Below are 65935 nucleotides of genomic sequence, written 5' to 3'. Positions count from 1 at the left end.
TTTTCTCTGTTTGTCTTTCTGAAACAGGGTGTCTTGTAACCTAGTTGAGCCTTGAATAATGGATCCTTCCAAGTGCTGGGGTATTACAGATATGCCATACCCAATTTTATTAAAAATATTTTTGTATATGTTTCAAATACTGTTTTTGGTTATTGATTCTCCTAACAGAAGATATGACTTCCTGAAATGGACATTCAGCTTATTTTTTCATGTTGTGAAATTAAACCAACAATCAAATCCTAGGTTCACTCCTCACTAACTGTAGCCCCTTGGTCTGTTGCTTGACATTTTAAGCCTTATCAAAACAAAGGGGGAATTATATTAGAATTGCCTTATGCCGGCATTGTGAAAACTGAAATTATTACTGAAGTGTTTAGCAGACGAATAAGTGGTTAGAAATGTGAGTCACATCATCAGAACAGTGAACACCAATTCCTGAAGAGACAGAAAGTGTGAACGATTGAGGGAAATTGTGCATATAGTCACAGCTGTGATGTTTGCTCTGTCATTGTTTCTCAAGCTTGGGTGAACCTGTCAATCACCTGGGTTGTCTGTTCATGATATGGATTCCCTGCATTGACTCCCAGATGTTCTGATTCAGTGTCTGAGAAGACAGCATGGGGATCAATGTGGTAACACTTGAGTGCACTACTGACGTCCCACATGTTAGATGTCATAGACTTTTAAATAAGAGCATTAGCTTGGTTTTGCTATCAGGTGCATAAGACAAGTGAGATGAAGTATTTTTTTTTTAAGGAAAATTCAAGCTTAAATGAGAACAAACATAACTTCAGGAATAAAATATTTTGTCGAGAACTTCAAGATTTCAATGTTCAGTGACTTATGACTTTTCCCTCTTTAAACTTAGGATGTCTATGAGGGGACGGACAATCATCTTCTCCATTTATCGGCCCCCATACTCCATATTCAGATTTTTTGACAGCCTCACCTTGGTGGCCTCAGGAAAAGTCATGTTTCACGGGCCTGCACAGGAGGCTTTGGAGTACTTCAAATCCGCAGGTATGGCTGGATTTGCTGTGAGAGCTCATTCTTTCACGGGATCTGGGGAGGGAAGAGGGGTCCTCAGGAATGCTGCTTGGTCCTCATGCAGACTTACTGTGTGTGGGCTTCTTCATTTTAAATACCTTTGGTTAATTTGGTGACAGGGTTTTGTTAGTTGTGCAGCACGGGCTGACTGTGCAGGTCTCTTTCTTTCTCCTGTTCTGTATCATGCCTGTGTACAAGATTTTTGCTGAAGCTCCTGTTCTGCTTCCCAGTCATGGTGACCCTCTTAATTAACATGCCAGCCCCTGGCGCATTTATCCATCTCTTGAAAAGCTTTGGAAAAGCTTCATGGTATTTTTGCTCATGCAACAGATGGTGGTTTTCAATTTCCCCTAGTGTGACCTGACTCTAAGGAGCTGTGGTTACTTAACTTAGTAGCTTTGTATTTCAGGTTTAGGTGCTGCTCGTGGGCTGAGGTTGCTTAACTTGGGTTCCATGGACTCATGTTTTCTGTCTGCATGTTTTTTTTTTCACATTTCACATTGAATGATGATGTATTTTTTTAATGGTTTATGCCATCAATTTCATCTTAGAGAGCTATGAATATAGTTTTGCGTCACTCTCAAGGTTTAAATATTTACTTTTCATTACTCTATAGCAGCCTAAGAGACTATCTCCCAGGACTGTACCCAGGGTTGCAAAAAAAATGTGCTTTCAGAATAACAGAACTTAGGAATTATTCTTTTTTATCTGAGGGAATCAGACTCATGCATGTACTGACCATCATTTATCTTTCTCCAGCTTCTCTCTCTTTCTGTCTTCTCTTATATCCATCCTGTGGAAAGTAAAAAAGCTATGTCTCAGGGAGTGAGCAGCCTTGGCAACACCTAACTGCAGGGCTCAGGTTGCAACCTGAGGTCTGGGACACAGTGCCCAGTGAGACAGTTTTGTAGAAAGTAGGTCTTTGTCAGCCAGACTTACCAGGTGGGGAACTGGCACCAGGGCTGCTTGATGTCTAATCTTGATTCCACAATTATACATCTGGGAATTTCTCCTTTGTAGTGTCTGTCGAGTTTTAACTTGTGAGACATTGAGTCTGGACTGAATTTGCTCTGAGGCCCAAAGTCAGCCAGTTGTATGTAGCTTGTCTCAGAACTGAGAAGAAACTGATGTTTGCTTTATGTCAGTCCGAGCTAATGATACAAAACAGGGCCTAAGCATCTTGCAGTCCTCGGGAAATAATAGATCTAATTTTGAAGCACATCCTAGCATGTTTTCTATATATCAAAATTATACAGCTTAATGATGAGTCATACCCGGAAGGTCCACAGATATAAGTATCCATAAGATTGAAATGTGATCATGAGATTCCATTTACATATTATATGAGATTATACAGTACAGTGCAGGTGTTGTGGAGATAACACAGCTGTACATATTATATGAGGTCATACATTACAGTGCAGGTGTCGGGAGATAACACAGCTGTACATATTATATGAGATTACATAGTACAGTGCAGGTGTTGGGAAGATAACACAGCTGTACATATTATATGAGATTACATAGTACAGTGCAGGTGTTGGGAAGATAACACAGCTGTACATATTATATGAGGTCACACATTACAGTGCAGGTGTCAGGAGATAACACAGCTGTTTTTGCACGTGTGATTTTACACACAGAAGCAACAGTATCCATAGGCAGTGGGAAAACACCCATTGCTGTTTTTAGGGAAGAAATGTAGTGTCACCCAAGAATAATTACAGACAGAAGCAACTGGTTTTCAGAGTCTGTGGTTCCATAAGCCTTAAGGAGATTTCCCATCAGAGAGCTATTCATCTCATGGGTCGACACCTGAGTCATGAATCGCCATGTGCAGGTTGTTCTTGTGGCCTCTGGTAAGGCCATTGCTATCAGCGTTCTCAGCATCACTCTTTGTTTTTGATTAATCTTTGTCCTTTAAAAGTGTTAACATTTGTTAGTCTTGGAGTCTAATAAAATTGTAGGCCAAACTCAAATGATTGTTTCATAGGAAGAGTCCATATTTGTATATATAATATACACATAAACTTGCATATGTATTTGTAAAAGTGTATGAACATATATTATATATATTAGACTGGGACTCAGATATTGTTGAAACATTGAGTGTATATATGAAAAGAAGGGATAAGTTAGCAGAGGAGCGGCTTAGAAGAGGAAGAAGTTCTTAGATTCTTTCCCCCTCCCTGTCCCACTCTCTGAAAGAGTCTTCACGTTTGTACTCATGGTCTACATGCTTTGTAGGTTACAATTATGATTCCCACAACAACCCTGCAGACTTCTTCCTGGACATCATTAATGGAGGTTTATCTGCTCTATTTGACACAGAGGAAGATGGCCGTGATGGTACGTAAGTTTTCTAGAGACACAGATTTTTGTCTAGTTGGTTTGGTTAAAATACAAGCATGTATCTGATTAGAATATAACTTTTTATGTTAATAAACTGTCCTCAAATTAGCTAATAGACTTTGTTGTCTGTTGTGTTTGGTGGTTTTATTTAATTTATAATCGACCATTTATGATATTGACACAATGATATTTACTGTTTAAAAGTAAATGTACCTATTGTTTATCATATTATACTTGTTATTGTTTTAGATATTGTTTGATTATGTAGTCAGACTGGCTTTAAATATATGCTCTTTCTACCTCACCTCTCAAGTGTAGGTATTACAGGGCTATGTCACCATGCCTGGCCTTATTTATAACATTTTAAAAACATGATGCTTGGCAGTTCATACATTTGCATATACAGTCATATGTGGAAGAAAGCAGGGACCAGACTTCTATGTTAAGAAGTGTTGTAGATCCATAATGGAAGGAGAACTTTGTTAAGAATTGGGGTCCATATGGAAAAGGCTAATCAGATTGCTGTATCCATGGGGTAATGACAGTAGTCATGTCAGGTAGGGACACTTTTCTAATCTGCGAAAGAATTACACAGGAGTAATTATCTCATGCTCAAAGTTTGGTGGGCTGAAGATGGAGCTCATCTGGTAGACTGCTTGCCTAGCATGTGCAAAGCCATGAGTTTGGTTCTTAGCAGCACATAACTGGGTGTGAAGGTGCATGCCTGTAATCTCAGCATTGAGACAGAAACAGGAGGACTTGGAGGAGTTTAAGGTCACCCTTGACATCAGAGCAACTTCAAGCCAGTCTAGGGTACATGAGACTGTCTCAAAAACCTGACACATAATTCATGTGTTAGTCATGAAAAGTGTCTCAGAAAAATCAATTAAATTATTATCTGTTTCTTGTCTTTATCCATTTTTATTTCAAAGCTGACAAATATAAAGAGCTTTCTGAGAGACAGTACCAAGTCAGAGTAAACTTAGCCAATATGTATGCCCAGTCCTCCTTATACAGCGAAATGAGAACTGAACTGGATCGACTCTTGGGGGAACAGAAGGCAGGGAGGAGCTCAGCCTTGGAGGAGATCACGTGTGTCACCCCTTTCTGGCATCAGCTCAGGTGGATTATCTATCGTTCATTCAAAAATTTCCTGGGTTTTCCACGGGTCACCGGGATCCAGGTAATCCGATGAGTTATTTTATTTGTATTGTGAAAAACTCATGTGGGAGCAATTTGTTTCTGAGTCAGTCTACTGCAGGGTCACACTTATCTTCTGCTCCTTCCATGTGTTTGTCATCTCCACTCTGCCTGGCATAGGGAAATATTCAATAAAGCAAGTAGACTACGATTAAGTTCTTATAAAATATTTTTAGTGGTTATTTTTTACCTAGAGGAACTGTAAGTACTAATCCAAGTAGGAAATTTAATTTGGGGAATACAAGAAGAAACTCATCACACCTGGGAGCTCCTCACACCTGTCTGCTTTATTTCACCAGTGCATCCTACAATTCAAAGTCCAGGAATGAGTCAAGGAGGAAAAGGCCTTTTTCCTGATGTAGCATTCCATGTGAGGGGGTGGATGGTAACTGGATAAATAGGTAAAACTGTAGCCTGTCAGATGAGAGAATGGACTTGGAGAAGGTTCAAGTAGAGAAGGGGTGGAGATGACTGGAGAGGGAAAGGACGGTTGGTCTGTGGTTGAAATCATGTGGTGAGGAGACAGGGCCATAGAACAGCTCTGAGGGAGCTGAGCATCCACTGCCTGAGATGAGTCAGCTGCAGAGTGCTGTTCCCTCATCAGGAGTCCAGTGTGTGAAAGCAGTAGCTACTCCAAGAGTGCAGCTCATAGACACACAGTAACTGGAGCATTGAAGGTCTCTGCAGTCTGAGTGCAGACCCTGGAAAAGCTAAGACTTCTCCCAGTGCTCCAGCAGGAACGGCCAGTGAAAGACTTTGTTCAGCCAACTGGAACTGGGAGGAGGTGAAGTTCTACTTTTCTTTAAACTGGCTCTGTAACAAGGATCAGCATGACTTAAGATTTTCTTAACATGAATATCCCACAGAAGTATGGTTCTTCCAGCTCATTGGGCCATCACTTATTCAGTTATTTTTTATTTCATAATGTTGATTCTGCTGTGTTAGTGTTTGATCCTGGGGCCTTAGCCATTAGAGGGCAATCACTCTACCTTGGACCTACATCCCTGTCCCTGAACAACCGGAACTTGTGGTCAGTCTTTCTGTTAGCGCATTGTTATTTAGTTCTCAGGCATTTAGTTTCTGTTGCATACTGAATGTTTGTGTGTTGTTGGCTGTAATGGGACACTGCTTCTAAACATAACTACCACCTCTTTCATATTTAAATGTTGCTGCCTTCCTGCCTGTATATGAATATTCTGACCATTTGAGTTATACTGTCAGTTGCTCCAAACACTTTGGCCTTTAACTTGGGCAATTATGTCTGAAGGAGGCATTTTTATGTCCATTTTTTTCTGTGAAAAAAAAAAAGATTCACTATGATTTTGGAACAAATGAGTTATAGTCATCAAATTGGGCTACTCACTGTTCAACAGTGAGGTAATGTCATGAGGTAAGGTGTGTGTGTGTGTGTGTGTGTGTTAGCAATGTAGGAATTGAGGACTAATTTTAAATATTTATTTACTTTTATGTATGGGAGTTTTGCTTTGCTTGCATGCATATCTGTACTCATGTGCATGCCATTGGAGGTCAGAAAAAGGCATCAGATTCTCTGAACTGGAGTTACAGAAGTTGGTTAGGGGCCATTTGGGTGCTGGGAACTGAATCCCAAGTCCTCTGCCTGAGCAGCAAGTGCTCTTAACTACTGAGCTATATTTCCAAGCCCTGGAATTTTGATCTCTAATTTATCACATTACGTGGTAGGATCCTTACCTTTAGATCATAATGTTCTACTTTTATGGCATATTCTGAGGAATAATAGGATCTTCCAAATAAGTTCCAGCATCATGTAGCCTACTCCTTTGCTAAGTGAAGCACTTTCTAAAGTCATTTTAATCCAAAACCACAGCAGTGCAGGCTCCTGTGATGGTCGGCACAGATTGGGTAGATGGAGGTAGATGGGGATCTGGAGGAGCTGGCTGCGTAGGTGGGACTTGAGCCCCGGCTGCGCTGACTGAGGCTGATGGAGCAGCAGTGACAGAGGTGATGGGCAATGGAAGCATTGAGTTACCCAGAGGACGCTGTATGATCACTGTGGTGACAGCAATAGTCCTGGTTCCCACACAGCACAGACTTCCCTGAGGTGACACAGGTGAGGACCAGCTCACCCATTCTTAGCACACAAAATCCCATTTCTAGGAACTGTGTTGTGAGCCATTTTAAATATTGTTGTTTGGTTTACACTTGAGGGGATTAACATTACTGTATGTTGTGAGGACTCTGACACTGAGCTGTCGCCTTGGCCTGGGGTGCACTTGTTTCTAACTGTAGGAGTAAAGAAAGCCTGAATTCCCTTGAGTGACTTGAAGTAGAAAACTGCACATGTTCGCTGGCACCAGAGTTGAGATCTCAGTTTAGGTGAAGACTTTCTGTCACTTACCTGGGTTTGTTCCCAGAGCTCGCCAGGCGCCTGCATTCTCTCCCACCCTGTGTCATCCAGGTTTTAGTACCTGAACTGAGTTCCTGACTGTCCATTCCTGCTGGAGCACTGGGAGAAGTCTTAGCTTTTCCAGGGTCTTCACTCAGACTGCAGAGACCTTCATTGTCAGTCTGACATGTGAGCAGTCTATTGACATGCGTGTTGTATGTTCTTCCAGGGACTCTGGCCATAATAGAGTGTTTATATCACTTGAGGGATCTGATTAGGAAACCATACATATTAAAATAATGGGCAATGTTTAGAATATTTTCTACTCCTAATTGAAAATTTTCTTTTCCCTGTTTTCTTTTTGAAAGGCATTTATCACAGTAATACTGGCAGTGTCTTTGGGTATTGCTTTCCGTGTCCTAAGAAATGACTGTACTGAAGTCCAGACAAGGTAAGCAAATGAGAAAATGCCATTACTTTGTTCAATCCTATATAAATCAATGAAAAGCTGGAATTTGAGGACAAACTTCCAGTAATAGATACTGTTATGGAGACAGAAGAGACTAACTCATGGGACTCATTCTTCTTGACATTTTAAACCAGAACAGTTCTACATTATCCTTCTTTCTTTTTAATATACTTATTTTATTTTACGTGAATGAAATTTTCCTACATGTATGTCTGTACCATGTGTGTTTCCTGAGAACTGTGGCTACCAGAAAGAGGCATCATATTCTGTCTTAGTTTAGGTTACTACTGTTTTGAATAAACACGTGACCAAAGGCAAGTTGGGGAGGAAAGGGTTTATTCAGCTAGCATTCCTACATTGTCATCCACTACTGAAGGAAGCCAGGACAGGAGGAACCCAACGAGGCAGAATCTGAAGATGCCATGGTAGTAGTCCTGCTTACTGTCTTGCTTGGCTTGCTTTCTGAGATCCTCAGGGATGTACCACCCACAATGGGATGGTAATTAAGAAAATGACTTACAGCTGGATCTTATAAAGGTATTTTCTCAATTGAGGGTCTCTCTTTCAGATTAGCCTAGCTTGTGTCAAGTTTACGTAAAACTAGCTGGCATGGAATCCCCTTGAACTCGAGTGACAAATGACGGTGATCTGTCCTGTGGGTGCTGCCAACCAAACTCGGGTCCTTTGCAAGAGCAGCGTGCACTCTTTACTGCCAAGCCATTTCTCTAGTCCTGCTTTTTTTTTTTTTTTTAAAGAAAAGATCTGTCTAATGTTATGATTTAATCTACAGAACAAGGTGTCAAGGTGTACTGGAAAGAACCCATCCTAATGTTGAATTTACTGTTGCTTCTGCCTCCATTCTCTCCTGGCAGAGCCAGCCTGCTCTTCTTGCTCACAATCTTCCAGTGTATTACAAGTGTGTCTGCCGGGGAGCTCTTTGTGATTGACAGGAATCGCTTTCTGTGAGTAACCCCTGCTCCAGAAGCAGGCATCGGGATAGCAATCAAATTAATTACATTCATTGTTGGGCCTAGAATGTTATCTCATGAATTACCAGTAATTTCCCCTTTTCTTATTTAGTTGAAAATAAACAAATTAAGAAATTTTGTGTTTACCATGTGGTATCATGATTTTTGAAGTGTGTAAAGAGATTAATAATATTAACTGAAAAATAAGTAGAAAATCAAGAACAGAGGGTTCTGATACTCAGAGAAAAATTTCAAAATTGAGGTGTGACCACTAGATCTCATTGCTTCAGACAACACAGTAGTAAGGAACTGATGAAAATCACAGGATATTCATGATGCCCCCAAAGAAGGATGTCAGGGTTTTCATAGAGCTTGGGTGTAGTGGGTTCAGCAGCACATTGAAGATGGAGAGACACAGCTTCACAAGAATCAGGGTCCTCATGATGCAGGGCTGGAAAGAGCCAGACAGCAGCTTCCTATGAAAGAGCTGTTTATGTCCCATATTTTTCATACATGTAAGAACCTTTTCCCGGTGGTCTATGCTTAGGATTCCCTGCTCTCAAAGATGGCCAAGATAGGTATGGTCCCAACTGCATGCCATGGAGAGGAGTCATCAGAGAGGAGATGAGGGTCTTGCTCAGTTGGTAGAGCGCTGGCTTTGTGTGCATGAAATCCTGTGTTAGAGTCACAGTGCCACAAAACCCCGAAAATGGCTGTATGTCTGTAATCCCAGCATTTGGGACTGAGGTAGAGATAGGAAGTTGGTCATTCTTGGGTACATATAGAATTTAATGCAGGTCTGCATGGTGAGCATGTCTCAAAAAAAATCAGAGATATGCTGAAGTCACCTGAAGGGTAAAAGCTTGGGATTTGGAAGAACCAGAAAGGGGAAGGGTTACGTTTGGCATCTGGTAGTGATTAATGGTTGTAAAGAGAGATTATCAAAGGAATACATCTGTCCTAATGTGAGGGCAGCAGAAGAGAAGGATGTGGTGTCCTGAAGGTGCACTGTGACCTCAGAGTGACAGTGTCACCTTCTTCATAAGTAATGGAAGGAGAGAAGTCTCCATGACCACTTTCTGAGGTGAGGTACAAATGAGCTGCTCCTCAGGGAGCCAGCTTCAGAGGGCAGAGACTCTGAGGAGAGTGGGCACATTGGGTTTTTTCCCTGGATGGGATGTTGTGTGCCCAGAGTGGACAAAAAAGGGGAGAGTTCTCTGGTGGGGAGAATAATAATGAGAATGTCATAAGGCTGTTGACCTAGAGTGACTGGTCCCTAAGATGGGGACATGTGTGGGAGTCAGAATCGAGTATAGAGGATAGTGTCCTGTTAGGCTCTCTGTAGTAGCTGAAGTCAATGTAGCCAGCATCTCACCTGTGCCTTCTGGACTAATCTAAAGATGTATAATGTGATCTTTGTCTCTGTAGACATGAGCACACCAGTGGATACTACAAAGTGTCATCGTATTTCCTTGGGAAATTGCTGGCTGAGCTGGTACCCAGGAGGTTATTCCCAAGTATTATATTTACTGTTATAGTATTCAGCATAGCAGGTAAGTGACAAAGCAAGAGAATGCGTCTTTACTCTTGGGGGAGCATATTTTGCTTTGTACAATGGTAGAAAGCCTAAAGTAGAAAAGTGTAAGTAGAAAAGCACATCTCCACTGTGTGTCATCAAAACAGGAGTTCAGTGGGAGAAAAGGCTCTAAGACTTGATCACAAAACACTACAAAAGATGTTCATGAAACTGTACTTTACTAGAGATTCTGTGCTCTATAATGAGTGTGNCACTGATAAAGCTTAGACTTTGTTTTATAACAGATTTACCATTCAGAGCCAGTCATTTAGGCCATGGGCAAATTACTTGTTCTGTAAGCCAGACAACCTGAATTTGATACTCAGAATCACAGCGGAAGAATCATTCCAGAAAGTTGTCCTTAAACTTCACCTGCACACCATGGCTCATGCACACCTTGGCACATGCACATCATGTCACATGCATACCCATACACACATGTGTACCATACTCATCTTGATAATCTTAACATTAACTCTGAAAACAATTAGGCATTGAACTCAGCTCCCCCAGACTCTGTGTCCTTGTGACTGTTATAAAACACAGGACTATACATGTCTTATAACACTAGCACCATATAGATTCCAAATCAGTTTTGGAACCCATCGCTTTCCTCCAAAGAAGTTATATGGTGATTTTCTAGGAAAACTAAAGTTGCAGGCACCCTCCCATCTTCTCAATATTAAAATCACTGCACGGTTGTTTAACCCTTGCCCTGGATAGGTTTCTAGTACTGTGACAAACACCATGACCAGAATCAACTTGTGGAGGAAAGGGTTTATTTCATTTTACAGTTCAATGTCCTTTAAGAAGGAAAGTCAGGGCAGGAACTCAGGCAGGACCCTGGGGGCAGGGAGTGAAGCAGAGGCCATGAGGAGTGCTGCTTACTGGCTCCTAATGGCTTCCCCAGCCTGCCTTCCTGTAGAACCCAGGACCACTGCCCAGGGATGGCATCATCCACAGATGTCTAAGACCTCCCACATAAATCATCCATCAAGAAAATGTCCCCACAGGCTTGCCTACCTGCCAATCTAAAGGAAGCATTTTCTTAGTAAGGTTCCCTCTTTCCATATGACCCTAGCTCATGTTAAATTTACAAAACAACTAACTGGCACAGCCCTGATCCCAGTTTCATTACTAACGCAGTTATAATAAACACAGGGGAATGTGAACATGAATGTGTTGCATTGCTGATTCCACTGTGAAAGAATGCAATACAATTTTGGCCAGTTGTATTTCCTGTAGCTCTCCATGTCAGGAGCCTGTAAATTGCTCATAGTTGTGTATAGAGGAGAGCAGCTAATATATGGAAATATGTTTTGTGTCAGGTGTAGAAATAAAGCCATGCGATGGAGTTGGAGAGAGGCTCATTGGTTAAGAGCACGTGCTGCTCCTCCAAAGGCCTGAAATTTTGTTCCCAGCATCCACATGATCAGGGCACAGTTAGAGACGCAGAGAAGTTGGGTGGCCTTGAAACTGTTACCAGTCTTATTGATTATTAAAGTTTTTTTTGAAATATGTACAATCTCTTGACTTAGGTGATGAACTGACCCTACTTTTTTTCTTTCTAAGGAGTAAACACAGATGTGAAGGGTTTCTTCACTATGATGTTTACTGTCATGATGTTGGCTTATTCGGCCAGCTCACTGCCACTGTGTTTCAAAGCCGGGGAGAATGCAGTGGCTGTACCAACCCTATTTGTGACCATCTACTTTGTGTTCATGCTGGTGAGTGTGAATTGTGTTTTTCTTTTATATCTTTTTAATTTGCTCTTTTAAAAAAGATGTTTTTCATTTTACTTCCCTATCCCAGTTTCCACTCCTTCTGTTCTCCTGCTTCCCCCATCTTCCCCCACCCCATCCACTCCTCAGAGAGGGTAAAGCTTCCCATGCGGAGTCAACAAAGTCTGACACATCACTTTGAGGTAGGACTAAGACAATTCCCCCTATGTTTAGGCTGTACAAGGTATCCCTCCAAAAAGAATGGGCTCCACTAGGCTAGTTCAGGCACTAGAGATAAACGCTGGTCCTACAGTGGCTCCACAGATTTTCCAAGCCACACAGCTGTCATCCATATTCAGAGGACCTAGTTTGGACCTATGCAGGTTCCCCACTATCAGTCCAGAGTCAGTGAACTCCCACTAGCTCAGGTCAGCTGTTTCTGTGGGTATCTCTGTCATGGTCTTGACTCCTTTGCTCATATTATTGCTCCTCCCTCTCTTCAACTGGTCTTTAGAAGCTCAGCCCAGTACTTAGCTATGGATCTCTGGATCTGCTTCCATCAGTTGCTGGATGAAGGTTCTAGAATAACAATTAGGTTGTAATCACTCTGATTACAGGGGAAGACCAGTTCAGGTACCCTCTTCACTGTTACTTGGAGTCTTAGCTGGGGTCGTGGATTCCCGGGAATTTCCCTAGTATCACATGATACTAACCCCATGATGTCCCCCTCAATCAAGATATCTTTCCTGGCTCTCCAGCTCTGTCCTTCCTTCAACTCAACCATCCCATTCCCTAATGTTCTCCTCCTCCTTCCCCTTCTCCCGTCCCACTCTGCTCTCTCTTCTCCCCTGCCATGCTCCCAATTTTCTCCGAAAATCTTGTCTATTTCCCCTTCCAAGGGAGATCCACATATGTCACTCTTAGGATTCTCCCTGTTACTTAGCTTCTCTTGGGATTTTGAACTATAGTCTGGTTATCCTTTGCTTTATATATAATACCCACTTGTGAGTGAGTACATACTGTTCATTACTGAAGGAAATAAGAATAGGAGCTCAAACCGCAGTATCCTGGAGGCAGGAGTTGGTGCAGAGTCCATGGAGGGGTGCTGCTGACTGGCTTGTTCTAAGTCCTCACTCAGTCTGCTTTCTTCTAAAACGACATACCTACGGATGATCTTATAGTGACATTTCCTTTTTTAATTTAATTTTATTTAATTAACACTTTTTTATTTATTTTACATACCAACCAATGTTTTCCTTCCCCCCTATCCTCCTGTTACTTCTCCCTGAGTCTTATTTACCCCTTCCTTATCCCCTCCTCTTCAATTTTCATTCAGAAAGTGATAGGCCTCCTATGGGCTTGAATGAAGCACAGCACATCAAGTTGAGGTAGGACCGAGCTCCCTAAAGACATTTCCTTAATTGAGGTCCCCTACTCTCCAGTGAATTCAGCGTGAGTGATATAAAATGAGCCAAGACAGAGTTCTTCTAGCTGGAGTTCCTAGAAGGTAGCAGTTTTACTAGAGTAGTCAGTACAGTTGGCCTGTCATATTGTCAAAGATTAAGTCAATCACATACTGAAAATACAGGAAACAAATGGCTCTTCTGTTCTGAATATTGCCATCTCCTGAATTATGCTGTATAAACTACAGAAATTAGATATTATAAGGAATCTTAAAAGGATTTTAAATATGTATGGTAGGTGTATGTAAAGTATAAAGAATGTTTATAGGTTGTGTGCCATTTTAAAGATAACATAATACTGTAGGACTTGACATCCACAGAGGAGGGGGGCATTCTTTTACCAACCACAAAGAACTTTGGTTTTAATTCTGTTTAAAGGTTACTGAATAACTTTTTAAAGAGCTGATCTAAAAAGAAACAGTCAGAAGGATGAAGGGGTCTTGAAGAGGGAGGATCTTGTCGAGAATTCTTAATCAATGGACTGATTCTAATTTATAGATTTGTTCTTCATAGGTTTTCTCAGGTCAGTCACTATATTCTGGAAGCTTCATACCTGGGCTCTCATGGATTCAGTACTTGAGCATTCCTCATTATGGGTTTACAGTAAGTTGTCCCGTCTGTCACTGTATTTGGGTTCTCCAATTGTAGCAACTGAAATGTTTCCCAACCAAGTCCTTTCCCCAGCTGTAATCTTTAATCAATCACTGTCAAGGATTTTCCTTCTAGGAGCAGAAGATGGGAACTATCCTATTAGTTTTAAGGGAGTCATCAGGGTTTTTTTCATAGTCATGTTTTATTTGAGGGAAACAAATGGTGACAGAAACCTCAGAGCAAAGGGGAAAGGTAGATGATATGATGAAAAGCCAACAGTTGTAATTATGCCCAATAAGGAAATAAGGAAAGGACCAGGGACTGTGATATATAGTGTATTCAGGAAAATAAAAGAAAGAAGCAATGTGATACCCAGAGCTATAATGGTTTTGCCAAGTTTTCTCTCCAGTAAAGTGTGTCTTAGTAGAATTTCTTCCTCCCATAATCACAACCGGTTTTGATGAAAATAAGCAAGAATATATTGTTTCTATAAAGCAATAGTATTATTTTAACTACAGTGCTTACTGAGTTATGGTCTAGGCAGAGAAAGAGGTGCCTGAGGTGATCTAGTTGAGAGTCTACATCTTAGTGGTTGAGAGTCTACATCTTAGTAGTTGGGAAACTTCATCATTTCAATCCTAAGTCTCCCGAGTGTGGGGGAGGAGACTGCTTTTCTGGGCAGACTGAACTTGGTGGGGTTGTTTATTTGAAAATATTTTTGCAAATTGCGGTCAAGATTGAACTTGAATTTATAGACGGTTGATTCTGTGGAAACTTATGGAAATACTAAACTATTTGCCTTTCTGTGTCACTCTGTTTTATAGGCTTTGATGCACAATGAATTCTCGGGACAAAACTTCTGTCTAGAAAATAACACAGCAGAACTCAGGAGATGTCGCAACTATGTGATGTAAGCTTGAGTTCCTTGTCACAATGGGCACATAGAATGCTCCACACCTTAAAGGGGAAACACATCCTTTCAGGATTAACTCTGTCTTCTGTGGGTCCCTAGAGTGAGTCATTGTAACCAATGCACGTGGCTGTGTTTCCATCCTACTGCCCTGGTGTAGATAATGTGCAGAAAGGGTTCTTCGAGGATTTTAAAAAATGGTTTTGGTGTCTTGATTATGGGTTTGGGTTCCATGTTTCAAAATATTTGAATTTGGCATAGGCTGCTTTGATAGCTTACAAGGGCATAGAGTTTCTACATGTATAGACTATAGCACCTGTGAGCAGAGCCCAAGAATGTCAGGCTGCAGGGGCCAAAAGGACTGAGCTCTTTTCCTGGCAGCATTCAGGGTCTTTCCTTTGCCTCACACTCTAGAGAACTTCGAGAAAACAAAGCGTGGTGTGTGTGTGTGTGTGTGTGTGTGTGTGTGTGTGTAAAATGTCCTACCAGAGGATATGCCCTGTAAATGAAACACACACAAATTTTAGCATGTTGAGAAAGAAATTTCATTTTTGTGTAATGTTACTAAAATACAAACAGATTTTTTCAAAATAAAAGTAAAGTGTATTATTTTAAAGTTACAGTAGCTTCAGTTTCTGATTGCTCTTTTTGTTTTCATTTTGATATATAAATTACAGAGTAATATGCTGATACACTAAATCTCTCATGGATGTTAAAATAATAAGGAATAATAGTAAGCCAAATTTAAGTTTGAAATAAAGATAAAAATATAAGTATGGGGGATATCTTATTTTCCACATCTCCTCTCTCCTGGTGTGGTCTGGCATCCTTTTAATACAAATTCCTTATTGGTTTCTTGTCATAAAGGATGGGATGGGTAAAATGAAACTAAGGAGAGCCATCCACAGACCTCATACTCACAAAAGGATTGTTCTCACAAGAGGAAGAAGAAAACTGTCCTTTCAGTGGATTTGGGAACTGTTAAATCCTAAGAAACACAAGAGAATAGAGACACAGAGAGACAGAGACACACAGAGATGGAGACATACTCAGGGATGGAGACACAGAGGCAATAATTGTAGTGTATCCAGAACTTTTAGCAGCAGCTGCTTTTCTGTGTCCTGGGCCCCTGCATTCTGCTGTGTTTGACTCAGGCTCTGTCTAGCCATGGGCTCCTGGGGATGTTTCATAGCGGAGCATCTGTTGTTGTCAACGTAGTCCTAGTCCAGGAGCTGACAGAAATTGACTGACTTCTGTCAAAAATCCTTAGTCTCCTCTGGTCCTTGGTCTAGAATTTGATGATCTGTTCTTTTGCATGACCATGTGCTGAGTCAGCAGAATTGCACAGTGCTCTGATCTCTTAGAGTGTCTGTGTGTGTCCTTAGGAAGCTGAGATCTTCTGCTTTGGTAGAAACAAGTACTTCATCCATGCCTTTGTCCTTTGAAGAGATAGCAGCAATGTAGCTTTAGAAATGAATGACACCTTTGAGGCTACAAAGTTGGATCTTAGTGTGAGTCTTTAAACTCGACCAAGTTTACTAAGCCTACTTCATCTATGCTTTTAAATAGATGTGACATTTTCCTCTTGAAATTAACCAAGGTACCTGATTCAAGTAGTTTAAATTGATATAATATATAATAAAAATTAAATACATCAGTATTACTACCAATTAAATATAAAGATGAAGTTTTTGATGATGTGCTGAAAGAGAGTTTTTAAAAGGAAGAAGCAGTAAATGTACAGAATAAGGTTTGACGTTATTTTTGTTTGTGTTGAATTACAGATGCACTGGAGAAGAATTCCTGATAATCCAGGGCATCAACCTCTCATCGTGGGGCTTCTGGGAGAATCACGTGGCCTTAGCTTGTATAACTATTATCCTCTTATCATTTACCTATGTGCAGTTATTGCCACATAAAAAAGTATAAATTTTTAGGTCTGGTAGGCGGAATTTTCAACAGTTGTTTAAAGAACTGTGATACCAAACTGTCTTCTAAGTATTTACCTTTATATTCATGGACACATGTATTACCCAAGGAAGATTCCCAGTGTAATGAACTGTGGTGGATGCAGAGACTCATGGATGGTCAAGGCACCAGAGTAAGTGACACTTGAGTGCTTAACCCTAACCAGGACACCTATACCAACCCTCTAAAGCTTAGACAGTATGGAAAGGGGGTGGAAGGAGTACAGGAGTCAGAAGATGATAAGAACAGCTGGAAATGCTCTATTGTGGGCATGACACAGCCCTTGTAACCATGTTCCTTCTCACAACATCTGCAGCCCCCTGCACAAGACTGGGTCCCTCATCAGCACAGCAAGGGTCAGAGAGGGACTCAACAGGACCATACCCCATTCTGCTGAATTATTAGCTATTGGTAGGTTATGGGAGAGAGGCAATCATTGATTTCACATGTATACTTACAGGAGAGCCAGCTAGGCTTCTGTGAACAGTCTAAAACCCAGGTTAAACACAGACAACCCTGGTTAAAGTCTGTGNTTTCTTCTTGCAGTATATAGTAATTTACAAAGAGGTCCACAACTGGCCAATGTGTAGAGATAGGGAGTTTGTAGCACTCATCTTTGCATGGGATGTATTCACCAAACCCCTCCGGCTGAAGCTCAGACGTCTATGCAGAAGAGGAGGGAAAAAGTTTTTAAGAATAGGAGATGGTGGATGACACCTAGGAAATGGCATCTTTCAGAAACAATAGGACTAAGACATAAATAACTCACAGGTTGTGGCAGCACCCAAAAGACCTGCACAGCTCAAGCCAGACAGAATTCCAGAACTAAAAAGGAGGTTAAACAAAAGATTCCACTCCATTCCAGAATCTATGTGTAACTGTAATCTTCTCAAAAAATGAAAATCAGTTTTCTCCAATATAGTGTCCCTGGGACTATCAACCACACTCCAGAGCAGGACCTGTGCCCAGGGGAAGTTGACCAACATGAAATAGATGTCTCATCGGTTTTGTGCAGTTTTGGTTTTGCTATTTATTGTCTTACTGATGTTCTTTTTCTTTAGTTTTTATGTTTAACTTTGTTTTTCTTTATTTTTTGAGGCTGGGAAAAATAGGTAGTTAGGTAGGTAGGTAGGTAAGTAGATAGATAGATTAATAGATGATAGAGAGCTATTATGGAGTTAGGTGGGTAGGGAGGTGGAAAGGATCTGGGAGGAGTTAGGGAAAGGGAAAGAATATGATCAAAATATGTTACATGTAATATTCATTTATATAAGAAAAAATTTCAAGTACAGTTTGTTGAATTACTTTAAACAAGATACATTATGAGCAGCACTCTTGGTTAGGAAGTGGGTTGTGACTAACACAAATGAGGTAGTCATGCCTCTCTCTACTCAAGGTTGTCTGTCCCCAGGTGTGGCTTCTGAAATGACACAATGTACCCATCTGTTCGCCATCAGAGCACTGGTACAGCTCAGTTTGTCTTCTAGTGTTTGTGGACATGGATTCAAGTTCCTCACCCACTTTTTAGCCAATTTATTCTTTCTTTCTTTATTAAGACAGATTTTTATGCCCTTAGGACAAACTTTCTTGAAATCCTTATCCTTCTGACTCTGCTTCCTGACCTGCCGGAGTTACAGGAGTATCCTACTATATTTGATCTAATAGGTTCAATTTTCAAATAACTTCATGGGTACAGAAATTTAGAAAGATAGCGTAGATAGTTGTTTTGTGCCCTTTCCCCCTATTTTGTCAGTGTACTTTGAAAAAACCTGTCTTAACATTGGGCCACAGCTGTTCATTAAACTGAAGACTCCGTTCAAATCCACTGCTTTTCTATCAATACTCCTGTGTGGTTTGGAGATCTAATTTGGGGTATATATAGCATCAAGCTCCTCTCATTAACAAATCAACTGCTAGAATTAAAGGGCCTAGGACACTGAGCTGAGACCCCTGAGATTTGATTTGGAGGATGCTCTGCAGCATCGTTTCAACACCAGTCTAGAGGACATCGCTACACTGCTTTATCTTTGAACTTTAAGGAAGGTTTTCCCCTCATGACACAGGCATTATTATAACTTACTGAATGTCCTGCATAGTTTGGGAATATCAAGGCATGTTTCTTAGAGTTTCTATTTTGAAAAAAAAAACAACCCTGCATGACCAAAAGCAAGTTGGGAAAGAAAAGGCTCATTTCATCTTAAATCGTTCAGGGAAGTAATGCAGGAACTCCAGGTAAGAACTTGGACATAGTACCTGGTGCTTAAGCCATGGAGGAGTGCTGCTTACTGGATGCCCTTCATGACTTGCTCTTCTTGATTTACTCAGCCTGCCTTCCTTTAACATTCAGGACTACCAGCACTAGGGATCAGGCCTGTAATAGAATTGCTTAGGAGGCAGCAAGCACTCTACCAATAGAGTTAGACCTGCAGTTCTCATTGTATTTTAAATAGCTATTGTTTTTTGACAATTAAACATCAATTAAATCAATTTTTTGAAAACACTTAAGGAGGTAGTGAAACCACTGGTTCTATTTTTCTATTGATTGACTTTATAATTCCATTTATTCATGGAACATATAGAAATCATTAGCTTAGGTATCAGAGACATGGTAGGCCAAATAAATGTTTGAACCCTAGGAATCAGTCTCTATGTCACAGGAAAGGGTAGACACCCAACCCCTGGCCTACATAGGGCTAGGAACCCACCAGATTGTCAGCCCATTGGCTAACAAAATCCATTGTGACTGGGGCAGCCCAAATCAACAATAGAGGGCATATCATAACCATTTCCCCTTATTCTGATATCTGGTGTTCTGTCCTATGGCTTAATTAATCTGTATAAGAGTAATATTACCAAGCCCCTAAAAATACTTGTTGAGCAGTAAAAATGTTCTGAATAAATCTTCTTCAGATGCTTTCCAAACTAAGTAGACAGGTTGGTCAGGACCTGAAGGTATTGAAAAAATTGTTAGATTCCCTCACAAAATTAGAGAGACTTAGGTTTCTTATGAGATAAAGGAAACTATGTATGATTTGTGGAGAAAACTTGCTTCTATCAATCAGTAATTTTAAAATAATCTTGCCGTGGTTGGAATAATATATGGTATCAGTCTGCGTTCTCTCACTGCCCTGGATAACTACTCTACTATCAGCACTGGCCGGGCCTTCAGTTCTCATTCTGATTAGATTAAGAGCCAAGCCCTGCATCTTAAACTAAAACAGGATGTGTTTATGATTTGACTCATTCACTAAGACCAGGATCCACAGACCTTAGCACAGCCGACTCCATAACAGATGTACCATCCAGGCTGCAGAACTCAGCACATAAACAGCACCACCTGATAAAACTAAAAGACCTAATATATCAAAGTCCATATAGTTCTGGGAAAGACTCTAAATGTACTAGTCTTGCTTTTTAGCTTCTATAGTTCTGCTTCTGAATAACTGTTCTTGTGAACTGAAGTATGTCAAATCAGAACATGTTTTTTTGTGCTTAAAAGCTCACCTTGGGAAAGTCTCAGTACTACACTGGGATCATGAACACCTGGTGCAGTCACCTTCCAGCTGATAAAGTCTTTCTCTTGGCTTAAACCAGTTTCTGATTGGTCTTCTTTGGTGAATAACCTACAACAATAAGGTCATATCTTACAGATTTATATTCTACTAAGTGGGAAACCCCCAAAAAGATATTAATAAATTTCTAGACTTTTATGATCTAGCAAAGTGTGGTGGTCTGTATCTTTCTCATGTGGATTTATTATAGTGCCACATTTTCATTATGTTCATCACCAGATCCATCTAACACTGACATCCAGGCTGTTAGCATTTCCTCTACTGTGACTAGAGCAGCAGTGAACAGAGATGTGCAAGTATCTCTGTAATAGGAGACAGAGTCCTTTGATACATGTGTGAGAGAACATCCTCACACCTACACCTTTGACAGGAGAATAATAGCCAGAATACAGAAAAACCTGAAAACATCCAGAAAGTAAATGACAGAGTAGGCTATGGAAATAAACAGAAAGCTCTCAACAGAAGAAACACACAACACAAAAATAGGAAAAAAAAAAGAGAAAAAGAGGAAGGAAGGGAGAAAAAGAGAGAGGGAGGGAGGGAGGGAGAGAGAGAGAGAGAGAGAGAGAGAGAGAGAGAGAGAGAGAGAGAGAGAGAGAGAGAAAACAAAACCAAATGGATAAAAAATATTTTTTGAGACAGGGTTTCTCTGTGTAGCATTGGAGCCCTGGCAGTAGCTCTGTAGACCAAGCTGGCCTCGAACTCATAGAGATCCGCCTGCTTCTGTCTCCTGAGTTCTGGGATTAAAGGTGTGCACCACTGCTTGGCTAAAAAAAATATTTTTAAAGTGCTTGAATCCTTATCCACCAAGGACTCACAAATTAAATGATTTGAAGTCTATTTCACACCAATACAAATGGATATCATTTAGAAAACAAATGATGGTGAGGTTGGTGAGGATGTGGAGAAGGGAGGCCCCGACTCTCTACTGTAAACTGACACAGGTGCTGCAGAATCAGTGTGAACTGCCCTATGGGTGACCACATCCTGGTCTCCAGTTCTACCCCATGGATTTTCATCTCTATATCCGTGCCAGTGCTGTATGTTTTTTATACCACGGCTCTGTTGTCCGTCTTCAAACCAAGCATGATGATTCCTGAAGCATTATTTTTTTTTCAGAATTGCTTTGGGTTCCCAGGGTCTTTTAAGCATTAATATAACAATTTAAAGAATTTTTTTCAATTTATGTGAAGAATTATGGAATTTTAATGGATATTACAGGGATGGATTTTGTTTTGTTTTTTGTTTCTTTGTTTGTAGAGCAGCCATTTTCATAACAGCAATTTTTCCATTCTACTTGCATGGGAGGTCTTTCTTCTGGGATCTTCCTCAATTCCTTTGTCAGGGTTTTGAAATTCTTACTGTGGGGATCATTAATTTCCTTGGTTAGGTTAATTCCAAGGTTTTTTGTTGCTTTTGAGGCTGCTGTTGTTAATATTGTTTTCTTGATGTTTTTCTCAATCCTTTTGTCATTGGTGATAGAAAAGTTCCTAACTTTTGTTTGTTACTTTTTTATCTGAACACTTTTTGCTGAAGGTGTTTATTAGTTCTAAAAATTAAGAATTTTCCGGTGGAGTCTTTAGAGTCTGTAGTGTGTGGTTTCCTGTAATATGCTCTGAAGGAAACTTTGTCTTCTCCCTTCCTGTGCATCTCTGTCTTTCTCTTGTTTTGCTGCTTTAGCTGAGATCTCAGGAACTGTGCTGAACAGGAATGGAGAGTGCAGACAGCCTGGTCATGTTCCTGATTTTTGTGGAAATGCCTTGAGTTTTTCTCCATGGATCATGATGTTGGCTGCAGGTCATTTAGTCTGGATAATGCTGAGTTATGTTGCCTCCATTCCCCTCCATTCATGTTTTCTTCAGGGTTCTTTTCATGAGAGGGTGTTGGATTTTGCCAAGGTCCTTTTCTACAGCTGTTGAAATGATCATGTGATTTTTGTCCTTGAGTTTATTTATGTGGTGTATTACATTTATTGATTTGTGTATGTTGAATGTCTTTGCATCTCTTCAATGAAACCAACTCAATTGTGATGAACAATTGTTTCCATATGGTTTTGAGCTCAGTTTGCAGGAATTTTATGGAAAATGTCTGTGTCTATACTTTCACAATATTCTTTGATATTCCTGTGTCTTCACATTGTTTTGGTATGAGGATAACACTAGCTTCATAAAATGACTTTGGAAATATTCCTTCCTTTTCTACTTTAGGAAATCACTTGAGAAAACTTACTATTCTACTTTGAAGGCCTGGTAGAATTCTACACTGAATCTACCTGAGCCTGGACTTTTAGGGTTGGTACTTTTCTCTCCCATTTATATTCTTTATTTCAGCTATACTTTGCTGAAATAATTTAGACAATTAGGTTTATAAAAGTCCTCTAGTTTTGGCCATTGACCAAGAGTGAGCTCATGCCTCAAGACTCCTAGTGCAGCATTTTAAAGACAAAATCTACAATTTTTGATGTTGGATGAGGTGCAGAGTAACCTCACATCATTTGTTTTGACAGAACACAGTCATTTCAGACACAACATGACAATTAATGTCACTTACACCTTCTTCGGTTATTTTAGTTTAAGTTTTTATATTACTAATTATTTTGGTTAATACATGTGGACCATGATGATGGGAATCCCAAATGTGTTGCCAAAACAGACATCACTGTTGTGGAGTAGAGGGCTGAGAAGTGTCTGTACTGACCAAAATGGCATCAGGACAACATGGCTTTGCCTTAGTCACTTTAGTACATGTATGTAATAGAATTTTATTCAGTTGTAAAGAAAATGAAATCTGTAGAAAATTTGATGGAACTAGATAATATTATATTGAGTGAGGTAAGCCATGTCTGGAAAGTCAAAGGTTATCTCTCAAATGTTGGTTCTACCTTGAAATGTTTAAATCTGCGTGTTTAAGTCAGAGCCTGTAGAGGCTAGGAAAGAGTAAAAGACACCTTTGCTGGGGAGGGCAGTAAATGCATGCTATATGAAAATAGAGAGGGAACACTGGCAGATAAAGGGTTACTTGGAGGTAAGGGAGGAGGAAAGATGTGAGAGAGCAGAGGGAAGTTCATCTGAAACTAGATCTGTATGAAAACCCATGTGGAAATCTACAATTTTGTAAGTCAATTAAACAAAAATAATTTTAAAATCAACTTTGAAGGGAGGTTCTCAATGTGAGTGGATAACACTGCTCCCAGAGTCATGGGTTCTTAAACAAAAATTATGGCACAGACGTGGGAAACCTCTTTAGGATTCTTGGGTCTAGGAGGCTCAGGTGCCACAGAAGTGTAAGGCAGGTGCTGCAGAGGCACTTGGGTTCAGCATAGGGTTAGGGGGTGAAGAGAATTAGTTAGAAATTCATCACATAGTTATCAAATAGAAATTTATCACGTAGTTATCAAATCCTCAGATTTGGGGATGTACTCAGTGTCATACGTGGGCCAGCCTGAAGCCCTGGGTCAGGTCACCAGCTCTACTACATGATGGACATAAAATCTAAATAGAAGTAGACAACAAATGACAGAAGTAAGAATGTGGTGACCTCTGGAGAGGATGGCCATGGTGGAGCTTGAGGGAAGCCCTGTGGTTCTGTCTTTCCTCTGTGTCTCACTGCTGCTCTCTCCTCTTCCCCTTCTCTCCCACCTCTGTCCTTTCCCATTTTTCTCTCTGTTCTCTTTCTTTTCTGCTCTTTTTTTCAAGACAGAGGTCAGAAACAGCTTCACTTTGTAGCCCAGGCTGGCCAGTAACCTCTTTGTAGCACACGTTGTCCTTCAACTGGCAAAGCTTGGACCTCAGTCAGAGTGTCTGTGATTATAGGTGTCTGCTCCTGCTTCTCATTTTGAAGTACTCTACATGTTCAGAAAAAATCCGAGTTTTACAAAAACAAGTGTGTCATATTGAAAGTATACCTCAATCTCTCTAGTCAGATATTTTTATACTTTTTGTGTGTATGTGCATGTGTGGCTGTATACAGGTGTGCATACCTGTGGTGGACAACACTAGTGTTTTTCTCTCACTCACACTGTTCCTGAGGAATGAACCAGGACTTTCTAACTATCTAGAAAAGCTGATCCTCCAGCCCCAGGGATGCCCTGCCTCCCCCTCCCACACTCAGGCTTTTTTTCCTGGTGCTGAGATCTGAACTCAGGTCCTCATGCTTACAGATTTGGGCCACTGCCTAGCCTGTACCTTCTCAGTATATATCTTGTACTCCAAAAAGAGTTATCTTCATAAAAACTTTTAGAACTTTTATCCTTTGAGAATTTTGAGAACTTCATACATATTATGTATTTTAATCATACCACTGCTACTTTATTTCAGCATTCCACCGGAAGTCCCCCCCCAACAACTTTTTTCCCAACCTCTCTTCCCCTCCCAGCTCCCGCCTTTCCTCCTTCTCTATTCCTCTCCCTCTTCAGTAACGCACAGAGTCCAGTCAATGCTGCCCATGAACACACGGGAGGAGGATAATCCCCTGAATAGTCAACATACTATGGACCATATTTCTGAAGAAAAGTGGGCTTTTCTCTCCTGGCAATGTCTACACCTTCAGTTGGAGGGTGGAGGACATTTGTGACCCTCCTTAATTCTTGCTAGAATGTTAAAAAGAAAAGACTGACAGAGTATGAAGCTGACTTACTTTTCAACATTAACTCTCTGGTCTGTGAAGTGTCCTACACTGCACACACACTGACTGGAGGTTAACAGTCTGCACTTAGTGCCCCCTCCCATCTCTTATTCTTTAGGGATAGAGTTTATATTTAGCCCAGGCACCCAAACCCCAAATCCTCCTGTCTCAGGCTCTTGGTTATAGGGATTACAGTCGTTAATAGTGAATTATTTCTCAATTGGTCTCTTCAGATATAAAATGAAATTATAAATCAATTTATATGAACAACCTGGATATTTAACAAGCCAACCCTTGGCTGTACTGACCCCGTTTGTCCCTTTCTGTGTTAACCATATATTCTCCTGGATATTACCCCGACCGTCAGTCTATTAAGAAAAAAGGAAAGACATACATCTCTGCTTTCCTTTTTATCTCTTCCCGGGGCTGCCTCCCCACGGTCCAACTGATGCCGGACTCATCTAGGGCTCAGTGTGGACCTGAGGCTCCAGGACAACGTTGTACATGAGAATCCCGATTGACCACCAAGTGGCGCTAGCTCCTCTCTTCTTTTCTGGTGCCGCCCAGGCTCACCTTACTTCCTTGAAATTCCTGATTCAGGCAGAGGCTGAGGACAAGTTGAGCAGCAGCCTGGGTCTCTCTTCTTCCCCTGCATCTGACAGCAGTGAGTATGGGCGACAGGAATGGCTTTCTGATAGTATAATTAGCATCACACACCTCACGGACTTACAGTGCACACTTGTGTGGTTATGGGAATATTCAGAGGTGTGCAAACATATTTCCATAATGTACTCTGCTTATTTGATCCAGATATGCTTTCCCACAGCTTCTCTGGGTACTTTCAGTGTGTGTGCACGCGGGGCGGTGAGGATCAGGGTGTGTTATGAGTAGATTCAATGAGTGTGGAGATCACAGGATAACTTTTGAGAGTCAGTTCTGTTCTTCTAACTTGTTGAGGAGATCTCTCCTGTACTTTGTTCCATGCTGGGTGCTCCAGGGTAGCTGGCTCCTCAGCTTCCTGGAGATCTCCTGTGTTGGGATCACAAAGGCATGCCACTGTAGTCCCCTTTTCATAGCGTTCTTGGATTGAACTCAGATTGCCCGTCTTGTGCAGGCAGCACGTTTACCTGCAGAAACCTCTTGCTGGACCCTGGGTGGTTTTCAGAGCCCTTTTCTTGGTATGTAGTTCAGAGGATCAAATCCCGAGCCTTGCATATGTTAGGCAAGTGCTCTGCCAGCCTGTAGAATTTTCAATATATAAGCACTTTATCCACAAATAGGGTAATTCTTCCTTTTTTGTTTGTATCTCTCTTTTTCTTCTCTCATCATATTTCTCTGATGATCCAAGCTCTATATTGAATAAAACTTAAGGGATGGTCACTCTTGTCTTTATCCTGTATTTAGAGAAATTAATTTAAGTTTTTCCCTATTCAGTATATTGCCGTTGGTAGGATTATCACAGTGCCCTTTCTTGTGTGTAGGTGTGAGTTTTTTCTCCTAGTTTGTAATCAAGAACGAGTTTAGTTTTCAAAGATTTTCTCCATCTATTGAGATCATGATATCCTTATTATCCTTGATCATGTTATGTACTGAATTTCTTTTATCAATTTGCATATGCTGAACCATGCTTGCATACAACACAGTGTTGAGTCTCCGTGTTTTTCTGTACTTTCTTTTGCGGTTGACTTTTTCTACAATTCCATTATGATCTGATAGAATACAAGAAATTACCCTATTGATTTGTTAAAAGTTTGTGATGGAGTGTTCAAATTATTAATTTACAATTATCTTTATTCTTCCTAACTTTGGCTGGTTATCTGCTTTATCAGGTAAGAGTGCACCTTTCCAGTCTGTTTGTTTAAAATGCTGTTTTCCATCCTTCCACTTTCAGTCCTCACATGCGTGACCAGCTAGTTGAGTTTCCCGCTGCAATAAACAATTGGTTATTGTTTTCTGCTTTTCACTTCAGCCTGCCGGTTGCATCTTTTACTCCAGAGTTGAGATCGTTTATATTTAGATTAGTGTTAAATGTTTGTACTGAATGAGGTCCTATAATTTGGCGGGCTTCTCTTCATCTTTCAATTTTTTGTTTGAGTTTCAAATTGTTATATGCTCTTTTCTTTCTCTCTCATCTTAGATGTTTGCTGGCTCACTGGCATTTTGCTTTCTATTGCTGTGATAAAACATTCTGATCACAAGCTACTTGGGGAGGAAAAGGTTTGTCTTATACTTCCACATCACACCCATCACTGAAAGAAGTCAGGTGGGATCTCAGGCAAGAGCTGAATCAGAGACCTTGAAGAAACATGGCCTACTAGTTGCTCAGCCGGCTTTTTTAAATGTCCTAAGGCTCAAGTGGGCTGGGCCTCTCACATCAATCATCAATCAAGTAAATGCCCCACAGACTTGCCAATTCAATGGAGGCAATTCCTCACCTGAGGATTCCTCTTCCCAGATGACTCCAGCGTGTGTCAAGCTGACAAAAGCTACACTTCCTGAGTTACTGCTGTCGACTCCTTAGAACTATAGGAGTTATTTTCTCCTGAGCTCTTGCAATCCTAATTTTCTGTCTTCTCCATTTGTAATTTTATTTTCCTGTGAGTGTCTTCTTCACTGCTGCCTCTGTGGTCATGCATTGCTTTAGCTATGTTCATCTTGAATGTCTTTATAAAGGACAAACTTGCTTGTGGTCACATTGGCTGTCACTTCTTTTCCTTTACTGCTCCAAACACACAGTTCCATGCTTTGTACTTCAGCATTTCTGTCAAGAAATGTGTTGTTCTGGTTGGTTTGCCAATCAGGTACTTTGTTATTAACATAGCTCTTTTCTTAGTAGCTTCCAGCATTCTTTTCTTGTCTGAAGTCTTTACATTTTATGATGAGTGCGATATGACTAGAATATTTCCTGATCATCTATGTAGTGGTCTATATTATCTCTGTACCTGGACATCCTTATCTTTCAATAGATGCAGGGAATTTTAGGATGTTGCTTCAATGAATAGGTTTTCTATGCCTTTAGTCCTTATTTCAGCATTCTGTTCTAATAATACCTTCATGTTTGGTCTGTCTGTCATGTCCTGAAGGACATTATAAGTTTTTCTTTCTTTTTTTTGAATAAAGATAACTGCAATAACTCATTAACCATGTATTTGAAACCCTAGCATTTTATCTTTCAGCTAATTTAGATCGTTGGTGATGCTTTCTCCTTAAATGTAAAAATTTATCTGCAAACTTCCCCAAAATTTGCATTTTAAAAATTTCCCTATTTATCACTTATATCCTATATTGTTTTTTTCTTATTTCTGTCAGTTGTTTATCTTTTGGATGTTCTATACTTTTTAAGTTAAATTTTTTAAATTAAAATTTTGAATGATTTTTTTCCCTTCATTTTATGTAATTAAGTATGCTTAGACTAAGTTGCTGACACCATATGATCTTTTGAGGAAGTTGTGTTCCCTTGTTTTCTCAGAGTCTTGTGTTTTGTTGTTGTGGTTTGTGCACCTTTGGGAGTGAATATGGTTTGCACACTGATGTGAGGATTTTAACATTGTTTCCTTCTACAGAGATCACTGGTCATAGTGCAGAATAAACCTCAGTAACAATATGGGAGCCAACTTCCCTCAATAATCATAAAGGGAATAATGAACTGATGAACAGGAGCTGGTGGTGTATACCTTTAGTCCCAGCATTTGGGAGGGAGAGGCAGGTGGATCTTTGAGTTCAAGGTCAGTCTGATCTACAGTGAGTTCTAATGACAGGCAGGCTACAAAGAAAAACTACATCTCAAATAAACAACAACATCATCATCAACAACAATGTACAGAAAGTGAGGTCAGAAAAAAGAGGAGAATAAGATAAAGAGCAAGAGATTAAAGTCACTATGTACCAGAGCATCATTCACTCTAAAGACCTCCCGCCTTTGTAGATTCTTCTCCACTGTTGGCCACAGAGGTCTCTGTGGGCTGTGGTCCAGGTTGGCACTTCCGTTTGTGGCCTTGTCTAAACAAAGCCATATCTACCAGATGCTTTGGGGGAAGTGGAGGTGGCAAACAGAGCATGGAGTTCCACAATGGAGAGAAATTTTGAGAGCTGAGCTGTTTGCCTAAGCATTTTCGATCCTATGCAGCAGCAAACCACCATGCAATGAGGAAGAAGTTGTGGAAATTGAGTAATTCTTTCACCCTGGTTATCAGTTCTCAGCCCCTGTCTGCTGCACACAAATTGAACCATGAGAAAGTTTCAGAAACCAATGAATCTGCCAGCCACCTGCTCTGAACTCTCAAGCTCAGCAGTCATCCAGAGGAGCCATGTCATTCTGGTTACAGGAGGCAGGGCTGCCTGTCCTCATTCCTCCACAGCCTGAGTTAGGAGTGTGTCTCAGTTACTCCCTCCTGCACTACTGTCCCTCATGGCTTCCTACCCACCAGGGCATCCCAGGGCACCATGACATGTGCTAGATGATTTTGGGTCCCACTACAGCTCAGACTCAGAGAATAGAAACTCCTGGTTCTAACTCTGTAAGAGAAGAGTTTATAGAGCTCAGGCTGCTCCTATCTGAGTTCCTTTGTGTTATACAGGACAGGAGTTTTCAGTGTGCCTTGCCCTGAGTGACTCCATTTATACAACAGTGATTTGCTTCATTTCTAAAATATATTCTGAGGCAAAATGAATGTTTACCTTCTGTGAGCAAGTGTCCGTCATATACAGTAGGACATACGTTGATAGATAACTCACCAATGCAAACTAATTATTCCTACCTACACACATATCAAGCCAGAAACACCTAGATCCATTGATTTTGGAAGAACTTGTCTAAGAAACAAAGCCTATGTGCTTGTCCTAAACATCAGAGCAATGAGGGCTGCAGTGCCCTCATTGGACCATACCCACTGAGCCACCATCAGCCCACCTGATGTGTGCATCACTAGATACAAGGCAACAAACTCTCAACTCTGTGTGTCCCCAGGCCTTCTGCTCACATGACCAGCCCGAAATGAAGTGTCACACTGGAGCTCCTATTTGTTCAGACTCCTTAAACCTGGAGTCAGCTCTGTGCTTTAAAGCAATCTGCCCTGTGAACCATCTCTCTATCTTGAACTGACACTGTGCCTTGAACCAACTGAGTATTTACTGACCACTCTGTTCCAGAACAGCTCTCCCTGCTGCTTGTGTATCAGCTCTGTTTTCCCATCCACAGCTCTTTTTTAACCCTTGCATCACTGTAAGCCTTTATGGGTGACACTGTGTATTGTGTGCTCAATGCAGTTTGTGATCTGAGAGACAATATTGGTCATTAGGATGAGAAGGAACCAGTTTACACTTGCCAAAAGTCACAAGCCTCAGAAGAAACAAAAGTACCTGGGAAATGAAAGTTGACTGGAAAGTTGATGCAGATTATGAATGCCTTGTTCTTCAATAATCTGACATGTGGATGACATACATGTACCCATCCAAGTTTTTCACATGATAGCTCCATGCCATTAATTGATCCACGGAATTTATTCCCAGTACTGCTCTGCCATGGAGGAGGAGCCAGTGTGAGGTCAAATACCTGTGCTGGATTTAAGTCTCATAGGAGTGATAGGTTTTTTTCCTGCCAGCCTGTCATTACCAGGGCAGCCTGTATTACCTTGGAGTTACTCCCCTGGCCTCACACATGTGGAACATGCACTGACTGGTACTCTCAGGCCATATCAGTCTTTCTCTATGTGCTGTTGTCTCCTTTCACAGGTGTTCTTGTATGGGAACTTCAGACCCTTTTGTCAAGTCCTGCAGACACCTTATGCTCCTGTGTAGCTCTCTTTCTTCCCACCTTGAAGATTCTTTTTTCATATGATTATCCTCATTCACAATGATTTCATTTCAGTATCAATCTTGTTTGTCTAGTTCTCCTTCTTGAGGTATCAGTGTTTAAGTGGTTGTTAAATACGTTTATTGAAATCTTAATTATGATTGTTTTAAAATAGACTTTCTGTCTTCTGATAAGAAATCTGTAATTCCTTTCTTTCTGTCTTTAAATATCAATTGTCACATTATTAATGATTGCTAATCACTGTCTGGATTAATTGTGAACTTCCCTCTAAGTTCTCACTTTAGGAATCTTTATCCTTGTTACTCCCATCCCTAGAATTCATAATTGAAATTTGGGATGATATTTTTGAAAGGAGTTATTTAACATTCTTCCAGCAATGTCTGAGTTGACTACACTGATGTAGCAGAGGTTTATGCTCATAGTTTGATTTGTCCTAATTCTCAAAGCCTCAACCTTCTGGATCTCGAGGCACAGGGTTTAGAGCATGCCATTTTTCTGAGGCTCCAGGTTTGTCTGGTGACAGACTGCTAATACTTTTACTAACAAATAACAAGGCTTTTGGTAGATGTGTTTAGCAAGTTTTATTTTCCTACCTTTTCTGGAGTTGGCCCTGTATGGGAGGTTTTCCTGTGCTTAAGGCAGGAGGGAAGGCAGTAGGGGGTTGGGTTCGCTTCCCTGCTGCTGTCCCTCAACCCTGGCTGCTTTGGTTGTCATCAGAGCTCTTCACACAGCTGCTCCCACCCTGCCTGCTTTAAGGGTGCTCCTGGAGGAGGCTTGCCTGGGCAGCTCACAGGCAGGAGCTCACTACCCAAAATGTCAGCTAATTAAAAAAAAATCTGGCTGTGTTGACTATGGCATTGTTTCATAAACTCAAGGCCTTACTTTAAAGAAGACTATACCTTGTGAAATGGGACATTTGAGTTTAATTTGTATTGTTTTTTTAATGGAAGTCTTAAACTGCTTAGCTACTGATTTGGTGTCCCTAATCCCTGTCATTTTGAAATCTAAGTCTTTCTAGATTTACAACATACTCATTATAGCAATGATGATGTCATCATTATCAGTTCCTCTTCTTGGCTATTTAAACATGCCTAATGGCCAAATGTACTGAAGTTGTAAATATTCAAAAATTTCTCCTGATCGCTATGCAACTTCAACTAATTATGTTAGTTGAACAAAATCTCTCTGTGTGTTTTTCTGTCTCTCTGCCCCCCTTCCTCCCTCTCCCCTCCACCCACAGAGCAGATATGGTAATGGTGGTCATGTATTCAGCCTCTGAACTTATAATATGCTTTTGAAGTAAGACAAATCTGCCCCATCATCTTCCCCCTTCTTTCTTTATGAATTATGAATAACATTTATACTCTACTCATTAGTGCTCATTTGTTTCTTAGGAATTTGGTGTCTAAGAGGAGTCTATATCCTCATGTCTGCTTCTCATTGGGTCCTCAGGTAATCACAGCGATAGGAACTAACTGTTCATCAGGGATATACCTATGGCTACACAGTTTAAACAATCCTTAAGTGTGCTGGTCTGCGTAATAATGTCTCTGTGGGCCGGGCGGTGGCGGCGCACGCCTTTAATCCCAGCACTCGGGAGGCAGAGGGAGGCGGATATCTGTGAGTTTGAGACTAGCCTGGTCTACAAGAGCTAGTTCCAGGACTGGCTCCAAAACCACAGAGAAACCCTGTCTCGAAAAGCCAATAATAATAATAATAGAAAGAGAAAAGAAAAACAAAAGAAACCAACAACATAGTTGGTTTCACTGTGTAGCCCCTGGTTGACCTCTTTGTAGACCAAAGTAGCCTCAAACTCTGAAGATCCAACTGCCTCTTATCTCCCAAGTACTGGAATTAAAGTTACTACCACATCTGGCATTTCAACATCTTAAAAAAAATCTATCAATGTGACCTTCAGCTGTTCACTTGTGCTGTGGGGTAGGAAAAGCAAAGGAGCTGAGCCCCACCCACCACCAGCTTCAGCTTCTCCCACCCCCAAGTCAAAACATGTATACATGACCTGGGATGAGACCTGTATGTACACCGAGGGCCTCGTGAAAGGCACTTGCCGTCCTCTTTTCTTCTGAGACAAGGTCTCACCACGTAACCTGTTGCCCTGAAACTCAGAGATCCACTTTCTTTTGCCCCCCAAGTGCTGGGAAGTCACCATCCTTACTGAAGGAACTCCAGCCCCAGCGAGGGTCTGCAGGTCAGCTGCTCACATGCTTCCTGGAGGTGGTTGGTNGGACAACCTTGGGCATTGATTTTAATCTTCTACCATACTGCAGACAGAGTCCCTCATTGCTCACTCCAGAGTATGCCAGGTCAGCTGCCTGCAGGATTCCTGGGATTCTCCTATCTCTGTCTTCCATCTCTCCATAGAGCATGGAGCTATAAGTGCCCATCACTGCACCCAACTTTACATAACTTCTAGGCCCTCACCCTTGCAAAGTAAGTGCTTCACTCAATGAACCATCCCCTAGCCTCACCTTTTCATACATACAGACAGATTCATGATCACAATGAAATTAATGAGATGGAAACTAAAAGAACAGCATGATGAATTAATGACACAAAATGTTGGTTTTTTGAAAATACAAACAAGTTTGATAAACCCATAAGCATATTATAAAAAAAATCACAAGAAATTATTTTAATTCAATAATTTGGGATGAAAATATAATATCAAAGACACACTGTTAAATTCAAAGTATGATGAAAGAATATTGAAAATTTAATTCCTAGAAATTCAATATTTAAAACATTTGTGTACACATCTATATGCACACATCCCCTCCCTAAACTGAAGTGAGCATTTATAACAGGCTGACTGGGTCAGTTACCACTGATGAGATGGAGGCAATGAGGAAGTCCCAACAGCAGAAAGTCCGGGTCCTCAAATATCTGCTCAAAATTCATTAAGAGCTAAAAAGAGCTAAAAGCAACATTCCACACATTGTTCCATGACATAGAGAAGCCATACTTCCAACTAATTCTGAGGACAGAGCACACATCTAAGATTTCCCCACGCAATCTGCATAGACTCTTCCTCCCGACCCCAACCATTGCAGCTGTTCTTGGGCACTGGTCACTTCTGTTCCCCAGCCTACAACTTCCACCATTGTCTTACTAAGAGGGGCATGGGATTGACACATTGTCTGGATATGAAATAACAAATGGGAGCATAGCTATGTTTTCTATAAGAATATAAGACTATGCCTTTTTCAATCTGAGTATTCACTACTCTGTTTTTGGACACAACTTGTGTTTTTGCTGCACCTATCCATCGATAAATAATATGCTCTATATGATGGATGTCTCCCAAATCTAAATTAAGTGAGTGTTAATTCCTTTATCATGATGAAGGAAATCATCATTTTGTATGTGTGTATTAGTTTTCAATTTTGAAATTTCAAATTTCAGTTTTTTGTTTGTTTGTCAGTGGGTTTGTTTATTTTTATTTTTCAATTTGTTTGTTGTCCTTCTAGGATTGGGTTTTGTTTATGAGTGTTAACTTGGCAACACTCTCCTGTCCTCTGAGTGCTTCTTTCTAGTCTTTGGATTTCTACTTGAGATGTATTGATTTTAGTTTGTTTCTTTTTTTAATAATAATGGCACTGCTATTTACATGCCACGAATCATTGGTTTCTTGTGATGAAGTTTATGAGGCAACAAGCAGGGCTATATGAAGATATGGATCATCAAACATTAGCAAAAAGCTGTTATGTACTTGACACATAAAGGCTTTATGTGTAATGGAGTCCTCCTGAGAACCTGCCACTTGCTTCAAAAACACTGAACTTAGATGCACCTGTTTCAATAAAGACAATTCCTTACATAATAAATAAAAGGGGTTTTGTGACTTCTGAGGCAATTTTCTGATGAGTTTCCACTAGCAATTGACGTCTTTTGTAAATAATAAGACCCTATTAATATTTTAATTTTATGAGTTTGTATTTATATTCTGTGTACAATTTCACCCAAATTCAACTGCATATTCAGTGTAAAATCTAAGCTATTATAACTCCCTTTTAATAGAAAAATTAATAAGTAAGATTTTGTGTTTACAGTGGGATCATGAAACCAGGACTCAATGCAATTATGGGTCCTCAAGATGGGAGCAGATCTTTGTGAGTATAATGGGAAGCATACAAAGTCCACAGTATACAGTTTCTGTGCTGTAAAAATCACTCCTATAGGAGTTATCTGAGTACTGTGTGAGTGTATGTGTGAGTGTGTACGTGTGAGTCTGGTACCATGTGCGGTGGGTAGTGTTCAGGAGGGTGCATTCTAATTTTACACCAAGAGCAGCAAGTCTTACTAGGTCACTTTACTGACAGGAAATGACTGTGATTGGCATGTGGTGTTGGGTCATATTATTATTTAATGTGTCAAGATAGTATTAAAATTAAGAAGATTAAGGAGAAGTTTTGTGGAAACAAGAAATCACCACCAGGCCTAATTCTCAAACTACAGCAGCACATTACCTGTTTGAGTCCCCAAGGTCAGATCGCAGGGAGAGGAGATCAGGTGAATCATGTGCTATATTCATAATTCTGGGATGTATTACAGCACATAATGAACAGAGAGAGAGAGAGAGAGAGAGAGAGAGAGAGAGAGAGAGAGAGAGAGAGAGAAGGAGGGGGTATTTTTTTGCCATTTGATAAGCAGAAATTTTACTCTGAGTATCTGAAAGCTGACAGCTGTTACTGAAAGGAGGATGTAAACCACACAACATATGTAACCCTTATAGGTTGTTAGATGTCTTAGCTGCAAGGAAAGATCCACGTGGATTATCGGGAGATATTTTGATAAATGGAAAACCTCGACCTGCTAATTTCACGTGTACTTCTGGTTATGTGCCACAAGTAAGTGTTGGTGGGTTTGTAATTTTAGGTTTCCCCTGATTCTAAATTGTGTTAGCCTGAGGGTGGCATTATTAAGTAGGAAGATGTGGAGAGATTGGAGTATGACATCTGAAGCACAGTACTAGTAATTGCAGGTGTGATTTAATTCTACAAAGGTCTTCTGTTGTCCGATTTTGCCTTTCCTTAAGCTTTCTCCATGGCTTAGATGTTCTCTGCAAGTATTTGCAGGTACTATCACCAAAATTCCTGTACTCTACTTGGAAGTCAAATGAGAGGGGGGTGAAAATCATTTTAAATACATCAGCTTCTGTTTTTAAAATTACTAAAACCTGAAAGACTATTTTTAAGTAAAACATTAAGTTTGGATTTATTATATATGACTAGGTTACATATATTAGAGTGATGGGCTTATTGATAACTATCCATAATTAAATTCAAACTTCCTGTTAACCTTAAGAATGACACAGTGATGCGCACGGTGACTGTGAGAGACAACATAGAGTTCTCAGCTGCTCTTCGACTGCCAATGACTATGACAAAAGATGAAAAAAGAAGGCGAATTGATGAGGTCCTTGAACTTCTGCATCTGGATAAAGTCTCAAATGCCCAGGTAATGTGAAGAAAAGGCTTGAAAGACTCAGAGTCAAAAATGTAAATGAGAGAGAGAGGCAGAGAAAGGGGGAGGGAGAGAGAGAGGGAGGGAGAAAGGGAGAGAGAGAGGGAGGAGCTGAGAGAAAGAGAGAGACAGAGAGATATAAATCCATGTGTGAATAATATAACATTCTATCAGCAGTTTCCTATAATGTGTGTGGTCAAGGTGGTTGCTTTTTGCATTAATGAGTAAGTAACTGGTTACATGAAGTAAAGTGGAAATTGAACTGGGAAACCTTAATAATGCTTAAGCCTGGTAATAGAGTATAATCGAGCAGGGAAGAGTGTCCCTCACATGGCCATTTCCAAATGCTCCTCACATGAGCCTCCTCTTCCCTCATCCTTAAACTCTTGACTTTAGAGAATTTGATAAGTGCTTTCTTTTGTTTATTGTCTCTTCCCCTAGAGGACTTGACCCTTGTTGTTCCAGAATGTGCTTCTGCACTGACACAGGACATGCAATGGAGAACTCTGGCTCTGTGTTCACTCTGCATTTATTTCCCTCCAGGGTTGTCCTTGGATCCTTTAGCTTTTACTTCTCTCTTGTGTGGTATTTGTTATTTTCTGTAGTCTTTCTTTTTGTGTTTTTATCTTATCCTGTCTGTGGTGCCCAGTTTTAACTGTCAGCTTGACACAATCTAGAATTATTTAGAAGAGAGTCTCAATGAGGAACTGTAGTCAGGTTGACTTGTAAGCATTTCTGTAGGTGATTGTCTTGATTAAGTTAGTCCATGTGGAAAGACCCAGCCCAATGCAGGCAGCGCTATTGTTTGGATTTATTGAGTTTATCACTTACAGGCATGCATGCATTCATCCTCTCTGTGCTCCTTACTGGATGTACCTAGCTGCATCAGCTTCCTGCCTTGGTTTCCCTGCAATGGTTTACTGTAGTTTTAAACTGTGTTCTGAAATAAAAAACTTTGTTCTTTGTTTACTTTTTATCTTATCAACTGTACAGAAACTAGGGTACACTTTGCCCTTGCTCCCTGCTTCCTTATCTTCTGTTAATATTTGTTCTCAGACCCTGTGTAAGGTTTTATAGATACAATCACGTGCAAGTTGTGCAAATCAATGGATCAAGGGACTCTTCCTGCTAAGACTTTTACAGGATGAGGAAAGGTAACAGAAAGTTGTTGAGCTTCATAGCTGACTGTTGTAATAGCTTACTAGATTTTTACTGACATATTAAAAAGAATATTTATAGTATTTCATCTCTGAATTCCTCATTTTTTGTCCATAAAAATGAGGACATTTCTTTATCTTAGCAATTCTATTCTTAACTATCAAAGTGAACAAATTCTTAATATCCTCAGCCCTGTCTAATCTATAATCATTTGTAATTGCCAATTTTTTATTATTTCATTGTTTAAAGAATCTGATCAAGCATTTAATTTATTATATACACTGAGTTTTCCAACATTAGGGTTGTTTCCCTCTTCTTGTGTCCTCCAAACTGTCCTGCCCCTCGCAATGACATCAAGTCACTGAGAAGATTATATATAGATGCCTGCTGAGCAGACATATGGTTTGGGCTCCCTAGAATAGGATTCTCATGAATTAATTCCTGTAGTGTCTCTTCCTTAGAGGCAGTGAGGAATAGGAAGGTATTGGCTATTGATTTCCATGATCCTCTCCATAGTTGTTTATGATGTTTGTGTTATTGAGAATAATAATAGAAAAACTGACATTTACCATACTTTCTTTTTTTCTGAGTGATGGAATTTTGTGTGCTTTGCTCTGTTTATTTACATGGTTTTATGTTTACAATAAGGTCATTTTTTGTTTTATTTTTACCAATAGTTAGTCATTGATCTCAGTTGCTTATTTGTTTTATAAGCAACAACATACAAAGATATTTATTAATTTCTTGAAATTCATGCAATGGAATAGGTTGTAAGAATTTTAATATAATTTCTTAATGATAGCTTTCAAAAAGTGGAGTGCACATGTGCATGCTTTCACTGTGTGTGTGTGTGCGCGTGCACGCGTGAGTGAGTGTTGCTAGAGACCATTCATTCCTGGCCTCTCTGACCCAAAATAATCACACAGAAACCATATTATTTTCAATACTGTTTGACCAATAGCTTAAGTGTATTTCTAGCTAGCTCTTAGATTCTAAACTAACTCATCTCCATTAATCTGTGCATCACCATGAGGTCGTGGCCTACCATCAGGCTCCTGCATAAGCTTCTGCCTCCTGTGGTGGCTACATGGCTTCTCCCTGACTTCACCTACTCTTTCTCTACATCTCTGTTCAGATTGCTCCCCTCGGCTTTACTCTGTTAAGCCAATGGCTGAAAGCAACTTTATTCAATAAAAGCAACACAAATACAGAATGGCTTCCCTCACCATTTTCCCTTTTCCATCTAAATAAAAAAGAAACCTTTAACTTTAACATAGCAAGATAACATACAACAAAACAGTTATCAAGCAAGAATTATAGTTATAATATTTATATCTACTTTATCTTTTATCATAACTAAGAAAAACTATAACTATATATTCTTTAACTCCATCAAAGACTCCAGAAGGAGATGATATTACCTAAATTAACAGGAAGTGCAATGTAAGCAACTTACAAAACTCTAGAATTGACAGAGACATCACTCTTATATGAAGCAGGAGCCATGAAGGATCATCTCATATTTAGACAAGTTCAACAATCATTTTTCTGTGAGTCCTGAATGTCCAGTTCATACAGCATAACATCAAGCAGTCCAGCCAAGAATAGGTTCTTGCCCCAATGGCTAGCAAACTCTATAAGGAACCTTTTTGATGCCCATCATCCCCTTGAAGTAGATTGGTGCTGCCAGGAGCAGAAGTGTCTCATTGTCATGTAAAGTCCTAAGTTCTTAAAATATTTTAAATGCCATAATCTGTTAGTCTTTGAAAGGTTTGAAGAATACTCCATCTGAAATATATCTCTGTACATCTAGAAAACCTAACTAATATGACTACTGTTGACTATTATAAATGATTATCTATTAACCTGTACTTCTTAATTATACATTAAATTTTTGATTGAGCTGCATAAACACAATACATTAATCAAGAGCAAAAATATGTATATATAATAATATTTACCTTAAATTTGTATCAATAGACTAAGATCCATACCAATACAGGTATTCATCTCTAAAGCATACCCCCCTTTAAATGTAAACAAACATTTATAAATAATCATTTAGGGAATTTTGGCATAGTTCTCTCCAAACTGCTTCCTGCTTTTTGTTGGACAAAGTAATTTTGGTCATTTACAGAGACAATTGATGGTGTCTGGGTCCATTAGTCAGAAAGGAATTCACAGATTCTCATCCTCTGTGGAAACAAAAGAAGAACCTCGTGTTCAAAGCAACAAATCCTTAGATCAAATTTTGAAGTCAAGATACCTTTAAAATCTATATGTTGGTTTAGCTTAGCAGCCCATACAATGAAATGTCTCTCTGTACTTACCTCCTTTATAGTCAAAAAATTCAAAGAAAATACAATAATATACATAATCCATACTCTCTGCTTATATTCCATTTTTATATGGGTTATTTGCTTTTACTCTATTACTTTTTAATATTTACTTTTTTATCTTCACTTCTTTAATATATCACTGTCTGTACTCTGGCTCTTGAAAGATATTGTTTTTATTTTTTAAAACCATTTACTTCCTTCTATAACTGTCTACATTCTTTTTCTTCTCTCCCCCAAGCCTATGTAAATTTATTCAACACTGTAATCCACTTAGAGGTATATATCTGTCTGAATCTGTCTTTATTGCATATTTGTAATTATTTTCTGACCAGGAACACTTTTATTAAATGCTAAGCATTTAATAAATCTTAAATAAATAAATAAATAAATAAATAAATAAATAATATAAAAAAATCTTAAAGGAGTTAAAAAGTTCCTAATAAGGCAATGTGGAATTTTTGCTTAAAAAAAAAAGTGTCTGTCTGTGTGCCTGTGAATTGGTGTGTTGTATGTGTTCCAGTGTGTCAGTGTGTTGTATTTTGTATGTGTTGTGTAATATGTGTGCATTTGTGTGTGTTGTGTAGTATGTGATGTAGTGTTGTAGAGATTGCCTATGTCTTGTGTTTCTTGGGAGAGTGTGCAATAACTACTAAATTACTAGATATACTTCTCCTGTCGCATCTTGCTCATTCCTTAAACATAGATTTCACTGTGCCAGGGTTTGATTGTAATAAATCATTACCCTAGAATATGTGACTCGATAAAAAAATAAACAGTAACTGTCATTAGCATGGGCTAATGTCAAGTCTGACCTCTGCTTCTTTCTACTTACTTGGAAAAGTAAAACTTCCTTCTTCTCCCAGGTGCCCATCATTTTTTTCCTCAGGATAATTATATAACAAAATCTTTTATTGCTTGAACAAGCTCATTCTCCAAATGACAATGACCTTGGATGTTCTTGTTGATAATGATGGTCATTATTGCTATAGCCTAGATCTAAAGAGCTCAGGAAAAGGACCAGTATAGCGATGGAGCTGGTTGCCGAGCATCCCATTTTGTTCTTGGATGATCCCACCTCTTGCTTAGACTTGAGAACTACTAGTGATGTCATCTCGGTCCTGAAAATGTAAGTACCATAGGAAAATTGAGTTTTATTCACTTAATAACTGGTTGCTTGTGTGTATTTTTGGTACAAGAGATCCAGATGTAAGTAACAGAATGTGTTCTTGTTTATTATAAGGAAATTTAAATTAACAAGGAATACCCACCAAGAGCAATGAGAAAAAAGAGTACTGTATGGAGGAAAACTCATTTGTTTTGAGGCAAAGCATGTTTGGTGTGTCTGAAACATAAAGAGACCACGTTGACCAGAACCCAGTGGTCTGGGGGTATGGAAAGTTGCTAGTGCATTGAGACACGACATACTGACTGGGTGACTTGACAGAAGTTAAATTTCTTACAGTTCTTAATCCTGGAAGTCAGATATTAAGGTATCCACAGACTGTATCTACTGAGGCCTGGGTCACTGAATTGTAGAGGGCATTGCCTCCCTGTATATGTGTTTATGCCTTGATCTCTTAAATGGACACCTGTTACATTAGGACACCCTAGTTTCCAATTATATCCACGTTTTATTTTCTTATATGTGAAGTCTTCAACAAATAAGTCTTTAGAATGATACAATTCTTCACTCCACATTCCTATTTAAAGTGAGGGGTTTGGTTGGTTGGATGTAGATTGCCTAGACCCTCTGGGCCACTGTAAGTACTAATGTTTTCCATGGCAGGGGATGTGGGAAAGCGTCTGAGTTTAGAGCAGAGCAATGCATCATAGAGAAGGTTCTGCAGCTGCACGATGGGGATGTAAAATGTCAGCAGGAGGCTGAGATGTAGGGTTTCCTTATTTTCACACCAGTTTTAAGCACTGTTTTTGGTTATTGGTGCTCGTACAGATTTTATGAAATGGTAGTTCAGCTTATTTTTTCCTATCATGGAATTAAACCAATAATCAATCCCAGGATTGACCCACTCTAATTGATCACTTGTTCCATTGCTAGACCTTTTAAACCTTATCAACAGAGAGAGGGAAATTATATTAGAATCACCTCATGCTGATATTGTGAAAGTTGAAATGAGATTATTGCTGAAGTGTTTAGAGGGAGAGCAAGTGGTTAGGAAAATGATTCATATCATAAAACAGTGAACACCAATTCCTGAAGAGGCTGGTGCGTGATTGAGGGGAATTGTGCTTACAGTCACAGTTGTAGTGTTTGCGCTGTCACTGGTTCTCAAGCCTGAGTGATGTTGTCAGTCACCTGGGCAGCCTGTTCATGAATGGATTCTCTGCACTGACTCCCAGGTACTTCGGTACAGTGTCTGAGAAGACTGCACAGGGATCTACATAGTAACACTTGAGTGAACTACTGAATTCTCCCACTTTGGGGGTTCTAGTCTTTTAAATAAAAGCTTTAGCTTGGTTTCTCTATCAGGTGCATAATACAAGTGAGATGAGGTATTTTTAGGAAAATTCAAGCTGAAATGGAAACAGCTTTCAGGAATAAAATATTTTGTCAAGAATCTCAAAATTCTTCTGTCCAGTGACTTTTCCTTTCTTTGAACTTAGGATGTCTAGGAGGGGACGGACAATCATCTTCTCCATTTATCGGCCCCCATACTCCATCTTCAGACTGTTTGACAGCCTCACCTTAGTGGCCTCAGGAAAAGTTATGTTTCACGGGCCTGCGCAGGAGGCTTTGGAGTACTTCAAATCTGCAGGTATGGCTGGCTTTGGCTGTGAGAGCCCTTCATTCATGGGATCTGGGACAGCACAGGGGTTCTTAGGAATGCTACTTGACCCTCGTGCAGGCTCACTGTATCGTGCCTGTGTCATAGGATTTTTACTGAGCCTCTTATTCTGCTTCTCAGTGTGGTGACCCTCTTAATTAACTTGTCGGCTCTGGCCCAGTTATCCATCACTTGAGCAGCTTTGAAAAGGCCCGACATCATCATATTCAGGCTCACATAGCAAAAGGTGTCCTGATTCTGAGGAGGTGTGGAGGAGACCTTACTTAACCTGGTAGTAACTTTGCATTTCAGGTTTAGGCAATGTTTAGGAGGCTCAAGGCTTGCTTCTGTGGACTCATGTTTTTGTTCTGCCTGGTTTTTACACACTCAGATTCGATGATAAAATATTTTTTAATGGTTCATGTCATCAATTTCATCTTAGAGAAATGTGAATGCATTTATGATTATCTTTGACAACAAATATAAATTAAAATATTTGCTGTCCATTGTTCTCTGTTTTTGCTTAATTTTTGTCATTTAAAAATTTGTGAACATTTGTGCATCTATGGAGTCCAATAAAAATTTAGGCCTAATTTAAATGACTCTTTCAAAGGAAGATTTCACATGTCTATGCCTATGTCTAGTCTAGGTCTATGACCAAAAACATATGTATATGATACATACTGTACACAATAGAGACTGTGAACAGAGATTATTGCACTATTATAAGTGTATATATAATAGGAAAGGATAAGTAGTGGGGGAAGAGAAAGAAAAAGAAGTTCTTAGATTCTGTCTCCCCAACCTTTCCTGTGCTTTGGAAGAGGGTCTTTACATTTGTGATCTTGGTCTGCCTTTTTCGTAGGTTACAACTATGAGTCTCACAACAACCATGCAGACTTTTTCCTCGACATCATTAATGGAGGTTTCTCTGCTCTACTAGACACAGAGGAAGATGGCCATGATGGTATATGAGTTTTCTAGAGTCATAAATTTTTGTCTAACTTATTTCATTAAAACAAAACCATGAGTCTCATTTGAATATATATTTTATATTAATTAACTGTCCTAAAATTAGCTGATGGACATTCGTATAGTTAGTGTTGGGTGTTTCTTTTATTTAATTTACAAAAAAAACATTTGCATGATATTGTCACAAGGGAAATTTTGGGTTAAAAGTAAATATCCCTCTTGTCAAGTTATTCTTTCTACTGTTTTAGATAGGGTGTGCTTACATAGACAGTCTGGCCTAAATGTGTGTTCTTTCTTCCTCACCTACCAAGTGTAGGTATTACAGAACTATGTCACTATACCTTCCTTTGTTTATAGCATTAGATACTTGGCAATTTTATATTTGCATATACATTTGCATATATATTCACTTGAAGCAAATAGCAGAAAACAGACATATAGATCCATCAGAGAAGGAGGACTTTGAGAATTGGGATCTGGTTTGGAAAAGGCTATTCGGTTTGTTGTATCCATTGGGTAATGACAGTAGTCAGGTCACTTTTCTACTCTGTAAAGAATTATACAAGAGTAATATTTTTTATTCTCAAAACATGATGGGTTGAAGATGTAACTCATCTGGGAGAGCGCTTGCCTAGTACACACAAAGCCATGAATTAGGTTCCTAGCAGTACATAGCAGAGTATGAAGATTCATGCCTGTAATTGCAGCACTTGAGACAGAAACAGGAAGACCTGGAGAAGTTTAAGGTCACCTTCAGCTTTCATAGCAACTTTACAGGCTGTCTAGCTACATGAGACTGTCTCAAAGAAAAACTGACACATAAATTATGTTATTCATGAAAAGTGTCTCAGAAAAATCAGATAAATTATTGTCTGTTTCTTGTCTTTATTCTCCTTTATCCCAAAGTTGAGAAAGATAAAGAGCTTTCCGAGAGACAGCACCAAGTCAGAGAAAACTTAGCCAATATGTATGCCCAGTCTCCCTTATACAGCAAAATGAGAACTGAACTGGATCCACTCTTGGAGGAACAAACGGCAAGAAGGAGCTCAGCCTTGGGGGAGATCACGTGTGTCACCCCTTTCTGGCATCAGCTTGGATGGATTATCCACCGTTCATTTAAAAATATCAAGGGTTTTTCACGGATCATTATAATTAAGGTAATCTGATGAGTTATTTTAATTGTATTGTGAAAAACTCACATGGAAGCAATTTGTTTCTGAGTCTGTCTACTGCAGGGTCACACTTATCTTCTGCTCCCTTCCATGTGTTTGTCATCTCCACTCTGCCTGGCATAGAGACATATCCAATAAAGCAAGTAGACGGCTATTAAGGTTTTACTTATGGAAAAGATTTTTAGTGTTTTTTTTTTTTATTAATAGGAACTGTAATGACTAATCCAAGTAGAAGACTAAATTCAGGAAATGACAAAAAGTAACTCAGCACACCTTGGAGTTCCTCATACCTGTCTGCTTTATTTCAGCAGCACATCCTACAAGTTCAAAATCTAGGAATGAGTCAAGGAGTAAAAGGCATTTTTCTTTATGTAGCGTTCCTTGTGATGGGGTGGGTTGTAACTGGATAAATAGATAAAACTGTAGCCTGTCAGATGAGAGAATGGACTTGGAGAAGGTTTAAGTAGAGAAGGGTGGAGATGACTGGAGAGGGAAAGGACGGGTGATCTGTGGTTGAAATCATGTGGTGAGGAGACAGGGCCATAGAACAGCTCTGAGGGAGCTGAGCATCCACTGACTGCCTGAGATGAGCCAGCTGCAGAGTGCTGTTCCCTCATCAGGAGTCCAGTGTGTGAAAGAAGCAGCTACGCAAAGAGTGCAGCTCACACACACAGTAACTGGACTGCACAATGCTCTTCCCTGTCAGCCACTGGAACTGGGAGGAGGTGAAGTTCTACTTTACGGCTCTGTAACAAGGATCATCATGACTTACGATTTTGTTGTTTTAACCTCAATGTCACACATATATGTGGTTCTTTCAGATCACTGGACCACTGCTTATTCAGTTATATTTTATTTTATGATGATGTTGATTCTGTCGTGTTAGTGTTTGATCCTGGCCCAGGCCATGACCATTAAAGGGCAATCCTTCTACTGTGACCTACACCCCTGTCCCTGTCCAACCAGAATCTATAGTCAGTTCTGCTGTAAGTGTTCTGTTAGTTTATTCTCAGGCATTTAGTTTCTATTGAATACTGAAAGGTCATGTACTGTTGACTTTAATGAACACCACTTACTTCTTAACATGTGAGCTGCCCTTCTCATATTTTAATGTTGCTTTCTTCTCTGTGTGTATGTGAATATTCTGACCATTTGAGTTATACTGTCAACTGCTCCAAATACTTTGTTCTTTATACTTGGGCATTTGTGTCATAAAAGGGGAGCATTTTTATGTCACATTTTTTGACAACAAAAAATGGATATGATTTAGAAATGGGTGGGTTACATTCATTAAATGGATTACTCATTGTTTAATACTGAGGCAGTATCATAAGGTAAGTAGTGTATGTGTTTATGTCTATGTGTGTGAGTGTTTTAGCAAATTGCAATTAGGAATTAAAGACTTTTTTTTTCAATTTTTATTTATTTATTTTTTGTATATGAGTATTTTGCCTGTATGTTTAACTTTTTATCATGTGCATGCCCACGGTGGCCAAAAGAAGGCATCAGAACCTCTGAAACTGGAGCTTCACATGGTTGTGAAGGATCATTAGGGTGCTGGGAACTGAATCCCAGGTTCTCTGCAAGAGCAGCAAGTGCTCTTAACTGCTGAGCCTTATCTTCAAGCCCTGGGATTTTGGTTTCTAATTTATCAAGTTACATGTTAGAGTGCTTTCCTTAGATCATAATATTCTACTTCTAAAACATTATCAGAGCAATAATGGAGTCTTTCAAATAAGTTGCAGCATCATGTAGTCTTGCTCCTTTACGAAGTGAAGTACCATTTAAAGCCATTTTAGCCCAAAACAAAACAAAGCGGTGCAGGCTCCTTGTGATTGTCTGCACAGACTGAGTAGATGGAGTAGATGAAGGTCTGGAAGAGCTGGCAGCTTAGATGAGACTTGAGCCCAAGGTGGTCTGATTAAGGCTGATGGATCATCAATCACTGATATGATGGTCAAGGGGAGCATCGAGAGACCCAGAGGATGCTGTATGAAAACTTTGGTGATAGCAATAGTGCTGGTTCCCACGCAGGCACTGAATTCCCTGAGGTGACACAGGTGAGGACCACCTCACCCCTTCTTAGCACACAAAATGCCCATTACTGGGAACTGTGTTGTGAGTCATTTTTAATTTCATTATTTGGTTTGCACTTGAGGGAATTAGCATCTAGTGTATGTTGTGAGGGCTCTGCCACTGAGCTTCCCTTCTGGCCTGGGGTGCACTATAAGAGTAAAGAAATCATGAACTAGTTTGAGCCACTTGAAGTAGAAAACTGCTGGCACCAGAGCTGAGACCTCAGTTTAGGTGAAGACTTTCTGTCTCTTAACTGTGTTTGTTCCCTAAGCTCCCCAGGTGCCTGCATTCTCTCCCACCCTGTATCATCCAGGTTTTAGTACCTGAACTGAGTCCTTCACTGTCCATTCCTGCTAGAGCACTAGGAGAAGTCTTAGCTTTCCGGAGTCTACTGTTGGAGCCTCAGATTTCAAAGAACTTCATTTTCAGTTTAACATACGAGCAGTCTAGTAACACATGTGTTTTGTATTCTTCTAGGAATTCTGGTTAAAATATAGTGTTTATCTCACTGGAGAGATCTGATCAGGAAACCATATATCTTAAGATAATCAGCAGTGTGTAGAATACTACTTTCCTCTAATGTAAACTTCTTCCCTGTATTTTTTTTGAAAGGCAACTATCACAGCCATAGTGGCTATCATTTTGGGTACAGTTTTCCATGTCCTACGAAATGATTGCACTGCAGTCCAGGGAAGGTAAGAAATTGAGAAAATGCTGTTACTTTGATCAAGCTTATATAAATCCATCAAGAATTGTAATTCATGATAAGAACAGAGTTATGTTCTATCATGTTGTAGAGTGTACACTGAAGGGTGAATGGAAGAACTCAGTCTTTCACATATGTTTGTGTGTAGATAGTATGAAACTATACACTCCATACATTTCACATTTTACCAGTTTTATTGTATGGAGTAGCTTCATGTTATGCGACTATCACCACACTTGATGTGTAGGTAATTTTTCATCTTTTTAAATGGAATCCTGCATTTCTGAAAGAAGACTCCCCACACTACTCTCTCCTTATTCCTGGCATCAACCATTTTATTTTCTGTCATTGAACATGACTAACGTGGGAACCCTCAATTGGAGTCACATAAGTATCTATGTTCTGCTGTTGTTTTGATGTGGATTTTGTTTTTTTTTTTTTTTTGGCTGTCTTCTTTCCATTAGTGTAATGTCCTCAGGGCTCCTCTAAGTGTGGCATGTATGGGGATTCCTTAGGTTCTGTAAGGCAGAATAATAATCTATTTTGTGAATATGCCAGGTTGCTTCCCATTCATTGTGGATGAAAATGTGGTTCGCTGTCATCTTTGTCTACTATGAACCATGTTGCTGAGCCTGAAAGTCCATCTGTTTGAGCTCTGGCATTTTGCTCTTTAAGGTAGAAAGCTAGAATTGCCAAATCATAGGCCATTGTGTTAATTGTTTGAGGAACTGCTATCCTGTCTCAAACTCTACTGTGCTATTTTAAATCCTCACCAGCAGAACACGAGGGCTTCAGTATGTCCACATCCTCACCCAAACTTATGTTCTTTCTTGTTTTAGATAAGATATCTAAGAAAAATAAATCACATTCCATTGTATAGTTTATGAAGTGTCTGTATAACCCATTTTTTCATTTTAAGATGGAATGTTTCCTTTTCACTCCAAGATTATTTATTAATTTATTTAGCATATGTATGTGTGTGAGCATGTGTGTTCTACACCAAGCACATGGAAGTCAGAGGACAATGGAGAAGAGCTAATCCCTCCACCACAAAGGTTCCAGGGATTATACTCAAGGACATCAAGCTTGGCAGCAGTCATCACAGCTTCTGAGCCATCTCACTGACCCTTAATTTTTCTCTACTAAGTTATAGGTTTTTTTTTTAATTTCTAAGATGTGAATTTCCCAACAGATAAATGATCCACATATATTTCTTCTCTTTTGAATATTTTAAAATTCTGTTTATAATGTTTTAACTTAAATTTTAAAATCAAGGCATTTTCAAAATATATGTGTTCAATTGATACAACATCGTTTATAAACAAATGTCTTTTAGCAGCTGTTGCTCCTTCCTCAGACATCAAACAATTCAAAGACAACACACTAACATAGAGTATCCAAATTCTCTGTGTATTTTCCATCATCATGTGACTTTATTTTAAACTCTATTTTTTTATTTTTATTTTTACTTTTTGGCTTCTTGAGACAAGGATTCTCTGTGTATGTTTGGTTGTCCTGGTACTCTGTAGACAGGCTGTCCTTGAACTCCCAGAGATCTACCTATCTCTGACTCCCAAGTGTTGGGATTAAAGGTGTGTGCCACCACATCCAACTACTCTATTTTTTTCTTTTAAGATTTTTATTCTTTTTTTTCTCCTAAGCCTACATATATTTTTAAATACACAGTAAACTGTTTAGAGGTTTTCTTCAACTTTGAATTTATCTTTACTATGTGTCTCTCTTTTTCTGACCACATGAGTCTTTAACTTACTAAGCAATATGGCTAGGTGTAACACCCGATTTCGGTGTTACACCCTCGGTACAGTTCTCGCGCAGCTGTACCGAATGCGAGTTCGGGCAAGGACCTGGAGATTGAACACAAGACACAGAGACCAGGGTCATTCGATAGGAGATCAAGAGAATGCCGTTTATTCAGACTTGGGGAAGCCCTTATCTACCTAACTGCAGCACAAAGATCTCTCGCCTAGGTAGGTGGGAAATTACCATATTAACAATGGAGAAGATTCCAAGTAGCTTATCATCCAGGCGGGGCAGGGTTGGCAGGGAAACACACAGGAAGCTTAGTTAACTGATTATAAACTGTCCCCGCCAATGCACCCCAGGAATAAGGGAGACCAGGGGCCCACAGCTAGGATTAAAGCCATGGATTTGATGACTGGATCCTCCCATTACTTAGCGTCTTTCTGAGAGTCTAGCCTCATGGCAGAGATACTGGCCAAAGCCATGTTTATTGCCACAACTCTGGCATTTCAAAGTCCCTTCCACAACCAAAAAGTGTACAGTCAACTTTTCATCAACACTATTTAAGTGTTTCACAACAGGACCTTTTAAAAGAGCTGCAAAAGCTGATTCAGGAGGCCTCTCTAAAATGAGAGTGTTTGCCTCTAGCAAGCAAAGTCCACCCAAGAAAGTACTGCTATCAGGAAGCCATGTTTAACTCTATTCTTTTCTATCTAGAATAGCTTCCCAAGCTCTCTCAGGCTTTTAAGTGGATTTGATCAGCCCCACTTGGGCACGACATTCTATTGACTTAGGTTTCTGTCCTGCCAGTTCCTACAGTCGTTAAGTTCCGAAGAAATCACACAGAGATCTACATTAATTATAAACTTATTGGCCTAGTATCTCAGGCTTCTAACTAATATTAGCTCATAATTCTTGTCTGTATTAGCAACGTGACTTGGTACCATTTTTGGTGAGGCAGTCACATCTTGCTTGCTCTGTGTCTGGCTTCCTCTCTGTCTGGGTGACAACTGCAGACTGAGTTCTCATTGCCCTGCCTATACTTCCTGTCTAGCTGCTGACCAGTCACCATTTATTTAAAATACAAGTGACAGAGTACAGACTAGCATCGTCCCACAGCATAAGTGTTTGGTGGTAGGGGTCTCTTAAAAGAGCTGCATGGTTTTTGCAGCTAAAGCTGAGTAAGAAAGCCTGTATTAAAGGAGACATGCTTTTCCCTAGCAAACAGAGCCCACCTGAGAAAATGCTGCTATCAAGAAGCCATGCTTTACTCTGTTCCTTTGTGTCAAGAATTACTTCCCAAGCTCTCTCAGGTAGTATGTGGATGTAGTTTTCCACATTGGCACTATCTGATGACTAAGGTTTCTATCCCACTTGGTCTCATAGAAAGTCCCAAAGAAACACACAGAAGCCCACATTAATTATAAACTGGTTGGCCTATTAGCTCAGGCTGCTTATTGACTAACTCTTACATCTTAACCCATAATTCTTGTCTATGTTAGCCATGTTGCTTGGTACCTTTTATCAGTGAGGCATTCTCATCTTGCTTCCTCAGCAGCTGCATGACGACTGAATATTGGGCCTTTCCTTTTCCCAGAATTCTCCTGTTCTGGTTGCCCACCTATACTTCCTGACTGGCTACTAGCCAGTCAGCATCTTATTAAACCAATACAAGTAATCTTTACAGGGTACAACACCATTTTTCCTCAGTAGATTAACTTTAGTTTCAAGTTTATTTTGTTAGATATTATGATAGCTGATGGAGGAAGATCTATGTGTTACTTTCATTGGTTAATAAAGAAACTGCCTTGGCCCTTTGATAGAACAGAAAATTAGGTAAGCGGAGTAAACAGAACAGGATGCTGGGTAGAAAAAAGTGAGGTCAGACGCCATGGAGCCAGCTGCCAGGTCAGACATGCTGAATATTTACACAGATTATTAGAAATGGGTTAAGCAAGATATAAGAATTAGCCATTAAGAGGCTGGAACTAATGGGCCAGGCAGTGTTTAAAATACAATTTGTGTGTTGTTATTTCAGGTATAAAGCTAGCTGTGCTGGAGCTGGGTGGGACGAAAAGCAGGCCTGCTCACCTTATCACTACAGATAGCTAAACCAGCTTGTTTCTTAGGTTCATTTAATTGGAAAATATTTCCCAACTGTAACAAGATTAATAAAACCTTGAGATAGATATTGAGGTTCAACCTGAAGACCAAAAAATAAAAGCAGCTAGCCATTGACACTTACCTCTACCTCAGTCCAAAATGGCAATTCTGCCTCCAGAAATCCTCACAATGAGACTGTGCTGGTCTCTTCCTGTCTTATATTCCACTCAAGGGCTAAGATTAAAGGTGTGTACCATTGCTTCCCAGTTTCTATGGCAAACTAGTGTGGCTATTGGGATTAAAAGTGTGTGTCACCACTGCCTGATCCGTAAGGCTAACCAGTGTGATTCTTTTACTCTGATCTTTAGGCAAACTTTATTTATTAAAATACAAATGAAATATCACTACATTTCCCTGTTTTGTCTAAAATAAAAAAGAAGGCTATAACTAATATAAGAGAAACTATACACAATAAATCTAATAACTAAATACAGTATGTACAGGCAAAAAATGTATATTCTATTTGCATTTGACAAATTCAGAGAAAATACTCAGTATCTATCCTATCTTGGTGATTTCAAAGTCTTATACCTAATATACTTTCTATAATAAATTACTTTCTGTGTCAGGTAAACAAGGAAAACTATAACTGTAATTATCTAGTCTTTCACTCCTTCAGAGATCCAAGAAAGAAATAATATTAAGTGAGTAAGCATGAAATGTAAACAAGGAAATTCCCAAAAATGTGAGAAATGATAGAAAAATCTGGCTGTCTGGACAGTACCCAATGTTTCTCTGCAATGTTGGGTCATCTATCTTGTACCATATATATCGAAAAGATTATCCTGTGAAACAGGATATTCTGAAGTGCTGTCCCTCGTCTTGACAGTGTTTGGCAATCACTTTCTTTTGTGTCCTGCTTGTCCAGTTAGGAAAGAATACTGTCAGCAGTTGAAACAAGGGTATTTTCTTGCCCAGTGGTTTACTTTTGCCACAGAGAAATTAAACTCCATGTGGAGTTTCTTCTACCTCAGTTTGAAAATGATAATCCTGCCTCCAGGAATCTCAGAATGAGATTGATCCTGAGATCTGTCTCCTTCCATTTTACATTTCTTTCTAGTGCTGAGAATAAAGGCGTGTGCCACTACTGCCTAGTTTCTAAGTCAAACTAGTGTGGCTAGTAGGATTAAAGGTTGTGCCACCAGTGTCTGGTGTTTATGGCTGATCAGTGTGGCTGTTTTACTATCTGATCTTCAGGCAAGCTTTATTTATTATGTTACAAGTGACCTATCACTATACCCAACCTTTTACTTTGAGGTAATATCTATCTTTGAGGTATGTTTCTTGTATGCAGCAGAAAAATGAATCCTGTTTTTTTTATCCATTCTGTTAACCTCCGTCTTTTTGTAAGTGAATTGAGTCCATTGATATTAAGAGATATTAATGACCAGTGTTTGTTAATTCCTGTTATCTTTTTCCATTTTTGGTGATGACGGTGGTAGAGTGTATGTATGTTTCCACTCTCTGTGGTTTGCTGGTATGAGGTTATCTATTGTCTGTTTTTGTGAATACAGCTAGTTTCCTTGGGTTGAAGTTTTCCTTCTAGTACTTTGTACAGGGCTGGATTTGCGGATAGGCATCATTTAATCTGGTTTTGTCATGGAATATCTTGTTTTCTCCACCTATAGTAATTGAAAGTTTTGCTGGGTAGAGTAGTCTGGGCTAAATTCCAGGGTCTCTTAGTGTCTGCAAATGTCTGTCCAGGACCTTCGGCATCGAGAAGTCAGGTGTAATTTTGATAGATCTGCCTTTATATGTTACTTGCCCCTTTTCCTTTGTAGCTCTTAATATTCTTTCATTATTCTCTATATTTAGTGTCTTGATAAGTATTGGTAAAGGGACATTTTTTGGTTCAATATTTTTGGTGTTCTGTAAGATTCTTGTATCTTCATGGGCATGTCTTTCTTTGGGTTGGGAAATCTATGATTATTTTGAATATGTTTTCTGTGCCTTTGAGAGGGAGTTCTTTACCTTCTATCCCTGTTATTCTTAGGGTCAGTTTTTTTTTGTGGTGTCCCATATTTCCCAGATTTTTTTGTGTTATGAATTTGTTGGATTAAACATTTTCTTTGAGCCATGAATCTATTCTCTATTGGATCTTTAAATCCACAAAGTTCTTCTTCCATCTCTTACATTCTGTTGATGATGCTTGTATCTGAAGTTTGTGTTTTTCATTTCCAAAATTCCTTCTGTTTGTGTTTTTTTATTGCCTCTATTTCAATTTTCAGGTCTTGAACTCTTTCCTTTACATGTTTGATTGTTTTACCTTAACTTTCTTTTTCCTTATTTTTTGTTTTGTTTTTCTTTCCCTCCATTTGTTGTAAGGAAACCATCCTAATGTTGAATTTACTATTGCTTTTGCCCTCATTCTCTCCCTACAGAGCTGCCTTGCTCTTCTTGCTCACAAGCTTTGAATGTATCACAGGCATGACTACAGGGGAACTCTTCGTGATTGACAGGGATCGTTTTCTGTGAGTATCCCCTGCTCAGGTATCAGGCATCAGGGGTTGTTGATCAAATTAATTACATTTGTATTTGGGCTTAGCATGCTATCTCATGAAATATCAGCATTTTTTCTTTTTTCTTATCTTTTTAGCAGAAAAGTAAACAGATAATGAAAGTTTGTGTTCATCATTGTTGTGGTCCCATGCATTTTGAAGTATGTAAAGAGATTACTAATATTAATGAAAAATAAATGTGTAATTAAGAGCAGAGGTATCTGATGCACAGTAAATACTTCAGATTTGGGGTGTAGTCCTCAGAACTCAGTAGACAACACAGCAGTAGGAGGCTGAAAATCACAGGAAATTCATGAACCCCCTAAGGAGAATGTCAGGGATTTTGTAGAGCTTAAGTGTAGTGGGATCAGCAGCACATTGGAGCTGGAGAGGTACAGTTGCACAAGAATCAGAGTTCTCCTCTTGATGGAGGACTGGAAAGAGCCAAACAGTAGCTGTATAGAAATGAGCTGTTTTATCTCCTGTGTTTTTCAAACATGGAAGAATTTTTTTCTGGTGGCCTTTGATTAGGATTCATTGCTCTCAAAGATGGCCAAGATTTGCCTCCAAGTACATGTCAAGGAAAAGAGTCACCAGAGAGGAGCTGAGGGCTCCACTCAGTTGGTAGAGTGTTGACTTTGTGTGCATGAAACCCTCTGTTAAAGTTACAGTACCACAAAACACTGATCATGACTGTGTTTCTGTAATTCCATCTCTTGGGGCTCTGGAAGAGGCAGGAAGTTAGTCAATCTTGGCTGCATATGGATTCTGAGGCAAGACTGCACTAGTGGTTTATTCTCAAAAAATAAGAGATACAATGAAATCACTGGGAGGGGAAGAACATGGAATTTGGAATGACTTAGAAGATATCAGGAAGGAAAGATTATATTTGGTACTGGTAAGGATTCACAGTTGTAAAGAAAGATTATTGAAGGAATACATCTGCCGAAGTGAGATCAGCAGATGAGAATGATGTAGTGTCCTGAAGGGGCACTGTGACCTCAGGCTGACAGTGTCACCTTCATAAGAACTGGAAGGAGAGAAGTCTCCATGACCATGGTCTGAGGTGAGATATGAATGAGCTGCTTCTCAGGAAACCAGCTTCAGAGGGGTAGAGACTTGGGGAGAGTGAACACATTGGGTTGTTTCTCTGGAAGGGCTATTGTATGGCCAGAGTAGGAAAAAATAGAGGACAATTCATTAGAGGGGAGAATTGTAATGAGAATGTCATAAGGCTGATGACCTAAAGATGCTGGTCCCTAAGCCAGGGACGTGTATGGGCATCAGCATGGACAATAGGGGACACTGTCCTGTGAAGATCCTTGTCATAACAGAAGTCAGTGTAGCCAGCATCTCCCCTGTGCCTTCTGGACTAATCTAAGGATGTATAACCTTATCTTTGACTCTGTAGACATGAGCACACCAGTGGATACTACAGAGTGTCTTCATATTTCCTTGGAAAATTGCTGGGTGAACTGGTACCCAGAAGGTTATTGCCGAGTATTATATTTACTGTTATAGTATTCAGCATAACAGGTAAGTGACAAAGCAAGAGAATATGTGTTTATTGTTGGGGGAGCATGTTTAGTTTGTACATATATGGCAAGACTAAAGTAGAAGAGCAAGAGTAGAAAAGCTCATCTTCACTGTGTGCCATGTAAAACAGATGTTCAGTGTGAGGAAAGTCTCCAAGACTTATTAGCAAAATACTACAAAAGCTGCTTATGAAACTGTGCTAGAGATTCCATGGACTATAATGAATGTATAAATAGAATACACATTTGAGACAGTGCCAATGGAGTAAATCAATTATTAGATATCTATCATAAGTACTGTAAATGATTTATTTTTCCTTTATTTGTTTGTTTTCCTGTGTGTGTATATGCATGCACACACACACACACACACACACACACACACACACACACACACACACTAAGTGAATGAAGCTCCTGGGGAGGCCAGAAGAGGACATTAGATCACCTTTAACTGGAGTTCCAGGAGAATATGAGCCACAATGTAGGTGCTGGTAACAGAATTCCGGGTCTCTGCAATGCTAGCACATGCTTTTAATATGTGAACTATCTCTCTAGCCCAGTGGTGTATTATTCTGCATTTCAGTATGTGCCTCTATATGTAAATAAAACATAGAGAAGAGGATAATATGTTATACATATGAATTATGTAAAAGAAGTTAAATGTGTACAATGTCTTATGCCACCTAATTTTACAAAGAGAGAGGATAATGAATTTGAGGTTTGCTGAAATTATATAACATATATAGTTTTTTTAAATATGTGCCCAGATTCATTTGTTCATTATTGTTAATGTGCCTAGATTATTTGTTCAGAATTTCCATACTTTTCACACACACACACATCTAAATGCACACACATACATACATACAAACACACACAGATTTATACACCCACAAACACTCATATAAATGCGCACAAAGCACACATACATACACATACATGCAGTTCTGCACACACACACACACTCTCACACAGATACACTTTCAAGTATAAACACCAGTACAGCTTAGACTTTGTTTTATAGGAGACTGATCACTCAGCACCACTCAGTTAGGCCATGGGATAGTTGTGGGCAAAGGTGCTCTTCCTGCAAGTCTGACAATCTGAATTTGATGCTCAGAATCCACAGTGAAAGAGAGAATCATTCCAGAAAGACGTTCTTCAATTCCACACAAACACACACACACACCATGGCACGTGCATACCATGGCACATGTACACCATGGCACATGTACACTATTGGTGTGGAACATCCTTCTGTCTAAGCTGGCTGGGTAGCTGGAAATGAACAAACGACCCTTCCTCCAACACACCATGGTACTTACACACCATGACACATGCACACCATGGCACAAGCACACCATGAAACATACACTCTGTGGTTCTTGCATACCATGATAATGAATACTATGGGACATGCACACCATGCCACATGTACACCATGCCACATGCATAGTAATGGACACCCATACTCACACATGTACCATACATACTGTGGTAATCATAACAATCGCTATTAAAACAATTAAGAATATAACTCAGATTCCCAGACTCTAACTTGTGATCTTTTGACTACATAGGACTATGCATGGCTCATAACATTAGCCCCATAAAGATTATAAATCAGCTTGTGGAGCCCGTTGCTTTCCTCCATAGCAGTTACATGGTGATTTTCTAGGAAAAACTAAAGTCAGAGGCATTCTCCTGTCCTCCAGATATTAAAGCCACTGCATGGTTGTTTAATCCTTCCCTTAGACAGCTTGCAGTATGTCAAGAAGGGAAGTCATGGCAGGAACCTGGAGGCAGGGAATGAAGCAGAGTCCGTGGAGGAGTGCTGCTTACTGGTTTGCTCCAGATGGGTTGTTCAGCCTGATTTATTACAGATTCCAGGACAAGCTGCCCAGGAATGGCATCACTCACAGTTGAAAAGATCTCCCATATAAATCCTTAATCAAGAAGATGCCACCACAGGCTTCCTATAGTCCAATATAATGGAGGCATTTCCTTAGTTGAGGGTATCTCTTCCATATGAACTTTAACTTGTGTTAAATTTACAAAACTAACTTGCACACTACTGACCCCATTATTTTTAATAGCACAGTTCTGATAAACACAGGGAACTGAGGACAAGAATGTTTTCTATTGGTGATCCTCCTGTGAGAGAAGGCAGAAGATTTGACCAGTTGTGTTCCCTGGAGCTTTACATATCAGGGTCACATAAATTTCTCATAATTATCTATAAAAGAGAATATGCATTACATGGAAAAACATTTTGTTCCAAGTACAAATACAAAGCCATATGATGAGGCTGTAGAAATAGCTCGTTAGTTAAGAGCACATGCTGCTCCCCACAGTCCCCAAATTTGGTTCCTAACACCCTCATCATCATGCAGCTTTCACTGCCTATAACCACAATTCTAGGAGATCTGATACTGCCTTCTGGCCTCCAAAGGTAATTGCAGACATATGGCATACTTTCTCACAGACACACATTAATATACACATGACTTAAAATAGAACAAATCTTTAAAATGGAAACTGTATAACAACTTTATATAGTCCCATAGAAAAAGTCAATTAAATTAGAGTTTGGTGGTTGACGTCTTATTTGAAAACTATACAATAGCCTGGACTTTGGTAACTGGACTGACACCACTTTTTTTTTTATTTCTAAGGAGTAATAACAGATGTGAAGGGTTTATTCACTATGATATTCACCATCATGATGTTGGCTTGCTGTACCAGTTCCGTGCCACTGTCTTTAGGAGCAGGGGAGAATGCAGCAGCTGTACCAACAGAACTCATAACCATCTATTTTATGTTCATGCTGGTGAGTGCGAATTATTTTTATAAGACGAAAATCTTCCTTGTGTTCCTTCCTTCACATGTAACCTGCTTGGCAAATCAGGACCTGAGCCATGCGGTCTTATGCTAAAGCTTATTGTGGTCTGTGGTTGAAAAGGGGCCACCTTTCTTTTTAGGCATTGTGGCCGCTGCTCTGATGTCAGTCCTATGATGTGTCTGACACGCCCTTTCTAGTGAGCTCTTAACAGACATTTTTTGGGAGGATCATATTACAAAACCATAATCAATTAGAACTTCGAGAAAATAGTATGATTGACTGATATCCCACAAGATGGATTGCAGCCTTTCTTTCATGCTGGTGTGAGAGACTTGCCTGCTATTTTAACTACAGCAGAAGGGATTTGGTTTATTCAGTTGTCTATAGTCAGAAAACCAAGGTCATGGCACTAGGAGTTTGTCTTAGGGCTCACTTGTGTTCTGGACAGTGTTAGAAAAAGTGGAAGAATCCAGACTCCTCAGTACTAATCAGTCTCCACTATTAGCACACTACTGCTCACTAGCTGTAACTGGATACCCAGTCTTAGTTTCTCATGTAAATTACACACTTAATGTAAATAAATCAACCAATAATTGGAACCAGACCCCACATTTCCCCCAGAAGCATATCAAGTAAATAGAAAGATTGATGTAGTGTGTTAACATTCATGTTCTTTCTATTAGTGCAGGAGCATACTGTAGAGATTGGCTCAGTTGCCATCCCAGAGCGAAGACCCAAAAGCACAGTGGAAACAACAAGGACCAGGAACTGTTTCCAGAAGCTCTGCCCATTGTTGGTTCTGGTGCTTCTACCCCAGAGTATAGAAGAGAAGCCAAGTCACTATCAGAGCCCAGAACTGTCTGAGCATTGTAATGGGAGATTTTAAAAAATGAAATGCAGTTCTACAGTGACTCCAGTTCATTAGCGGAGGGTTAAAGATGATAGAATGTGTCCATATTAATAAGATGGACAAAGTCTGTGTAAACCCTCCCCCTTTCCCTTCTCATGTGTGAATATATAGTTAAGGGGGAAAATATGGGTATAAAACAGTAACTTTATCCCGGAGAATATGTGGAAAAATTTTCAAGAGGGACACACAGAGTATTTTGGTGTTAAACTGTCTCCTGGAAGTCTTCCTACATTTTGTGAAATATATTGGCCTTTGTTTAGGATGGGCTGTCCCAAACCACATGTATCCCTAATGCTGTTGCTCCTGTTACTTCTCAGCCTTTAAACTTTGGTTTCCCTGTCTTCTTTTGCTATGGAGAGTTCTTTGTCTCCTAAATTTCATATGCATCCACAACAAATATGATCTTCACTTTAAAAAAAATTAGAACTAAAGTACCAATGGAATAAATCTGTGAGCTTTCATTCATGAGTGTAGTCTTGAGGATGTGCAGCTCCTTTCTGGGGGAATTCAGCTCCTGCAGGAATTCTTCTGGTCCTGCCCATATCTTGGTCAAACAGTTTGGCAGAGAGGCCACTGCCTCCTTCCCAGCTGCAAGCAGGCCTCCACCAGCTTGAGGCTGAGTGGCTGGTCAGCATGGAAAAGTAGAATAAACACTTTCTTTCCCATAGTTTCGGTCAGTGTCTTTATCAGAACAATAGAAACAAAGTTTAGATGAGGTCTACACGTGTGTGGGCCAATCAGGTGTGTGTGTTAATGATGTGTAATTGCGAAAACAGGAAAAGGGTTTGAAAATAATTAAAAATCCTCATGGAAGATCTTAAATGAAGCCCTTTGAAGGAACCCAAATGAACTCCCACAAATACCAAAGAAACAAACTAAAAGAATACCTCCTCAGGTGATAGCAGCCTCCTCCTTTCCCTGTGCTGATGATTGTTTGATGAATACTATCTTAGAGTAACTTAGAACTACATAGATTTGTTGAAAATTAAAAAAGCTATCAGAAGGGCTGGGTGCCTCTCTCCACATGAGTGTTTCATGTCTCCTATCTTAGGGAGTTAACAGGCATGCTACCCTCTTTATGAAAAAGGACACACGGGTGGTAAAGTTTTATAGAGTCTGTTGTTCTTGTTCCCAGATGTGCAGACAGTCCCACTGAAAGCCTCTTCACAATAGAGAAAATGAGTTATCCCTCACATGACAGGGGATGGATTCTTTCACGGTTGGTTGGTGATACCTCTAGCCGTTTTGCTGTTCATACTTGATCTGATAATCTGATGATTTTTCATGTGAAATTTAGTATTATTTTGCAATTTCTTTAAATTGTATTGAAGTTTCGATGAGGATTGCATTGAATTTCTTGGTTGCTTTAGGTAGCATGGATATTTTTGCACTTATCCTACCAATCTGTAAGCATGGGAGGTCTATCCTCTAGTATCTTCAATTTATTTTTTTCCAGTGTCTTCATGTTTTATTATACAAGTATTTCATTTGGTTATATTTATTCTAAGATCTCACACCTCCCTTTTTTTGAGTTTTTTGTGAGTGAGATTGTTTCCCTTATTTCTTTCCCATTATGTTTGCAATTTGTACTTGTAAAAGCTCCTGACTTCTCTATGTTTGTCAGGGTGTTTTATCATAGCCACAGAAAAGGAATTAAGACAACTGGTTATTGTATGCAGTTTCTAACTAGTTATGGTGCCAAATGTTGTGTCCTCTGCATAAGCGTTTGGACAAATGCTGTCTGAATGCGTGCAGACAGTCATTGTTTTGCATATTCTAGTGTACATCAGAGTGAATAGGGTAAGTTTTGTGTCAACTTCGGAGCTGTCCCCATCTCTGTGTGATTCTGTGGTTTGAGTTTTTAAACGGGGGGTTGGGCCCTGTTTCTGCTGCTCTTCACCACATGGTGTGGATTATCAGTTCTAGGCTTGAAGTTGTCTTAAGGTGGTATTTTAAAATGAATCCAAAATTACTCCTAAGATCATGAATAGAGAGTCAAAACTCTTATAAATAACAAGACTTATAGATTCTTGGAATAGAAGTGAGTTTGTGATATTCAGTGTTTGTCCTACTTAAGGTTTCTATTGCTGTGATGAAACACCATGACCGAAGAGCAAGCTGGGTAGGAAAGGGTTTATTTGGCTTATACTTCCACAACACTGTTGACCATTGATTAAATCCAGAATAAGAGCTCAAACTGGCAGGAATTTGGAGTCAGGAGCTTATGCAGAAACCATGGAAGGGAACTACTTAAGGGCTTTATCAGATTACTTTGTTATAGAACCCAAGTCCAGCAGATCAGGGATGGTACCACCCACAATGGGTTGTGCACACCCAGCCCATTTAATAGACTATGCATAGATTGCATGTTCTTTTAAATATAAACATTATAAACATCTGTAGGCTTGACTCCTGCAGAGAGGGGTGGCAGGTCCTTCTTTTAAACCCACAAAGAGCCATGATATTGTAAAATGAAGAATTCTGTTTAGAGTTTACTGTAAAAATGCTTTAAAGAACTGGTCTGAGAAGAAATGGTCAGAAAAATGAAGGGGTCTTGAAGAGGAAGGATTTTCTCTAGAATTCTTAGTTCCTGGACTGATTCTAATTTGTGGTTCTGTTCTTTGTAGTTGATCTCAGGTCTGTCATTATATTCCGTAAACCTCATGCGGGACCTCTCATGGATTAAGTCCTTGAGCATTCCTCACTATGGATTTATAGTAAGTTGTCATGTCTATCACTGTACTTGGGTTCTCCAACTGTAGCAACTGAAATGAACCCCAGGCAAGTCCTTTCCTCAGCTGTAATCTCTAACCAGTCACTGCCCAGTAATTTCTTTCCAGGAGCAAAAGATGAGAACTTTCCTGCTTACTTTAGCCTGAGGTCAGTAAGTCATCTGGGGTTTTCACCCTAGTCATGTGTTATTTGAGAGAACTAAAGGGTAAGAAAACTCCAGGGTTAAGAGGAAAGACAGATGATATGATGAAAAATGTACAGTTGTGATTATACCCAATAAGAAAATTATGAAAGATCAAGGATAGCTGTGTAAAGTTTATAAATTTCCCATTGATTTTAGCCAAAGGTCAGTAAGTCATCTGAGGTTTCCCCCAGTCATGTGTTATTTGAGGGAAATAAAGGTTGAGAAAAATCCCAGAGTGAAGGGGAAAGGTAGATGATATGATGAAAAATAAACAGTTGTGATTATATGCAATAAGAAAATTATGAAAGATCAAGGTCTGTTATAGAAAGTTTATATTAGAAATTAAAAGAAGCAGAAACCATGTGATACCCATAGCCATACCGGCTTTGACAAACTTTCTCTGAAGTAAATTCTGTCTTAGTAGACTTTCTTACTACAATAATCACATCTGGTTTTGATAAAAATAAGCAAGAGAATATTGTTGCTATAAATCAATGGTATTGTTTCAATTACAGGGTTAAGGACTAGGCAGAGAAGGAGGATACAGGAGTGGTCAAGTTAGAATATCTACTTCTTAGTAGTTGGCAAGCACCATCATTTCAATCCTAAGCCTCCTAAATATGGGGGATGGGCACTGCTTTGCTGAGCAAACTGAACTTGGTGGGGGTGGGTTGTTTTATTAAACACATTCACAAATAACAGTAAAGATTGAACTTGAGGTTATAACTGTATTATTCTTTTGAAACTTATGAATGTATTAAATGGTTTACTTTTCCCTGATCCTGTTTGTGTTACAGGCTTTGCAACACAATGAACTCGTGGGACAAAACTTCTGCCCAGAACATAAAACAGAAGTCAGTAGATGCCACAACTTTGTAATGTAAGCTTGACTTCAGTGTCATGATGGGGACATAGAAAGCTGTAGACTTAGAGAGGAAACCCTCCTTTCAGGATTAACTCTTTGCCCTTTGCCCATTCCCCAGAATGAGTCATTATAACCAATGCACAGCTGGCTGTGTTTCCATCCTACAACTCCAAGGTGTAGATAATGTGCAGGAAGGGTTCTTTGGGGCCTTTTAAAGTGGTTTTTGTGTCTTGATTGTGGATTTGAGTTGTTTTAGAACACTTAAGTTTGACACAGGCTGCTCTGATAGTTTACAAGGGCATACAGTTTCACATGTATAGATTATGGTACCTGTGAGCAGAGCCCAAGAATGTCAGGGCAGCAAGGATAAAAGTGAGTGAGCTGCCTGCCCAATTTCAGGGTATTTTCTATGCCCCACACTCTAGAAGTCTTTAAGAAATCAAAAGGTAGTGTGTATGTTTGTGTGTGTGTATGCCTTGTGTGTGTGTGTGGGGGGAATATCCTATCAGAAGACTTGTCCTACAATGAAAAATACATATTTCTCTATGTTGAAAAGGAAATATCTTTTGTATCTAATTCTATAAAAGTACTTTCACTTTCTATGATTGTTCTCATTGATTTGATTTTCATATATAAGTGAAATAGGAATGTGATGATATGTTAAATCTCTCATGGATGTTCAAAATAATAATGAATAATATTAATAAAAAATTATGTTTGAATTACTGATAAGAAAACACACATAAGACAATATTTTATTTATCACATCTCCTCTCTTCTGATGTGGTCTGGCACTCTTCTAAAACAAATTCCTTATCAGTGATTGTTTAGGAGGACTTGGATTAGTAATGTGAAATCAAGGAAGGCCATCCACAGTCCTGAGATTCACAGAAGGATTTTCCTCACAAGATTAAGAAGAAATCTTCCCTTCCAGTGGATTCTGGAACTATTAGATCCTAGGAAATACAAGGGAAAGGAGACACACAGGGATGGAGACACGCAGGGATAGAGACACACAGGGAAGGAGATACACATAATTGAGATACACAAAGGTGGAGACACACAGCTTAAAGATACACAGGAATGGAGACATAGAGGATGGAGACACACAGTCTGCAATTGCAGTGTATCCAGAACTTTTCACAATAGCTGCCTTTCCAAGCTGTGTCAGGGTCCCTGCATCTGAGTTCCAACTGCTACCCAGACTTTATCTGTAGCCATGGGTTCCTGGGGGTGTTCCATATCTGAGCAACTATGGCTTTCACTGATCTCTTAGTACAGGAGCTGAGAGCAACTGACTGACTCCTCTTGGAAACCCTTGGTCTCCTCTGGTCCTTGGTCTAGAATTTGATACTTTGTTCTTTTGTGTGATCATGTGCTGTGTCAGCAGAATTGTGTAAGCTTTGATTTCTTGGAGTGTGTGTATATGAACTTAAAAAGCTAAGGTTTTCCCCTTCAAGAGAAACAAGAGTTGATACACGCCATATCACGGAGAGCAGTTTTGTAGAATAGAAATGACAGGGCCATGTTTACTAAGTCGGCTTCCTCTATCCTTTTAAAGAGATGTGACAGCTACACCTCTTAGGATGAATTTTGAAATTAACTAAGATACTTGATTCAAATAGTTGAGATTGACATAATATATAACAAAATTGTAAATATGTCAGTACTGCCACAAATTAAATATAAAGAAGAAACTTAATGATGTGCTAAAACTATGTTTTTTTTTTAAAGCAAGTAACAGTAAATGTACTGAATAAATTTTGATATTATTTTTCTATATATTAAATTACAGGTGTACTGGTGAAGAATTTTTGAGAATCTGGGACATTGACCTCTCACCATGGGGATTCTGGGAGAATCTCGTGGTCTTAACTTGTATAATGATTATCCTCTTATTGATTACCTATGTGCAGCTATTAGTTCTTAAGAAAAAGAGATATTTTAAAATCACTCTTCCATTTTCTTTTAATTGACCTTTAAAAAACAACAACTAAAATCTTTCTTTTTTGTAAATCCAGACCTTCCCCCCCCCAAAAAAAAAACAGTAACTAGAGTCTTAGATTGTAGGGCAGAAACTGTCTTCATTTGCTGAAAGAGATGTGTTTCTGAATGTGTTCTAAATATTTACACTTACACTCATGGACACATGCTGCAGCCAGCATTACCCAGGAAAGATTCCCACGGTAAGGAACTGTGGTGAATGCAGACAATCATGACTGCTCAAAGGACCAGAGTAAGTGACACTTGAGTGCTTAACCCTAAACAGGACACCTATACAACCCCCTCCAAAACTTAGAAAAAGGAGTGGAAAGAGTACAGGAGCCAGAAGATGAGAAGAACAGCTGGAAATGCTCTATTGTGGGCATGACATAGCCCTTGCAACTATGGTCATCTCACAACATCTGCAGATCCCTGCACAAGACTGGGTCCCTCATGAGCACAACAATGGGCCATACTGCATTCTGCTGAACTATTGGCTACTGGTAGATTATGAGAGAGAGGCAGTCATTGATTTCACATGTATTCTCAACAGGAAAGACAGCAGCTAGGCTCCTGTGGACAGTATAAAACCATGGCCACACAGACAACACTGGTTAAACTCTGTGGGTCACTAACAAAACACAAAGATAAAAATGTGGGAAAGGGAATTTTGAAGAGGGTTGTTTGAACAGTTGGATGGGAGATAAGAAAGATGGGAATGAATGAGAATGGCTGAAATGTATTATGTACATATGTGGAATTGTCAAAATTTTTAAAATAAAAATTACAAATATAAAAAAGGAATGTTTTATGTACAGTATCTAATAGAGACTTTTTCCTATTTGGTTTCTATTATTCTTTAAATAAGCAATGGTTATTTTTTAAGTCTACAAATTAGTAACACTATTATTCTTTAAATAAGCAATGGTTTTTATAAGTCCACAAAATAGTAACTAACTAAATTATAAGTAAAAGGGTATGAGCTCCAAGATAATGTTCTTAAGTATTACATGTTAGTTCATCTCATCAATAATAATCATGTGAGGCTATCAATCAAATTTCTGCTACCTGGAAAAGGAGAATTTGTCCTCGAAAAACCTTACATTTTTACATCTTCATATTTACAGTAGG

General features: G+C 39.5%; 2 protein-coding genes across 2 annotated transcripts in view; both read left to right on the top strand.

Annotated features, from left to right (window-relative positions):
• LOC126509727 (ATP-binding cassette sub-family G member 3-like) overlaps positions 1-17156 on the top strand; it is a 47631-nt gene extending 30475 nt beyond the window's left edge. Inside the window, exons 7-16 of the mRNA XM_050155802.1 lie at positions 869-1020; positions 3295-3396; positions 4332-4582; positions 7333-7415; positions 8306-8395; positions 9830-9954; positions 11550-11704; positions 13675-13764; positions 14577-14662; positions 16447-17156. Of these exons, the coding sequence (XP_050011759.1) occupies positions 869-1020; positions 3295-3396; positions 4332-4582; positions 7333-7415; positions 8306-8395; positions 9830-9954; positions 11550-11704; positions 13675-13764; positions 14577-14662; positions 16447-16591 (1279 nt within the window). The 3' untranslated portion in view covers positions 16592-17156. The remainder of the gene's footprint in view (positions 1-868; positions 1021-3294; positions 3397-4331; positions 4583-7332; positions 7416-8305; positions 8396-9829; positions 9955-11549; positions 11705-13674; positions 13765-14576; positions 14663-16446) is intronic.
• A 15732-nt stretch (positions 17157-32888) lies between these two features.
• Positions 32889-65604, top strand: LOC126509728 (ATP-binding cassette sub-family G member 3-like). The gene is made up of 14 exons (XM_050155804.1): positions 32889-34767; positions 35391-35505; positions 35963-36115; positions 40608-40744; positions 42241-42392; positions 43267-43368; positions 44280-44530; positions 47234-47316; positions 53633-53722; positions 55161-55285; positions 57963-58117; positions 61667-61756; positions 62754-62836; positions 64617-65604. The coding sequence occupies exons 1-14, from the start codon at positions 34715-34717 to the stop codon at positions 64795-64797; spliced, it is 1770 nt and encodes a 589-aa protein (XP_050011761.1). The 5' UTR covers positions 32889-34714; the 3' UTR covers positions 64798-65604.
• The last annotated feature ends 331 nt before the right edge of the window (positions 65605-65935 follow it).

The sequence above is a fragment of the Alexandromys fortis genome, unplaced genomic scaffold (genome assembly GCF_014885135.2).
Source record: "Alexandromys fortis isolate MF-2015 unplaced genomic scaffold, M_Fortis_MF-2015_v1.1 scaffold_87, whole genome shotgun sequence".
NCBI lineage: Eukaryota > Metazoa > Chordata > Mammalia > Rodentia > Cricetidae > Alexandromys > Alexandromys fortis.
This window is presented reverse-complemented; position numbering and strand designations above follow the sequence as displayed.

Excerpts from the sequence above, each read along its gene's own strand:
- LOC126509728 (XM_050155804.1), top strand. The coding sequence starts at position 34,715 with ATGAAACCAGGACTCAATGCAATTATGGGTCCTCAAGATGGGAGCAGA. Across the intron at positions 61,757-62,753 it reads TTCCTCACTATGGATTTATA|GCTTTGCAACACAATGAACT; the intron begins GTAAGTTGTCAT and ends TTTGTGTTACAG. Across the intron at positions 62,837-64,616 it reads AGATGCCACAACTTTGTAAT|GTGTACTGGTGAAGAATTTT; the intron begins GTAAGCTTGACT and ends ATTAAATTACAG.